The sequence below is a fragment of the Peromyscus eremicus genome, chromosome 2, assembly GCF_949786415.1.
Source record: "Peromyscus eremicus chromosome 2, PerEre_H2_v1, whole genome shotgun sequence".
In the NCBI taxonomy this organism is placed as follows: Eukaryota; Metazoa; Chordata; class Mammalia; order Rodentia; family Cricetidae; genus Peromyscus; species Peromyscus eremicus.
In genome coordinates, this window is record NC_081417.1 from 154678224 (window position 1) to 154750124 (window position 71901).

A 71901-nucleotide genomic window follows, 5' to 3' on the forward strand; every position below is an offset into this window, starting at 1 on the left:
ACAGGACAAATATAGTGTAAACAATAGTCGCAGCCTGCAATTTGGATGCCACAGCCTGGGATGTCAGCTTCTTCTCTTTCTTTTTGTGACTCCTTTTTTTTTTTTTTTTTTTTTTTTAAACATTTAATGAGAGGGAAAGGCGCTGGGTGTTTAGAAATAAACTCTCCTTTTTCAGGTCAAGGTCTAGGCTTAGATCTGCATGGCTGGAGCAGAGCCCTCTTTCTTGGCCTGAGTTGACAAATGTCTTCACTTGATGGCAGTGATGGGGCTTGCATCACCATGTGGTAGGCACTCTGTGGGCCACCAGGAAGAGAGATGCTTGGGAGGAGCTGTGGTCCTTCAGGTAGGGATGCAGAGTGAGACTGAGTGCAAAGTGAAGGTCCAAGATGTCAAGTACCTCAGAGAGGAGGCTAGAGGGGAGGAAGGAAGGGTTGAAGGAGAGGAGGGTGGGAGGGAGGACTCTAAGGTGAACGTCAGGAGCTGCAGGCTGTCAAGTGTTCTATTTCCTACACCCTGTTAGTTACTTTTTTCTGCTAAACAGAATATCTAACAGAAAGAAGTTAGGGAAGAAGGGCTTGACTCGCAGTTCAAGGTGACCGTCCACCATGATAGCAGAAGCATGAAGCAACTGTTCACGCTGGGTCTGGAAGTGAGGAAGCAGAGAGAGATGAGTGCTAGGGTGAGGTTAGACTTAGAAGTTCAGTGTTGTCGGCCGGGCGGTAGTGGTGCACGCCTTTAATCCCAGCACTCGGGAGGCAGAGCCAGGCAGATCTCTGTGAGTTCGAGGCCAGCCTGGGCTACCAAGTGAGTTCCAGGAGAGGCACAAAGCTACACAGAGAAACCCTGTCTCGAAAAACCAAAAAAAAAAAAAAAAAAAAAAAAAAAAAGAAGTTCAGTGTTGTCCCCACCGACCTATCAGGTTTGAGGCTCAAAAAAATATATTAAAGGAAAGAAGGAAGGGGACGGAGCATGCCTCTATTGGCTTCTTTTCCTGCCGCCGACAGAAACAAGTTACAGAAGGAAGAGTCTTTTTGGGCTCACAGCTGAAGGGTCGTCCTTCCCAGCAGAGAAGGCATGGCGGCAGAAGCTGGTCACATCCACAGTGAGGAGAGAAAAGGGATGGATGGTGGTGCAGAAACTCCCTTGAAGACACGCCCAGAGGTTTGTTGCCATGGTGATTCAAGTCGACAGTCAAGGTTAACCATCAATCAGATCCTTCTGCCATCATCACTGGGGCCCAGACTACTGTCACCTCAACCTACTAACCTGGTTCCCCGCTTCCAACCTAGTTTCCTGCTTCCCTTCAGAACCCCATCTCTGACAAGTCTTTTTGCAGAGTCCTTGCACAACTTCCAGAGATTTGCCTGACTAGGGAGACAAGAGAATGAACCAATGACAGACAGACATACAGAAACACAGGAAAGCTGGGGTCAGGCAGACTAAACCCTCTGATGGAAAGCCCCAGCATCCTGGAAGCTCACAATGTGTTTATTATATACTGTTGAGAGGGAGTTGGGTTTATGGTATACAGTTGATCAGGGAGGTGGTTTATGGTATACAGTTGAGAGGGAATTGGGTTTATGGTATACAGTTGATCAGGGAGGTGGTTTATGCCATACAGTTGATCAGGGAGGTGGTTTTATGGTATACAGTTGAGTGAGGAGGTGGTTTATGGTATACAGTAGAGCAGAGAGGTGGTTTATGGTATACAGTTGAGCAGGGAGGTGGTTTATGGTATACAGTTGAGCAGGGAGGTGGTTATGGTATACAGTTGAGCAGGGAGGTGGTTTATGGTATACAGTTGAGCAGGGAGGTGGGTTGATGGTATATAGTTGAGTGGGGAGATGGGTTTATGGTATACAGTTGAGCAGGGAGGTAGTTTATGGTATACAGTTGAGCAGGGAGGTGGTTTATGGTATACAGTTGAGCAGGGAGGTGGTTTATGGTATACAGTTGAGCAGAGAGGTGGTTTATGGTATACAGTTGAGCAGGGAGGTGGTTTATGGTATGCAGTTAAGCAGGGAAGTGGTTTATGGTATACAGTTGATCAGGGAGGTGGTTTATGGTATACAGTTGTGCAGAGAGGTGGTTTATGGTATACAGTTGAGCGGGGAGGTGGTTTGTTTTTGTAGGATATTATTTTAAGGTGTGTTACTTTTGTTTATGTTGCATTTATTTAACTCTGTGAAGCTGTGTTACTGTGCCTGTCTAAAACACCTGACTGGTCTAATAAAGAACTGAACGGCCAATAGCAAGGCAAGAGAGAGAGAGAGAGAGAGAGAGAGGGAGGGAGGGAGGGAGGTGGGGCTGGCAGGCAGAGAGAATATATAGAAGGAGAAATCTGGGAGGAGAGAGAAGTAAAGAGATAGAGGAATGAAAAGAAGTAGGAGCCAGAGAAGGAGGATGACTCCAGGGGCCAGTCACCCAGCCACCCAGAAAGCCACAAAGAAAAGTATGCAGGAATAGAAAAGGAAAAGCCCAGAAGCAAAAGGTAGACAGGATAAGTTAAGGAAAGCTGGCAAGAAACAAGCCAACATAAAGTCAGGCATTCGTAAGTAATAATAAGCTTCTGTGTGTGAATTTGTTTGGGAGCTGGGTGGCGGGTTCCCCAAAAAAGAGCCAAAAAACCCATCCAACAACAGTTTATGGTAAACAGTTGTGCAGAGAGGTGGGCTAATGGTATACAGTTGAGCAGGGAGATGGGTTTATGGTATGCAATTGTGCAGAGAGGTGGGTTTATGGTATACAGTTGAGCAGGGAGGTGGTTTTATTGTATACAGTTGAACAAGAAGGTGGGTTTATGGTATACAGTTGTGCAGAGATGTGGGTTTATGGTATATGGTTGAGTAGGGAGGTGGTTTTATGGTATATTGGTTTAGCTAGTCTTGGTAGAAACAGTCTCCTTAGGGGCAGTTTTCAGGTCATAGATATCTCAGGGGAGAAAGTGAAGGTGGACATCTGCACACACTATCAACATTCATACTTAGACTCCCAAGGAGGTTTTGCCATTTCCCTCTGAGCCTTACTCCAGGGAATAAATGGGGAAGTGCTTTTGTAGCTTGGGATACTCCACATTTTCCCACGGGTCTGACATGGCCATGTTAACAACTCACCCCTTTTCCCTGGCTTCCAGACCCTGCCTCCTCCATCTCTCCATCACACAACATTTTGACAATATCTCCTGTCCTCTACCTTCCATACACCCTGTCTCTAATTCCAGGGCTTTCTAAACCCTTCCAAGCCTTGGGGCTGTGGGTTTTATTAGTCCTTCCAGGGTTTTCTTCCTCAGCATATATCTCACATACCTTTCCTTGGGGCTCTAGGCTTAGAAGGACTTGGTGCTGGCTTTAATGTTCCAAGTTGCCAGTTCAAAAGTCTTCTGATATTAGACAAGATTCCACTGTGTAGCCTACACTGGCCTTGAATTTAAAATCTCCCTGCTTTCCCCAGGAGCTGGAGGTACAGGTGTAAGGATTATGTCCTTAATTGCGTCACTAGCCTGTGACGGCGTCCCAGCCTAAAAAGTGGGCGTGCCCTCTGTGCCCTCTCCTTTTCCACACTCTCTCCTTCCATATTCCCCCCTCTGCATGGTCTTTTCTTCCCCCCCCCCCCCCCCCGCAATAAAGCTCTAGAAAGGTAACCATGGCTTGTGACTCTTCCTGTCACCAATACATCCAGCACTCTCCTCCATCGGCATGGCCGATGCTTTAACCAACAATAGGTGGTTGTCAGCCGCCATGTGGGTGCTGGGAACTGAACCTGGACTATCTGCAAGAATAGCAAGAACCCTCAATCCCTGAGCCACATGGTCAGTTCCACTTCATACTGGTTTTTGAACGAAGCTCTGTATTTTCACTTTGCAGTTACCTTGTGAACTGTGTGGCAGATTCCACCTCTAACCAGGACACTGCTCATCTAAAGCCCAACTCTGCAGTAAGCCAGATGTTCCCTTATGGAGACCTCTCCCACCACCCATCAAAAGGAGCCCCACCAGTCTCCCTTGACTGTGGACTAATTCTAGTCTCCCTGTAAGCCCGTTCCTGTGTGAACACCTTGTCCTTCACCTTTCTCTTTGTCTATTGTCTGTTTCCTGTTCATGCCTGCGTGCCCACAGCTGTGTCCATATGCACCACCCAAAACTGGTAGTCCTGATGTTCCTAGTCCCTTTGAATTGAGTGAAGAACATGGAAGCAGGAAGAGATGGGTGTGTGCTGGGGCTGTGGCTGTGCTCAGCTGGGTCCTGAAGGAGCTGGCGAACTATGGCTGCCCTTCCTGAGTGCGGCCAGTAGCCCTTTCCTTTGTCTCTGGTGGGCTCTGTGTCTGCTCAGCTGGACTCATCCTGTGTCCTGGGTTACTCCAAAGCTTTGAAGTCTGAGGGTTTCGGGGTTAAACAATTTCTTTTCATCATGAGATAAAGTTGTATACATTTGGTCATGTTAAGACACAAAACACATGGGCTGGAGAGTTGCTTTAGTGGGTGAGAACAGTAGCTGTTTTTTCCAGAGGATCCAGGTTCAGTTCCCAGCACCCATATGGCAGCTCACAACTGTCTGTAACTCCAGTTCCAGGGGATCCAATGCCATCCTCTTCAGCCTTCATTGACTGCTGCCTGTACATGTGTACAGACATATATCATACACATAAAAAATAGTAAGATAACACAGCTGATCTAATCAAATTTCATGCAATTTTATTTACTTATTCGTTTGTTTGTTTGTTTACTTATTTATTTGTGTGTGTTGGTATTCATGTGCCACAGCATGCTTGTGGAGGTCAGAGGACAACTTTCCAAAGTCTGTTCTCTCCTTTCACCATAGGGTCTTGGGGATTGAACTCGGGTTGGTCAAGCTTGGCAGCAAGCGCCTTTACCTGCTGTACCATCTTGCCAGCCCCTTGGAGAGGGCTCTATTGCTTGTTTTTATTGGTGTTTGTTAGTTTGTTTGAGGCAGAGTCTGGCTGTGTACCTCAGGCTGGCCTTGAACTCATGATCTTCACACACAAACCTGGTATTCTGAAGGTTTTTATCCCAGGCTGTGGGTGGCCAGCACTAGAACACACGAATGCTACCTACAGATGAGTTAGCTTCTTGTCAGTACCATGGCCAGGTAACTGCTTTTCTTTTTTTCTTTTTTCTTTTTTTGGTTTTTCGAGACAGGGCTTCTCTGTGTAGCTTTGGAGTCTATCCTGGAATTCACTCTGTAGTCTGGGCTGGCCTCGAACTCACAGAGATCTGTCTGCCTCTGCCTCCCCAGTTCTGGGATTAAAGGCGTGCGCCATCACACCCTGGCAACCAGGTAACTGCTTTACCGAGGTCACAGCATTTCTGACTTCCCTGGTTTGATGAGTGTTTTCATTGCTGTTCGAAGCTTCTCATTCATCTGGTAGACAATATAGCCACAGTTTCTCTTCTTTGTCCCTCTCTTCTTCCCATCTTCTTTCTCTCCTTCCTTTCCTTTTCCCTTTTCCTTGATTTTTTTTTTTTTTTTTCAAACAGGCTCTCATGGAGCTCAGGCTAGCCTGGAACTCCCTATGTAGCTAAGAATGACTTTGAACTTCTGATCCTCTTGCCTCCATCTCCTGAGTGCTGGGATTACAAGTGTATGCCATAATACCTATTTCATGCGATGCTGAGGATTGAACCCAGGGCTACACTAGGTGAGCATTCTACCAATTTCTTTTGAGACAGGTGTGTGTGTGCGTGAGTGTGTGTGTGTGTGTGTGTGTGTGTGTGTGTGTGTGTGTCTGAAACTCACTATTTAGCCCATGCTGTACTCAGACTCATGGCAATCCTCCTATCTCAGACTTCTAAATACTGGGATTATAGATTTGAGCTATAATACCTGATTTCTTCTCTCCCTCTCTGCTTTCCTTTTTCCTCCTGCCATCCCTCTCCCCCTTCCTCTCTCTCTTCCTTCCTTCCTCTCCCTCCCTCTTTCTCTGTCTATTCCTGAGACATGTCTTGCTATTTTGCCCAGGCTGGCAGGGAACCCCTGGGCTCAAGTGACCTTCTTCCCCTTAGTCTCCTCTTATCGGGAACTGCAGACATGCCCGGCTTTTCCCTTCAGCCCAGCTCTGGTGAGTAATCCAAGCAGGACAGCTCTCTCATGTCAGTAGCGCTCCATCTGTGTCCCATTACAGGGCTCAGACCTTCCTGGCACGGCGGGCTGTGAAATTCTAGACCAGAACCAGCCGGAGAAATTCGTCTCTGACGTCAGCAGTTGATCCTCTGAAGCCCTGTATCGGGGAGGAAACAACTGGTGTTTTCTCTCCCAGTTGGAGCTGCTGAGACATAGTCTGAGGAGTGGAGGGAGGGAGGGAGGGAGGGAGGGTGGTCCAGGCAGGGTGCCTGTGGCCTGCTGCTGGAGAGGTCCCTCTTTCCTCAGTATTTGCAGGTCCACCTCCAGGTGAGCATCACCCTCAGTGGAGCCCTGAAGAGCACATCTGAGTTTGTGTTTTGCTAATGAGTTGAGACTTCTTGTGGTAAAACAGCAACAACAACTTAAGGCTACTTCTGAGACAGAGTTTCAATCATATTGCTTTGTAATGTTCAACTAAAAACGATACACATCTATAATCCCAGCACTCAGGAGGCTCCAGAGGAGTGGCTAGGATTCAAGCTGTCTGAATTTCATTTCTGTTGCTGTGGTGAAATATTCAGACAAAAAAGCAACCTAGGACAGAAACAGTTTATTACAGCTTACAATTCCAGGGTATATAGTCCGTCGTTATGGGGAAGTCAAGGCAGGAACTTCAAACACTAGTCACATCATATCCACAGTCAAGAGAAGAGAAAACTACATGAATGAGTGCTTGCTTACTTGTGGTCAACTTACTTCTGCATTCTCACACAGTTCAGGGCTCTCCACCGAGGGAATGCTGCTGCCCACAGTAGGCTGGATATTCCCACACTGAGTAACTTAACCAAGACTATCCCCTACTGACATGCCCACAGGCCAACTCCGTGTAGACAATTTCTTATTGAGACTTTCTTCCCAGGTAATAGTAGGTTGTGTCCAGTTGACAGTTAAAACATCCTAGGATATATAGTGAGATCCTGTCTCCAAAAGAAAAGGGGGAGAGTTATTATTGTGTCAGTTGGTTGCTGATTTCATGGGATACAGGGGCTAGGACTGTATTCCTCTTGGTGACATAGTCTCTTATCTAACTAATACAAGACCATCTTATCAACCATTCGCTGAGCCCCAAACTCAGCCTGAGGTTTATGAGGGAACTGACAGAGAAGAGCAGTTGCTATGAGTTAGATGTGAGACATTGACTTTGGGCGGTGTGTGTATGTGTGTGAGCCCTCTGTGGACTCAACAATTCCAAAGAGAGCATCAGGCTTGTTCCCATTTAATAGAAGAAGCATCAAGTCCTAGAGGCTATTTGAGCTACACATCTAGTCCACTGATGCTATAGTTCAGGTGTGATTTATCTCCAAAGGGTACAGGTGTTGGAAGCTTGGTTCCCAGTCTAGTGGTATTGGCAGAGTTGAAGATGTAGCTCAGTTAATAGAGTACCTAAGGTAAGGGGAAAATACAACGCACTTTGAGCCACCCACACCTGGGTCTGAATCCTCACTTAGCCAATTCTAGCTCACCATGAGTGTGGGTAAGTTCCTTATCTGCCTAAATGTGATCACCACATTTTAAGATGGAAGTAACAGCTAGCTCACAGGATTGTGTTCAGAGTGAAGTTAGATGCCATGTGGAAATGCTCCTTTGCTGCCCCAAAGTTAGAAGCCTCTGAGTCAACAGCCACTGAGCTGAAACTATTGTGCCACACAGAGAAACAACCTCAGCCATTTTATTTCATGTTTTTCCACGTGTGCTTTTTTTTAATATAAGAAAATGGTCAGTTTCTGTTATAAAAGCAATAATGTTTAAAGGTTTGCTGTGGCCTCAGCTGTAATTTTGTTATATTCAAGAGCCTAAGAATGTTCTGAGGAGCCATTTGGGAGGATGGGCAAGGGAAATAATAAGGAAAATGATTTGAACTATAAAATTTCCAATTTTCAACCAATTTCAACAGGAAGTCATCTCATCCCAGCAGGGAAGAAAAGTCCCCTCATCTCCCCTCTGTTCACGCATTCCTTCCCCAGCCCATCTTAGTCAGATGATCTCTCGGAAAGAGTCGCCTTGGACTCCTACCCAGGCCCTGTCTGCAGAGCGCTGCTCCTCAGAGACCGGGTGTTGTTTCAAGGTGGCAACGAAGCCTTTCCCCTGCTTCCAGTGTGTATTGTCATTCTGCACAGAGGCCTCCTGTGCACTTACCACACTCCAGGGGATTGACAGTCCCCGCGACTCTAAAGTAACTGTCACCCATGGACAGCTCCTGAATAACTAATCAGCCGAGGGAAATGAAGCATCTCAGCACACAACAGGGCTTGTGATTAAGCTGAGGAAGAAGCCTGGATTCACGTGTGTGTGTGTGTGTGTGTGTGTGTGTGTGTGTGTGTGTGTGTGTGTCTGTGTGTCTGTGTGTCTGTGTCTGTGTCTGTGTGTCTGTGTGTGTGTCTGTGTGTCTGTGTGTCTGTGTCTGTGTATGTGTGTGCGCATGCGCTCATGCTCTGCCTTTTGGCACACTGGGTAAAGCAGTCACTTTTTCCCATTGCTGAGGTAAAATACCTGACCAAAGCAATTTAAGGAAGAAAAGGTTTATCCGGGCTCACAGTCGGAGGGTGCAGTCCTTCACGGCATGGGCAAGGCGTGGTGGCAGAAGTCAAGGAAAACAGAGCAATGGACGCTGATACTCAGCTCACTGGCTCCATTTATCCAGTCCAAGACCCTAACCCATGGCCTGGTGCAGCCCACCACTTTAAGATGGGTCTCCATACCTCAGTGAACCTCAGCAAGAAAAGCCTGCACAGGCATGCCCTAATCTAAATAGTCCCCCCATAGGCGTGCCTGGCCCCGAGGCTTGCTTTATAGATGATTCTAGATCCAATCAGTGTGACAGCCAACCACAGCAAGACACCCTGAAAAGGGGATGTGAAATTACGTATACCTTTGATGGGACACCCCCTACACCTGACCTCTTTCCATTCCTTCGCATGACAAAATCCACCTTCTTTAGAGGTCATTCACTCCCGAAGATGAGACAGCTGACTTCCTCAGAGGCAGGCACGTCCAAATTCAGCCTCTCCGAGCTGACTCACGTGCCCTCTCTGAGTGTTTCCACTTTAAGCACAGTGCTGATTAAGTATAGTTCCATAGGGCTGGAGAGACGCCGTAGTAATTAAGAGCACTTGCTACTCTTGCAGAGGCCCCAAGTTTGGTGCCTATGAGGCAGCCACATGAGGCGGTAACTCTGGCCCCGGGGGGATTTGCTGCTGTCTTTGGCCTCAGTGTGCACCTACACTGTTGTGCACATACTGCCACCTCTACTCCACCCCCCACCCCACCTCCCCACCCCCCGCCTCATAATTAACATTAAATATTTAGAGAACGGAGGACATTCCAAGATAAACTAGCCTGGTCAAACCAGAGCTTAGGGATGCTGAGAACCACGGACTCATGCCTATGGCTTACATTTTCTGTTGGCTTCTCACCCCAACACTGTGATCTGATCCAGGGTTGGTTCAAGGCTCACGTGCACGCGGGACTCAATAAATGCTTGCTTCTTTCACACACATAACTAGCTCATTGGCTGCGTTGATTTCTTTCTTTGAATGGCCCTTGGCTTTTCTGTGTCCCAATCACCCCTCTTCTGACATCTCTGCTGCCTTCATTAACACCCAGCACTGCCCCATCTCGCTGGGGCAGAGAATGATGGTGGGGTGAGTTTGGGGAGAGAAGAAAGAAATGTCGGCACACAGTAAAGCTTGACTCAGTCCAGTCTTCTTGTCAAAGTTTGGATGTGTTTTGTTCCCCACAGGTTCTCATGCTGGAGGCTTGGTGTCCAGGGTGGCGGTGTTGAACTGGTAGGAGCTTTAAGGTAGAGAGCTGGTAGTAGGTAATTAGGTCATGAGGGGCTCCATTCCCACGGGGCAATTAATATTTGCCTCTGGTTTGAGTCTCTTGTTTCCTTGCTTACACACAGTGATGGCTAGCTTTAATTGTCAACTTGACACAAGTTATAACCATCTGGTAACATACTCTCAATGAGGGATTATCTACATTATATTGGTCTGTGGGTGTGCCTGTGGCAGATTATTGTAACTCTTTATTGTTATTGTAAATAGTCTTTTTATTAAAAGAAAAAAACAAAAAACAAAAAACAAACAAACAAAAACCCGGAGCCAGAAATTGGAGTAAATACTGAAAGATCAGAGAGACAAAGGAACAAGCCATCTCTTACCTCTAGGACTCCTCAGCCTGAAAAGCTTTCCTCAGCGGAAAGACTCTAGCCAAATATAGCCTTTTGTTCCTGTCTCCTCACGCCTTATATACCATTCTCCGCCCAGCCATGTCACTTCCTAGGATTAAAGGCGTGTGCCACCACTGCCTGGCTCTGTTTTCTCTCCTAGACTGAGTCAATCTCATCGAGTCCAGGGTGGCCTTGAACTCACAGAGATCCAGACAGATCTCTGCCTCCCCGGAGTGCTAGAATTATAGGTGTGTGCCACCACCGCCTGGCCTCTATGTTTAATCTAGTGGCTTGTTCTGGCCTCTGATCTTCAGGCAAAGTTTATTAGGGTACACAATACATCACCATAGATTATCTTAAATTAATTGATGTGGAAAGACCCAGCCTGCTGTGGGCATCACGATTTTCTAGAGGGGGAGTCCTCAACTCGGTGAGATTAGAGAAACAGAGCTGACCACAAGCAGTCAAACGTGCGTGCGCTCATTTCTCTCTGCTTTTGGCTGTGGACGTGATGTGACTAGCTGTGTGCAGTTATTGCTTTGATTTCCCCCCAATGACAGACGGTACCTGGAACTGGAAGTTACCATCAACCCTTTCTCCTCCAATTTACATTTTGCCAGGATAGTTTATCAGGGCAACGGTAAGGAAAATAGGGCACACCATCCATGGCAACGTCTCGGTTTGCTTCTCTCCACAGTGGGATGCAGGGCCTCACCAGACAGTGTCACGTGGTTTGGACCCTCTGGCTGCCAACATCATGAGCCAGTTATGATTGGGAATGATGATTCCCACTATTTTCTAAGTCCCATTGCTTTGTGTATGTTACTGCAGCAACACAAGACAGATTAATGCTCCTCTCATTGGCGTCTCTTTGAGGAATGCACTGTCCCCTTTGGGCCCCTAGGAGGCTGCTTTGTCTCGGTCACATGACTTGGAGGTCTATGAGGAAGAGAAAGCCAAAGTGGAGGTGCCTCCTGGGATGTCCTTGAATTAAATTTCCAGCATCCCAGGCAGAGGGCGACCTGCTGTTCCTCCCCCCCCCCCTACACACTCCCCCGCTTCTCCACGTGCTTGATTTTACTATGAATTAGAAGTTAATGAGGGGGAGGATTATAATGAACTCTTTTCTCTAGGTCTTGTCTGTTGTTCCCCCCCACCACCAGCTGGGTGTCTAATTCCATTACAATGTGACACTACCTAGAAGTGGAGTCACATCCCACAGGTAAAGGACTTGTCTCAGATGCCAGGTGTGACTCTCAGGCGCCTTGTACTTCTGATCCACTGGCTGTAAACCTGGGGTTCCTGTGTCCGCGTAAGAGGATGTGACAAGAAAGCCCTTACCAGATTTCCCAGCCTCCAGCATAGTAAGGAACAAACCTCTGTTCTTTATAAATTACCCAGACTTGGCTATTCTGTTAGAGTAATGCCATGCCGTCAACTCTGAACTGGTGTCAAGAGTTAATGTGGGTCAGTTCATCGATAGACCCAGCACTGTCTGGAGCTCCACTTCCAAGGGATCTGACACCTTCTTCTGGCTTCTGTGAACTCTAGGCATGCAAATGGTACATAGACATAAATTCAGGCAGAACACCATACAGTCAGGTGGTGGAGGCACACACCTTTGATCCCAGTACTTGGGAGGCAGAGGCAGGAGGATCTCTGTGAGTTCAAGGCCAACTTGGTCTAAAGAGTAAGTTCCAGGACAGTCAGAGCTGTTACACAGAGAAACCCTGTCTCAAAAACTCCAAAACCAACCAAGCAAACAAACAGAATAACCCATACACATAAAATAAAATTTAAAATAAATAAAAATTAAAAATTTGCCATACAGATGTTACTTGAGTAGCTATCTATGGTCTGGTTTTGCTAAGACAAGGTGGAACAGCAGCCCTAGGTTGGTCCCAGGTCATGACTTCAGCAAAAATTAAATAAATGCATTCTGTGAGAAATAGTTCAGACTATTCAGAATACGCAATAAGGAATATTATACAAGTTATGATTATGTTTAAATCACGTTATATATCTTTCTTATCAGAAGGGCCAATACCTATTTATGTATGTATATGTATGCACAGTGCCCACCTCCCCCTACAAAGCCAAGAAACACTTATCAGCACATTGCTCGTTCTGAGCAGGGTTCAGCCTAGTGGGTAATATGCATCCAAGATGCCACCCCAATATGACAGTCTCACTAGAACAATCATAAATCATCATCGGGACATAAGTAGGGTGCCACAGCGTGGAGAGTCAAGAGGAGCTGGCAGCTTATGGGAAAAGTAGGTTCCATTTATTTCCATCTGCCAGTGGAAATGAATTCATTTTCCCACTCAAAGTCCCAGCCTGCTATGGCTTCCTCTTCAGATCTCCTGGCCTCTCAGAGATCAATCTGGGAGCCCAGAAGTTTGAGGTTTAGATGAATAAACACCATAGCTGCTGCTTTGGTCAGAACAGATTCTAAGAATACAAAGCAAAATAACCTGAACCCCCAAACAACCCATCAGTTGTTTCTCAGAGAAACACTTAATATCCGGGGTCAGCAACCTGACTGGAATGTCATGGAAACTTTAGTATGGTGTCCTCTCTTGATCCCACAAAGAAAATCCCCCTTAGGATTGTTTTTCTTGGTGGTCGTGGTGGTAGTGGTGTACACCTTTAATCCCAGCACCTGGGAGGCAGAGGCTGGCAGATCTTTGTAGGCGAATTTTTCTGTCCTGCCAAGCGCTCCCCTCATAACCACACAGAGACTTCATATTAATTATAAATGCTTGGCCAATAGCTTAGGCTTGTTTTTAGCTAGCTCTTATAACTTAAATTAACCCATTTCTATTCATCTATGTGCTGCCCTGTGGCTCATTTACCTCATTTACATACTTCCCATCCTGCTCACTCTGCATCTCATGGTGTCTTTCCTCAGACTTCTTCTTCTTCCCAGCATTCTCTTAGTCTGATTCTCCTACCTAACCTTATCCTGCCTAGCCATCAGCCAGTCAGTTTTTTATTAACAATGAGAGCAATACATCTTCACAGTTTACAGAAGGATTATTTCACAGCAGCTCTCTGTGAGTTCAAGCCCAGCCTGGTCTACAGAGTGAGTTCCAAGATACCCAGGTCTACACAGAGAAACCCTGTCTCAAAAAACGGAAGAACTGTTTTTCATATTCACTTACTTATTGTGAATGTGTGTGTGTGGACAGGGATACATGTGCCATGGCACATGTGTGGAGGTCAGAGGACAGCTTGCTGGGGTTGGTTCTCTCCTACCATGTGGGTTCCAGGTATCAGAGTTGGGTTGTCAGTTTTGGTAACAAGTCCCTTTACTTGCTGTACCATCTCACTGGGCCTGGATTTTAAAAAAAAATATTTATTTAATGTGTGTGTATGCATGTTCTACAGTATGAACACAGGTCAGAGGACAAGCTGTGGAAATGAGTTGCAAGGCTGTGTGGCAGGAAAAGTCCCAACAACCCAACAGCTGCTCTCTGCAGGTGTGTCCAGCTGTGGTCATGACCCTGACCGCTGTTGCATGTGTCTGACTTAGAAAGTTATAATGAACCTTCTAGAACTGGACCCAGAGAGGACAAGTGGCCTTTCACGACCCCAGCCTGGAGCTCAAGTGTGGTTATGTCTTCACCAGTGCAGTAGGGCTGTCTCCTTCACCTTGAAGGAGAGCTCCGTGTTTTGTAGCCTGAATTCTGGGCTTGGGAGAGCTCGAACTGGGACAGTGAGAACCAGGGAACAGGACGGGGAAGGACAGAGAAGGTGAGAGAACCCAGGCTTTGGAGAGTGCTGGAGGTGGGGTCTGGGGCCTGGAACCACTGCACAGATACAAAGAAGCTACACCGAAGGCTGGTGGGGGCTGGTTACTTGGGTCTCATGTTATTCAAGTGCTAGTGAAAAATTGAATGTGTTTTAGCAATTTTAGGCTACAGGATGCTATTTCTGGAGTCTGACACCATAGAGACTCTCTGCCTGTGTTCCCAGCTTCTAATCATGTTTTCTCTGATTCTAAGACAAGGGTCTTCACTGAGCATGGACAGTGTACCTCACAGGGCTCATGGCTTGGGGCTGGCGATGGACATGGGAGCAAACACGAAACTCTGAGAGGCCAGAAGAGCACCAAGCCTTTGGAGAAGGATGGTGAAGAGCCGAGCAGGCAGGAGGGGGTACTAAGACAGGTACAGCACACACACATACAGGTATCCAAGGAACCAGAAAAGTCACCAGATATGGGTGCTGGGAACCAAACGAGTCTCCTAAAGGAGCAGCAAGTGCTTTTAGCTGTGGACTCATGACCACGGTTTTGATGTTTAAACAGAAGCATAAACAAGTGAAGACTCTGTTCCAGATGGGGATATGCTCCAGAGAGAGGGAATTACATTCATAAAGGCTCAGAGAAGCCCAACAGTATGACACAAGTCTACCTGTGAGTGTTTCACTAGCCTGTAAAATCAGTGCTGAGAAATGACCCAGGCTTCTACCTTCCACATTTCACTTCCGTGGATGTTATAGGGATGAGTGCTATGGCGAGAAGGCGTTCTCTCAAAAATGAATTGCTGGGGTTGGGGATTTAGCTCAGTGGTAGAGCGCTTGCCTAACAAGCGCAAGGTCCTGGGTTTGGTCCTCAGCTCTGAAGAAAAAAGAAAGAAAGAAAGAAAGAAAGAAAGAAAGAAAGAAAGAAAGAAAGAAAGAAAGAAAGAAAGAAAGAAAGAAAAGAAAAATGAATTGCTGTAAATGAACAAACCTGATTCCCGACCCTCTCTGGCTCCACTCGGTCGTCTCTTCCTGTTGCCTGTGATCCTGATATGATGCCCTTTGCTGTATGTGTCAGAACCAAGGGGACCCTACTGTCACCAGAGGTTGAAGCAATGGGGCTGTCCAGCTCCTCTGGGAAGCAGATAGGGCCGCAGAGCACATACAGAGAGGAAAGAAACGGCAGGCTGGGCTTTGATGCCCTGGTGCAGCCCCTTCAATTTCTCCTGTCTCTTCTTACCCACTGAGCCATTGTTCCAGCCCTACGCTGCCTCTTCTAGTTCCCACCCCACAGAAGCTCAGGAAATTGTATCTTTTTTTTTGGTAGACAAAGTTGTTCTTGAACTCAAAGATCCACTTGCCTCTGCCTCCCAAGTGCTGCGGTTAAAGGTGTGTGCCACCATCGCCCAGCTAAATTCTGTCATTTAATTAGACCAAATATTTCCAACTCTTGAATTCTCTTCTCAACAAAAGGAAATGACAGGGGCCGGAGGACTCAGGTTTGGTTCTCAGCACCCACACAGCAGCTTAGGTCTCTCTGTAATTCCAGTTCCAGGATACCCAACACTCCCTTCTGGCCTCTGTGGGCATTGCATAGCTGTGAGCCACAAACATACCTGCAGGCAAAACACACATACATATAACATAAGAAATGAATAAATCTCAAAAACATTAAAAAGAAGATGACAATGATTTCACTAGGTACCTTAAAGGATTTTAAAAATAAAAACAAAAACTGGACATGGCGGCACATGGCTTTAGTCCCAGCACTTAGAGGCAGAGGCAGGTGGATCTCTTTGAGTTAGGTGGAGGCCAGCCTGGCTACATGATGCATTCCAGGCCAGCCAGAGCTACATAGTGAGATCCTGAATCAAATATAAAATAATAAGCTAAAATAACAAAAAAAAAAGAGAAAGAAAAAAGGATGGATACACAATCTCTCACTAAAAGCCGGTAGAGACTCAGTCAGGGCCAGTTAGGCCTTGTTTGGACAGAGCACCTGGCTTCTCAGCTGGGTGTAAGGTGACCTTACCGAGTTCAGGAAGTGCCCAAGCTCTCCTAAGCCTTGGGCATTTTTACAGTGTACGTGAATGTGATTGGGTCAGGTAAGGACAGTGACAAGAGCTGAGGACTTTGTCCACAAATCTGACCCCATGTCATCTCTAGTCCTGCCCTGTTCCTTTTCCTCACTGCATGATTTACCTCAGACATCATCCCTTGAACATTATCCACTCACCTCAAACCTGCCATCTCTGGCAAAAGCTACTGGCTGCTCACCCAAGTCCTCGGGCCCTCAGCGCGACCCTTTTCCTAGTTTCCCTAAAAATCAGATATAACCACAGGCCACTTCGAGGACAGTGGCAGGCTGGGCTTTGGTGCCCTGGGTGTGGTCCCTTCCGTTCCCATTCCTTCTTCCGCTGTATCAGGAGGTGAAGACATCCACGGGCTTTGCCGAGATGAGGTGGGAGGCTCTTGGGTGTTCTGTACACCTGTGTGGAGGAAGCAAGGCTGCCTAAGTCTGGAACTTACATTCAGGAACCTCCCAAGAGCATTTCATTTCTGAGTTCTGTCTCTGTTTCTGTCTCTGTGTCAGACAGACAGATAGACACACACAGAGACACATATACACAGAGAAAGAGAGAGAGAGTCTGGAGACCAGAGAACAACCTTAGTTGTCTTTTTCAGGAGCCTTCTAGCTGGCCAGGAAGCTCCAGACATCCCCCTGTCTCTACCTCCCCATCACTGAAACTAAAAGTGTACACCACTGTGTTCAGCTTCCCCTCCCTCACACGAGACAGGGTCTCACTGTGTAGCCCTGGCTGACCTGGAAATCAATATGTAGGCCAGGCTAGCTTCAAACTCAAACTCACAGAGAGCCACTTACATTTGCCTTCTGGGTTCTGGGATTAAAGTCACGCACCCCCATGCCCTGCTGAGGCTTTTTGGTTTCTTAAACATGTGTTTGGCAATTAAACCTATCATCACTGAGTAAGACATCTCCCCAGCTCACATTTCTGACTTCTCTAATCAACCTGGGCTCTCTTTGTTACAGCAGTCCAGCCTTACTCTTAGTAGCGTCACAAGTATTCAGTGACAATCCCAGCCTCGTCTTCTTTATCCACTGCAGTGTACCCAGGGTCCGAGGGAGTAGCTGACCACTGGCAGGTGCTCAAACAATAATATCCACTGTTCCAGTGAATGGAGTCTGGATGCCTTTATTAGAACAACATGATAAGGTGTGCAGCCTTGACCACATGGGCCTCAGTTTCTTCACCTGTAAAGTGGGGAGAACAATTGAGCTGCTTTGAGATGGCTGTGCTAAGCAAGTTCCAGGAAAGGCACAAAGCTACACAGAGAAACCCTGTCTTGAAACACCTCCCCCGCAAAACAACAACAAAACAAAACAAAACAAAATAAAAAAAAAACACAAATGCACATTACTAAAGAGATGGCTGTGCTTAAAGTATTATATATTTTAAACTCAGAGAACCACACCTAACACTTAAAAAGTGCTCAGTTAAGTGATGGATATTTTCCTGATCATGATGACTATTTTTTTTAACCTTCATTTTTATTTTATGTTATGGGTGTTTTGCCTGTGTGTTTACCATATACATACAGTGCCTGCAGAGGCCAGAAGAGGGCGTCAGACCCCTTGGAGCTGAAGTTACAGATGACTGTGAGTACCATGTGGAAGCTGGAAATTGAATTTGGCTCCTCAGGAAGAGCAGCCAGTGCTCTTAACCACTGAACCATCTCTCTTACTCCACAGTGACTATTTTTACCAAGGAAGCATTATGTTTTCTGCAGCCTCTGGGGTCTTCATGAATACAGAAAAGGTGTCATATGAAATCAAAGCTTCGGGTAAGGCGTCCTTTACCGGGTAATTTTCTGTTCTGTGAACTCAGTGGGATGACTTTGGGAAAAGCATGCAAATGTATGCAAATTACATACAGATTCACATAAAGTAGTCTGTGAGTACCACCTCCGCATTTACTAGAAAGAAGTCTGATGGCTTTGTTCATGCCACTCTCTGGTCTGTCAGGTTTCTAATCTGTCCTCACTGAAAGACACACCTGGTGGGGGGGGGAGGCATGCACGTGGACGTGAGTGTGTCTGAGCGTGGGCCTCAGAGGTAGAGGAGCTGGTGGTGGCGGCTTCAGAGGAGTGTCAGGTCAAGACTGTAAACTTTAGTACGTGTGCCAGCAAGAGGGCTCAGCGGGTTAAGGTGCCTGATGACCTGAGTTTCAATCTTTGGGACCCACATGGTAGAAGGAGAGGATTGACTGGCACAGACTTTCTTCTAACTTCCACATTTCCACTCTGATACCAGTGTGTCCACACACTCACACATACATGTGTTCATGTCAAATAAAGATATATAACACAACTTTAAAAAAATCTTTCAGGATGTGAGAGTGATCTGGTTTTGACATTTGTCACCCTATTTATCACCAGGGTTGACTTGGCCAATCTGGTTGGCTAGTTGAGCATCAGTGCTCCATGTACGTCCCTACCAAAGCTGAGTGCTCCATGGAAGAGAACAGCCCTTCTCAATAAAGGAAGGTGGCTTGGTGGTATACAGGTAGCCATGCCCCCATCTACAGCCTACAAACGAGCTCTCAAGATCCATATTTAAAACTTTCAGCCAGACGTGATAGTACAGGCCTTTAATCCCAGCACTCAGGAGGCAGAGTCAGGCAGATGTCTGTGAGTTTGAGGACAGCTTGGTCTATAGAGTGAGTTCCAGGATAGCCAGGGCTGTAAGAAAACCCTATTTCAAAAAACAACCACCACCACCACCAACAACAACAACAACAACAAAGGAAAGAACAGGAAAAAAATTATTATTAGCTGTTATGTGTAAATGTGCATCTCAGGTTTATGTCTGTGCATGCCTTTGTATGTATGTGCTTGTGTGTATGCATGCATGGATGGAAGCCAGAGGTCAGCATCATGTCTCTTCCTCTGTTTTTTTACCACCTTATTTTTTGAGGCAGAGTCTCTCACTGAACCTTAAGTTCCCCAATTGGCTAGGGTAGCTGGTCAGGGAACTCCAGGGACCTCTCTGTCTTTTCACTTTCAGCACTAGAGTTACAAGCACATGCTGCCATGCCAGGGATTCGAACTCAGGTCTTCCTGCTTGCATGGACAGGCACTTTACCCACTGAGACATTTCCTCGGCCCCAGCTGGTCAGTCTTACACAAGGTGAAGGTGAAGGGAGGCAGTGAGGAAGGAGGGTTAGCACAAGGCCGTGCAGCAGTCTCGGCAACATGAGCTTTCCAAAGTAATTCAGTCTTCAAGCACTTTGTCCAATTATCATTCTGGACAGCAGGCTCATTTGTCCCTACAAGCATGCACCCGTTCATTCATCTGACAAAGATGCAGAGAGCATGGGCTCCAGGTTCAGCTCTCTGCAGGGTTCCAGGGCGTAAGGACAGAGAGGACACTGTCGTCTTTGTTCACACAAAAAGAGATCGTTTCTTGCTGTCCTTGCTCACAGGGACCTCTTTTCATCTCAGAGCTCTGTAACCACCCACAACAGGAGACAAACGTATCACCCAGAAACACCACACACAGGGCAGGCCTGGCAGCCTGGACTGCAGGAGATAGAGAGGAGGGAAGGGCTGGCTGTACCTGAGAAGGTCAAAGTCACACAGGGATGCACTGTGTCCCAAAGATGTGCAGGAGCCTGCCAGGTGGACTGGCAGAAGGGATGCCGTGTGCCAGGGCACAGAAGCGTGAAGGCACACGGCTGTGTGTTCCGATTGGGAAATACGGTCAATGGTGTCAAGATGTACCTTTCCCTGGCACCACTGGCTCCTACAAACGCTGGGGACATTTATGGGCCTAGGTGCCTGCTCCTCAGTTACGGCCAACAGTGAGTCTGTGTTGTTTGTCCTCGACTGTAACCTATGCTTTGTCACTTCAAGGAAACTGAGTCACTGAGATCTGGGGCTCTCTCCACATCTTTGTTTCCCCTAGAAACCCAGCTCGGCACCTTGCTCTGGGCTCTTGAGCAGGCAAAAGATTGAGTTTGCTGAAAGTGTGGGGATGGATGGCAATGTTCCCACCTTCATGATGCCCCTCTTCACTGAACACCCCTCCAGTGACCAGCATGAGCCCCCGCTTTACAGATGAATCTGTGAAGATCTGGAGGCATGGCCTTGTTTGTAGAACAGAAGCAGCCTGGGAACGCTAACTTGGGGATTGAGAAGGTGGCTCAGTAGAGAAAAGGCATGCTCTGCAAACATGTGTACCCAAATTTGTATTCACAGCACCTATGTAAAAACCAGATATGGCAGTGCCTCCCTGTAACCCCAGCACTGGGCGATAGAAGGGAGCACAGACAGAGAGGAGGATCCCAGGGTCCTGGTGGCCAGCTAATCTAATGATGAGCTCCACCTTCAGTAGGAGACCGTGTCTCAAAACACTGAGGTGGAGAGTGGTAAAGGAAGATACCTGAACTCAACCTCTAGCCTCGACATAAGTATGCATGGGCGAAAGCCCGTTTATACACAGGGAGTACACATGCAGAGAAATGCTGGCTTTGAATGCAGACCAAGTGGTACAAGGGCCGAGGCTTTGAGCTCCAACTCCACCCAAGCTTACCACTCCCATTTCGGTACACTTGGCAAGAGAGTATGGACTTGATTTATTTTATTTTATGTGTGTGGTATTTTGCCTGCATATGTGTCTATGCACCTTGTGTATTCAGTGTCTGTGGAAGCCATAAATGGGTATCAGATTTCCTGGAACTAGAGTTAAGAGGTGATTGTGAGCACCATGTGGGTGCTAGGAATTGAACCTGGGTCCTGTGCTAGAGTGGTCAATGTTCTTAGCTGCTGAGCCATCTCTCCAGCCTCTGGACTTGAGTTTTGCAGATGAATGTGAAAGCCCTGAGCTCCAGCAAAATTTCTGTTAGTTCTTGTAGCTCCTTCCGAAGCCTGGGACCCCTTTACGATGGGTTGTACCAACTCCGTCTTTGTATCCCACACCTAACACAACAATTATTCTCCCAAGAAGGAGAACCAAAGGGGACTGGGTGAATTTGGAAAGTCAAGTTCCCTTAAGTAAGTGTAGATTTCAGTGAGAGACAAGCTGGGAAAAGGGTTTGATGAAGGCTTGTGGAGGGTGGTATAAAGCCATGGGGTGCTGCCTACCTGTGATGGATGTGCTAAAGAGGGACTATAAATATGTTTGGAGGGACCCAAAATTCCCAGGGTACTGCAAGGCTACAGCTGGTGTGTTCTGTGATCCCTGCATACACTCCGACCTCTCATAGGACCAGAATCAAGGCTGTCTTTTGTCTTTGGAGGGACAAGGCCTTTGTTCTACCAGGAAGGCCGAGTGAGCATCTATCTCCAGGTGGGGTGCCACGGAAGTAATTGTGAAACCTGGTTGAGAAGCATCATTTGCAGGTGATGGTGACAATTAGTTAATTATTTAAACACTCCTTGAGTACCAACTGTATGCTGAGGTGGACTCTGAGAAGTGGAACAAAACATCCATGGTTAATAGCGATTGTCAGCTTGATGGGATTTGGAGTCAATGTAGAAGCTCCCTTCTGGGTCAGTTCTTGAGGACATTTCCAGAAGGGTTAACTGAAAAGAGGATCCCCTCCCCAAGAGTGGGCAGCACTTTCTAATGGCCCAGATATAAAAATGACCCAGGAGGAAGCAACGCTTGACACCTGACTTTGCCTCTTGCTGGTGAGTGAGTCTGTGCCATTGCCGCAGCCGCCACCCCCTCCACGGCCATCAGAATCTGGCTTCTTTGGCCTCCTAACCTGGACTGAGACCAGTGGCTCTCCAGGAATCCTCCAGACTTTCAGCACCAGATGGGGACTGCTAAGGCATCCAGCCACCAAAGTTAGCAATCAGCTACCAAGTTCTCAGCCCTTCCAGTGTGCAGGCAGCCACTGTTGGACTATCTGGACTGTGTTATGTAAGCCAACCTGATAAATCCCCTTTGTACCACATTCATTCCACTGGTTCTGTTCCTCTAGAGAACCCTGACTAATACAGCGTCCCATTTCCATTTTAATGAGGGACAATTGAGTGAACAAGTAAAGAAAGAGGAAAGTGAGGTCTCGTCTGGTGATAATGAGTATTTTGACAAGAAGACAAGGGGAAGTGTAGGGTGATGGAGAAGCTGGGAAGTCGTGGCAGGCCTGCAGAGGAGATGATATTTAGACTGAGAAAATCCAAAGCATACACTGGCACCAATAAAGCCAGAAGCTGGAGAGGGGGGGGGGGTGGTGTCTATACAGAGGACACACCAGAGCAATGGCTTTGTAGTAGAAATCAATAAAGAGAATAAGATCCAGAAGGACAGGCTGACCAGAGGTTAGTGAAGTAAAGAAAGGGTCACAAGTCTTGTGGAAAAGATACATAGAGCTAGGCATGACAGGATTTTATTCCAAGTGATTGTATTAGTTAGCTACTGCTGTATGACAAATTGCACCCCCATTCCCATTTAATAGCTTAAAACTAAATGTGGTTTTATTTCAGTTTCTCTGGGTGAGAAACTACTTTGGGTTGGCCCCGGGGCAGCCTCAAGTTCAACTGGGAAGGCTCGACTTTAAGCTCCTGTGGAGTTGGCCGGGCTCAGCTCCTCGTGGGCTGTTGTTCTGAGGTCACTCTCCAGTCCTTGCCATGTGGGCCACTCTAAGCTGGCAGCTTGCTCCATCAAACCGTGCAAGCCAAGAAGGTGACAGTTTGCTGGCAGCATGGAAGGAAGCAGCTCTCCTTTGTCACCCAATCTCAGATGTGCCATCTTTCACCATTGCCTCAATTTGGCTTGCAGAAACAAGCCACAGACTCCACCCTCGCTCAGGGAACACCTGGAGGTGGGATCCTGAGATCGTCTTAGAAATCTTCCAGTCACACACAGGAACCTATCAGCGGCATCTGAGCAGGGGGTGACATATCCTGATATAAATACTTATATATTCATGATCACTTTGGCTTCCTTGAGTGTTGGAAGCATGAGTTGGGAGTTGGGCAGGAGTAGAGATCAGCTGGCAGTTAGAGCGCTGCATGGCTTTGGGTAAGGAGATAACAGGTCTTGCCAGTGGATAGAAGATGAAGATAGGTGGAGAGGGAGTGGGGGTGGGTGACACCCAGGCTTACTGGAATACGTCTTGCCTGTGGGATGATGATGCCTAGGACTCTTGCTTTTCCCTGGGACAGATAGGATGCCAGGAGCCCTATCCTTCTCCAGCCCCAACTAAGGCCACACGTTTGATGGTTGGTTGGCTGGCATTAGGGGCACTGGCCATGAGCAAAGAACACACATTTCCTTGCCCTGAGCCAATGGACTGACCCCATGTCCTGAGTCCTGTTAACTTGCTCACATTCAGAATAATCAAGCTACTGAGCAAAGTGGAGGAATGCTGCCCACCTAGTACACAAGCCAGCCAGAGCTGGAAGAAGTGTGTGTGTAGAAGAAACACCTGCCTCTGTTCCCCTCCTGGAACCTGTGTGCGCATCACATAGCACCCCCTGGTGGTGGTGGTGCAGAAGGGTGGGGAGTTGAGATTAGCCCTTTAGTAGGGGACACAGACACAAAGTACAGAGTATGTTCTGCATCAAACTGCTTTAGGAAAAGGGCTAGAGTATGTTCTCATCCCTGGGGGACAAGGGGATGTCCTCATGCCTCCTGCCCAGGCAGCCAGGCACTGATCAAAAAGTGATTCACACCACTAATCCAAATGACATCACCAAACACCAGCCACATTTTTTATGATTCCAACATAGCCTTTGACATATTAGCATCATCTTGTTTAGGAGTCAAGGCCTGGGACTTTGGCTAATTTAGATGTCAGTGTGGCAACAAGGGGAAAGCCTGTCTGCTGGATTGCTTTTGCTCTCAGGACCCTGGCCCTACTTAGGGGGTTGCCAGGGGACTTACATGTGTACAGCTCACCGAGGCCCCACCTCCTGGATGACAAGGATGGGAAAAGGACCAGACAGGATGAAGATTGGAAAGCACAGGGAGTTCCGAGGATTTTTGAAGTGGTAAAAGGGAGGATGGGAAAGGCAGAATAGGACCTTACATCAATTTTTTTAAAAATTACATTTATTTGGAGCTGGAGGGATGGATCAGGAGTTAAGAGCCCTGGCTGCTCTTCTGGAGGACCTAGGTTCGATTCCCAGCACCCACAAGATGGCTTACAACCATCCGTAGCTCTAGTTCCAGGGGGTCCAAACTCTTCTTCTGACTTTTCATGTGCCAGTGTGTATGAGTATGGGTATGCGTGTGGGCACACATGTGCCACTTTGCACCTGTGGAGGTCAGAGGACAACTTGTAGGCGTTGCCTCTCTCCTTCACCATGTAGGTCCCAGGGATTGAACTCAGTACCTCTACCCACTCAGCCATCTCTACGACCTGAACCTTAGGTTTTTAAAAACACCCATCAAGCCGGGCGGTGATGGTGCACGCCTTTAATCCCAGCACTCGGGAGGCAGAGGCAGGCGGATCTCTGTGAGTTCGAGGCCAGCCTGGGCTACCAAGTGAGTCCCAGGAAAGGCGCAAAGCTACACAGAGAAACCCTGTCTCAAAAAACCAAAAAAAAAAAAAAAAAAAAAAAACACCCATCAGGATACGTTGGGTATTTTATACCCCATCTAGAGTGTCTTGAATAGGAATCATGAAATGTTGCCTTTGAGAAAAAACACAGGAGCACTTCTGACAGGCAGATGCTCTGGAAGCTTCTCCAGGCCTCTTTACCTGCACTTTGTCCTCTCCCTGAGAGTCTTTGTCCCAAGTGGGTGCAGCCGAGTGGGTGAGTGGCACAGGTGTGGACCCACAACGCCTGCATTCTATTTCCAGCTCCTGTCTCTGACTCACAGAGTGACCTTGCTGAGGTCATGGCTTTGTGTTTCTTGCAAGGGGAAGAAATATCAGAGGTGGCAAAGCTTTCATTTTCCCAAGGAACACGAGTCCTACAGCATGAGGGCCTCCTGATTCTCACGAGCCTCAGCCATGTCCTGTTGATATTAATTTAAAAACCAAACCAAAACAATGATTAGATCTGGATCCAAGGGACTTTGGGAGGCAGTCAAGGCAAAAGGCAAGGAGTCCCCGACAGAGAGATTTGTGGCCACTTTTCCATGCATGGCTTCTACAACATTTTCCAAGTCACGTTTCCACACAAATAATTCCCCTCATGCCCTCATGCTGTCTGTGCAAGGATAGAGGAAGCAGTTCCTCTTCATTTCAGGACAAGGGAGTCACAGCTAAGGAGGGGCATTTCTCAGCTGTTTTGTTTCCGGAAACCCCTGGCATTATTTTGCTATCAAGCCTGGCCTGTTTTGTGAGCTAAATACTGTGCATGTATTAGGTAGAAAGCGACTGTTTCTGTTGATCAAAGTTCCCCATGAGTGAATGCCATGTTTACTCTTGGTGTCCTTTTTCTAGACAAAAGCCCACCTCTCACCAGGCTAAATTTTAACAGACAACGTCTAGGAAGGCTTCAGAAAGACAAAGGAACCTGACCTATAATTCTGTGGTCAGTAGTAGGCCCAGGATCCCACACTAGGGGGAGGGATGGGGATCTGACTCACAGTGCATAGCTGCAGCTAGTCAGGGCCCTTGGCAGAAAGACACCTGTACATACTTAGCCCTACACATACAAGGGAGGACAAAATGGCAGCCCGATCAATCAGGTGTCCTGAGACAAAAATGCCCAGAGCTCCAGCAGGTCCTGTGGTATCGCTCAGCTCTGGTGAGAACAGTCAGAACAGAACCTGAGGCTGAAAGGGGCAGCTTCTCTCTTCAGGGTACTTTTGCAGACTACAGGGTAGTAGCATGTGCTCATTCTGGCTACCTGCTTTCATCTTCAATAGCACACCACTAGTGTGGCTAAGGCTCCTTCATCTACCCAGATCTTTTCTACCCCATACTGCTTCTTTAAGGGGCAGAGCCCCTGAAACTGGAGATTGTAAGGATATTCTGGGGCCTCTGGAGAGAGTGGGGATACAAGACAGGGGACTGCAGGTCTGGCTTGGTGGCATGGGTGTGTGCAGGGCAGAAGCTACAGAGGGGGCCCCTCTTGGAACTCACACAAGTGCTATTATCCTCTTGGGCCCCCCCTGGCTCCATCCCAAAGGCTCGATTGCCTGATCCCTGGCTCAGAGGTACCAAACTGGAAAAAGAGGTCATTTAACTCCTTTCAAACTGGGAAAAAAAAATCCAGACTTAGCTCTGGGACTTCGGAATAGTTGGCTCCACCAATCCCCAGCAGAGCCAGAGGCTGGGGCAGGGGCCATGGGGGGGGGGGCTGTAGTTGACAGCTGTTCCCTGAGTTATTTTGGACCAGGGGCTGAGCTTTTCAGTTCCAGGGTACTGGGATTAAAATAGCCACCTGCAGGCAATCTCCTTGTGGCTCTGCGGGGGCTTTCCCAAGGAAAAGAGTCAAAGCTGGGGTGGGGAGAACAAGAGGTTGGCTTGAGGAGTAACAGGGAAGGAATTCTACCACTGTCTAAGACCAGCCTCACCTCTGTGGAGCTCTAAACCTTGGCATCTCTCCGACCAGATCACTTTCCTCGGGCATCAAAATGAAGGGCTGAAGGGGAATGGAAGGAGTTGGTAACTCCCGAACTCTGCTTCTGGCTTTCCTCAGTCCTCACAGGGAGTGATGAGCTATCAGCTACCCTCCCCATTTCACAGATAGTTCCCTAGGAGTTCAAGGGGTTTAAGAGGCTCTGGTCCCAGGTCAGCCAATTCCCTTCCAAACTGCCCCTGTGCCTCTTGCTTGGGCCTTGCTCAGAGCCACAGTAGTTCCATGCTGGGAGGATAATCAGTTCCGTCCCCAAGCTCAGGACCAGCATGGAAAACGCTGACTGGCCGGGGCCATCTTTCCAGTCACAGCAGGTCTCTGGCAGCTACCCGCCAGGCTCACACCCTCCTCCAGGAGAAGGTGGGACAAAAGCAGGTGGGAGGAAGGAGGGTGTCGGAGGGAAGCCCAGTCATCCTGGAGCCTAGCCCGTACTCAGTTTCGCAGCCCCAGACGGGGACTTGACAGCCTGCGGGCATTGTCCAGGACTTGGAGATAAGAGTGATCTGGGGCCCCTTTGGCAGAGACGAGGGTGGCGCTGCGGGCGCATGCCCCAGACACGCCCTATGAAAATCGCTCCAGGGATCGGTCACCGAACTTAGTCTTGCGCGCCGCTGGCCAGGTCCGTGCGACAGGTCCCACTTCCCCGCCCGAGTGGGGTCTCGCTGGGCTCCCTCCGCGATCCCCTCCTATGCCTTGGAATGTTCCAGAGGGTCGGTTTCCTGTGCGGGTGAATTCGGCGCCCAGCGCCTCTCCTCTGCCTCCTCCCTCCCCGCTGCCCGGACACCCCAGGTCGCTCTGTCCCCGCCACACTCTCATCGCCCCCGCGCGCCCGGGAGCAGTCTCCCCGCCCCGCGCCGCTGCCCTAGGGCTCCCGGCGCCCCGCAGCCAGGCCCCCGCTGCGCCTGCTTCGCCCCAAGAGCCGTGTCCGCCAGAGTCCCCGGGGCCATGAATCTCTGCGCTATCTCCCGCCGCCCCACCGGTGCCGCTGCGGCGCTGGGGCTCGGTAGCGTCTTGATGCTGCTCGGGCCGGGACGCGCGTGCCCTGCGGGCTGTGCCTGCACCGATCCCCACACCGTGGACTGCCGTGATCGCGGGCTGCCCAGCGTGCCCGATCCCTTCCCCCTGGACGTGCGCAAGCTGCTAGTGGCCGGCAACCGAATCCAGCAGATCCCCGAGGACTTCTTCATCTTCCACGGAGACCTGGTCTATCTGGATTTCAGGAACAACTCGCTGCGCTCGCTGGAGGAGGGCACGTTCAGCGGCTCCGCCAAGCTGGCCTTCCTGGACCTGAGCTACAACAACCTCACCCAGCTGGGCGCCGGCGCCTTCCGCTCGGCGGGGAGGCTGGTCAAGCTGAGTCTGGCCAACAACCACCTGGCCGGTGTGCACGAAGCCGCCTTCGAGAGCCTGGAGTCGCTGCAGGTGCTGGAACTCAACGACAACAACCTGCGCAGCCTCAACGTGGCAGCTTTGGATGCGCTGCCCGCGCTGCGCACTGTGCGCCTGGATGGGAACCCCTGGCTATGCGACTGTGACTTCGCCCACCTCTTCTCATGGATTCAAGAGAACGCATCCAAACTGCCCAAAGGTGAGCCAGAGGGTGGCTGAAAGCCAGGGCTGGGTGGTGTAGGGAAGGAGCTGGCAGAGTCCAGCCCAGTCTGGATGTTGGGGCCTCGCTTTGGGGACTCAGAAGCAAGTCCCCTGAATGAGAATCCCTGTGGGTGTAACTCCACAAGATCAGCTGCCTGAAAGTCTCCCGGATATGTTGGCAAAGAAAATGCCAAAGATCACATCCGGAACTCTTCCAAGTTTCTCCCTTTCTTCTTCACCTCCTACCCAGATTTAGGACCCGCCTTTTCTCCATCACTGTGGTCCACATCCACTTTGGGAGCTTTTGGGTCCTAGGACAGGTGGGTGTGAGGAATGTCCTGGTCCCTTCAAGTGGGAAAACCCGGTGCTGTGTGGGACACCATACCATTCCCAGAACCCAGAGATGGAGAGGAGCTGGCCAGTCCTGAATGTAGTCTAGCTGCCACAGATTCCAAACTGGTCCAGCTGTTCTCAGATCCCCTTGACTCTTCAGCCCACCTCCGGTGAAGAGAATCCCTGATGAAGACAAAGGCAGTCTACATGTGCAAATGTGGGATAGAAACCTTTCGGGTGGGCACCTCCCCTGCTTTCCTGCTGCCCCTCCTGATGGCCCCCACACACCCAAATGGCTGATGGGAACACAAGGGCTCTGGGAACACAGCACAAAAAGTAAAGGCAGAGCTGGGAAGTCAGGGAGCCCGGCATTCATTGGGGTGCATGCCAGGACTAAAGGCAGGTAATATCCTTACCTTGGGTGGAGTTCACCTTTCTACTCATGAGCCTGTGAGCATTGGCCCAAATTGACCTCCCGAGAGCCTCTAAAACTTTGGTGAAGTTGGTTGCAGTCCTGTATAGCACACATTATAAAGGGTGGCATAGCTGTGAACTTACCTTTATTCTTCCCATTGAAAACTCAGGAACACTGTTTCTTGGTGTTCCTTGGAATTCCTGTGTTTACTTGTTCACCCCACAGGGTCATAGGCACACACCCTGAGCCCTGCTGTCGCTCATGTGACAAGTGGACACTTTCTCTCCCCAATAGCTCTATTTGTGAACAGTTCTTAAAAGATCTGGCCTGTGAGCTGCAGACTCCCCCAGGTTTGAATGATGCTCTTCTCCTGCCTGGCTCCCTAGATCTGCTAGGATATTCTGAATGACAGGAACGTGCTGTCAAAGCCCTCACTAGGGAGAGGGTCACCTTGTCACTGGTTGCTCCCATCTTAGTGGACTGCTTGTCAATTACCCAATTGTGTGTCTACTATGGGGCTCCCATTTTCTTCCAGTTGTGGGCAGGAGGTTGGGTTCTGTTTTCAGTGTTGCCTTGGGTAGCTGGGACCTTGAGTGGACTTTGAATGCTTTTGTGCCTTGGCTTCATTGTCTCTTTTTTTTTTTTTTTTTTTTTTTTGGTTTTTCGAGACAGGGTTTCTCTGTGTAGCTTTGCACCTCTCCTGGAACTCACTTGGTAGCCCAGGCTGGCCTCGAACTCACAGAGATCCGCCTGGCTCTGCCTCCCGAGTGCTGGGATTAAAGGCGTGCGCCACCACCGCCCGGCTGGCTTCATTGTCTCTTGACTGCTTGGGTTGACCTCTGAGACCTCCACAGAGGCTGAAGTCCTGGGTTTGAGTTTTGCTTTAAGGTCCCGGGGACTCTGAGTAGGTCACTTAAGGTTTTTGAGGGTTCCCTTCTTCATGTGTGGTCAAAGTCAAAACACAGTAATGAGGGTGTAACCCTAAAGCAAGGGTAGCTGTTACTCTTCCAACATCCATCATCCATGGGAGAAAATGGACAGCAGGTGGACACATGGGGCTGGGAGAGAATGGACAGGCACTGAACAGAAGACAGTGTAAGGATCCTGGGGAGAGGGAGGGCAGAGAGGGAGACTAGTCTCATCCAGCCAGGAGAGGAGGGACAGCTGGACGACACCTCCTGGGGCACAGAGCCAAGGGCAGCTGCCTACAGAGTGTGGCCAGAACAGTGTCCCCAAAGTGAACCAGAAGCTGGGAGGGTGAAGGAACTGGTTCAGGCTGAGAACTGAGTATAAGACCCAAGTCCTGATCTGGACTCAGGCTTACGATTTGAGATGAGCCCCTGACCTCCCCAAGCCTCAGTTTCCCTGCTTTTGAATTCCAAATATGGACATTGTCCTCCTGCCTGCTGGGAGGGTTAAAAGCCATCTGCTTGATGAAGGGCACAGTGATGCCCAGTGTGCCGTGGATGCTCAAGAGGGGTTAATTTCCATTCCCTCCTGTATCATACTTGACAGTTCCTCAAACTTTATTTGACACATGGTAATTGTGTATATTATTGGGGCACATAATGTGATAATTTAATACATGTATGTGATGTATAGCTATCAAATAAGAGAAATTTTCCATTTCTATCCCATTAACCATTGGTCATTTCTTTGGTCTGGCCTCTTGCAAGCTCCTTCTGGCCTTAATACAATAGAAGTATGTTGATATGGGGACTAGAGATAGCTCCGTTTATAAAGGGCTGCCACACAAGCATGAGGCACACATGTAAAAGTCAGGCATGATAGTGTGTGTCTGTAATCCCAGTGCTAGGGTGGGATGGGTGGAGACAAATGGATCCCAGAGCTCATTGGCCAGCCAATCTAGCTGTATCAGGGAACTCCAGGCTCAGTGAGAGGCACTCTCTTTAAAAATAACGGTGGAGGAGGGCCGGAGAGATGGCTCAATGGTTAAGAGATCTTACTGCTCTTACAGAGGATCAGAGTTCAGTTCCCAGCACCCGGGATGCAATTCCCACCTCCAGGGGATCCAACAAGCTCTTCTTGCTTCCCAGGGGACTGCACTCCTGTGGCACACACAGCATCCCTACAGCAGACATGCATAGACATAATTAAAAATAAAAACACATTTTAAAAGGACACTTAAAAATAAGGTGAAGAGCAACTGAGGAAGACACATGACCTCTGGCCTCCATCCATATGCACGTTTCACATGTGCATCTGTACCTGGTTATACATGTACACCACACACACACACACACACACACACACACATACACACACACACTAAATAATAAGTAATTAAATAAGATAGCCTGTCTATGCTGTAGAATACTAGGGTTTATTCCTCCTTAGTGTACATTATGTAGCCTCCCTCTGTCCCCCTCCCCCACTCCTTCCCAGTCTATGTCTTTCATGAAGGCCAAGGCCAAATATCTAAAGCCCAGCTGGGGCACTGAATGTGTGTGTGTGTGTGTGTGTGTGTGTGTGTGTGTGTGTGTGTATGTGTGTGTATGTGTGTTTGCAGTGTCAAATGCTCTACTACTGAGTGACATCTCCAGTCCTGCGTGGCTTTTCTGTAACACACTTACCTCATCTGTAAATGATGATACAGTACCCTCGAGGTGAGGTTCCTGGGAGGTTTAGAACAGTAGCAATAGGAACTGCATGACTTTTTAAGTGGTGGCGTTGTCCAGACTGCCCCACTGTGGAGAAGGCACATGTGCAGAGAAGCCACACTCATACAAAGTGTGGCTTTGACTGAAGACGCTTCCTCCTGGCTCCCAGCTTCCTAGCCATACTGACCACCAACTTTCTGCCAATGAAAATCAGGCTGCACGGGGTACAAGCTCGAGGCTTTCTAAGAACAAGCTCTGCCTCTCCCCCAGGCCTGTGCAGCTGCCTCTGGGGTTGCTCTCTGTGTCTGTGCACCCTCCTCCGTCAGGCCGGAACAGAGCTTTCTCCTTGTGACCTTGACTGCCTCAGCCAGTAGCAAACATGTGCTCTCTGCCAGGTGAGCCTCCCCTGTGACCACACAGGGATGGGGAGTATTCAGCCCCAAAGCAAGTTCCCAGGAGAGGAGGGGGCCGGGAGGGACAGGCCAGGCTCTTTCATTGGGCCTGAGGCCAGAGAAGAAACTGCTCTGCTGGAGGGAGAGGGCGAGGGATGCCAGCACCTCCAGTGGCCAGGTAACAGAAAGCAAAACAAACTAGTGGAAAAAAGCCAAGCAGACATTCTAGGGTGCTGAATTGGTGTTGAATTTCAGATAAATGATAAATTGCTTCCTAATATAAGTATGTTATTCTTAAAGACACAAGGAACAAATATGCCATACCTATTTAATGTAATACGGCAATTTAGTATTTATATGAAATGTTGTTTGTCTTTCATATGAAATCCAGACCTAATTAGGCATCCTATATTTGTGTTTTCATTTAATTTGATGTATTATATCATATATATGATATATGCATATGGCATATATGTGGTGACATGTATGTGTAAGTGTAAATGTGGAGGTCAATGGACAGCTTTTCAGAGTCTGTTCTCTCTTTCCACTATGTGGATCACAAGAGTAGAACTTAGGTTATCAAGCTTGGTGACAAGCACCCTTACCCACAGAGCCACCTTGCCATTTCCCATGTTTGATTTGTTTGTTTTTGCAATAGGGTCTTGCTGAGCAGCCTAGGCTGGCCTGGAACTCATGATTCTCCTGCCTCAGCCCCCCCGAGTTCTAGGATGCCAGCATTCATTTCCATTTCCAGCTCTCTGGCATCCCTACCATGCTGTCTATAGTTATAAACTTTTTTGTCATTTATATGTCTCTTTTCACTTAATGTCTCTGCCTGGTGGACACCTTCCCCAACAAATTTCCCACCAAGAAACAAAAGCAGTACCATGTGGAGTGGCTGGCATGAGGCTGAACAGTTAGTGGCTGAGACAACCTGGAACTCTGGGGTGTCCCACCCCATGCCCCGTTCTTCTGAAAGCCATGTGAAGGGACACTGTCCTTCCCCCTCAGTCCTCAGTTCCTGGGTGACATCAGGCTCCTTCTTCCTTCCAGTCCTAGGTTCTGTACCTGCTCTGGTGGTTCACCATGAGATTCTGGGCTCCCAGATAGTGAGGAACAGTGGGTGGCCAGGGCACAGAGCTGATATATCTCTTTAAATAGAAAGTACCCCAGACTCAGAAGCCAGAGAGACTTTGGGTAGAGAGAGATGGGGGGGGGGGTCAGGAGACCAGGAAGCATCTGGTGATGACACTTTATCAAAGATGCTGTGCTCTTTACAGCTTCCCTTTGCCAGAGCTTCCTTCACATAGGCCTGGCAGGTGGACAGCATAATCTGAGAGCACCCAGGAGCCTTCTGTGGATCCCTAGGTCCCTAGGTCTTGAACGAGCACCAGGGAAGAAGCCCACGATCGGTGCTGTATGAGCCCCATCTGGGGCTTTCCTGAGCACAGAAACCTGACAACTCCTTCCAGGGAATCCTTGGCTCCCTGGCTCTGTACTTTGCAGCTGAGTGATGGTCTTAGTTAGGTTACTACTGCTGTGATGAAACATCATGACCAAAAGCAACTTAGGGAGGCAAGATTTCGCTTACGTTTCCACATCCCTGTTCATCTTCAAAGGAAGTCAAGGCAGGAACCTGGAGGCAGAAGCCAATGCAGAGCCTGTGGAGAGTGCTGCTAACTGACTTGTTCCTCATGGCTTGCTCAGCCTGCTTTCTTACAGAACCCAGGACCACCAGCCCAGGGATGGCACTACCCACAGTGAGCTGGGCCCTCCCACGTCAGTCACTAAGTAAGAAAATGCCCTATAGGCTTGTCTACAGCCTGATCTTATGGAGGCATTTTCTCAATTGAGGTTCCCTCCTCTCAGATGACTTTAGCTTGTGTCAAGTTGACATAAAAACTATTCAGCATAGTGATGTTACCTAAATTGCCTACTGTTTCTAGGCCTAAGAATTTTTTTTCTGCAATCAAGAATATAGGCATCAGGCCTGGAAAGCTATCTTCAAATAAAAATCTGTGGGTTAAAAAAAGTGCATTCATATATTTTCTTTTCCTTCCTTTCTTTTCTTTTTATTTATTTCTATTTATTTGGTTTTGTGACAAGGTCTTACCATGTAACTCTGGCTAGCTTGGAACTTGTTATGTAGACCAGGCATGCCTTGAACTCAGAGATCCATTTGTCTCTGCCTCTTTGGATACCACTATACCTGGCTGTGCAAATCTTTTCATAAGGGTGTGCATGCACTGTGTGCACATGTGCCCAGCAGCCTGGACGCCATCACAGGAAGCCTGTTCCTATGCGGTCCCTAGCCTTGGTCCTGGAGCCATGGTGGAAGATGGTCGCTGGGATTGAGAGATAGAAGCTGGCAGACGTAGGACTGTATGCCTGGCTTTGGAGGGGCAGGGAGCAGGTGGCACAGTCTCCACGAGGCCTGAGAGAGCAGACATTGGGAAAGGTGCCAAGGGGTCTCATCACAGAGGCTGATTTGGCCAGGCCTCTTCTTGTGCCTTCCCTTTCTAGCCGTGGTCATGCCATGTGTTCTCAATGGTCACAGCCCCCAGTACCAGAAAGGAGATGCTTGAGTCTGTTGACCTTGACACTTGGAGATGTAAGGTGTGGGCAGGCAGGAGGGTAGATACGGCAGAACTATGCAGAAGTGCCTTGGCTCTGCCTAACCCTGGTCTCCACCAGGAAAGTCTCTTAGAGAAGACCCAGCAGATCTGCCTGGAGTGTCCTGGATCTCGAGGGCTGGGAACCCCAGTGGGTACCTCTGTGGGCGAGTCCTTCTATGAGAGGGTGCCATGGCAGACAGGGTGCTTATTTAGCCCCTGGACCATATCACTTAACCCAATTTGCTACCTGGCTCAACTCAGGGCCAGTGGGGGAGGGAGTCCATCCTGAGCCCCAGAAACTGCCTCAATTTTCTGATGTCAAACGGGCTTGCCTTGGGCAAATGAATGAAGATTACTGTCATCTAGATGAAAAAAAAAAAAAAAAAGCTAAAGCTTGCCTGAAAGTCACACAGTACTTTCTCTTAGACAGCTCCAAGGTGACTCTCTCTTTTTTTTTTCTAAAAATAAAATAAAAGCAGTTTTCTTTTCCTGATTATAAAAGTAACAAGCTTCAGTTATCAGAGAGGAGTGGGGGAGCAGATACATATTACATGATGATAATAAAAATTAAAGACAACCCCCCCAAAGCAAACAAACAACAAAAATAAAACAAAAGCAACAAGCAAAACTCCCCAGAGGCTGGAGAGATGGCTCAGCGGTGAAGAGCACTGGCTGCTCTTTCAGAGGACCTGAGTCTAGTTCCCAGCTCACAACCATATGCAGTTCCAGTGGATCCAGTGCCTTCGTCTGGCCCCCAAGTGCATTGCACACTCATGATGCACTTGCATACATGTAGGCAAAAACTCATGCATGTAAAATAAAAAATAAGCAATGAGAATCCTTTTACTATTAAAGTTCTATGTTTAAAAAAATTTTTTTTTAGATGGCATTATGGTGCACACCTTTAATCCCAGCACCCAGGAGGCAGAGATGAGTGTAACTCTATGAGATCAAGGCCAGCCTGTTCTACATAATGAGTGCCAGGACAGCCAGGGCTACATAGCGAGACCCGTCTCAAAAAACCAAAACAAACAACCACACAGAAAAGGAAATGTTAGACACAAAACCATAAATCCTGTGCTGGCTAGTATTATATCAACTTGACGTACAAGTTATAGTCATCTGAAAGGAGGGACAATCGATTGAGAAAATGCCTCCATAAGATCAAGGTATAGGCTATAAGGCATTTTCTTATTAGTGAATCAGTGTGGGAGGGCCCAGCCCATTGTGGGTGGGGCCATCCCTGGGCTGGTGGTCCTGGGTGCTATAAGAAAGCAGGCTGAGCGAGCCATGGGGAGCAAGCCTGTAAGCAGAACTCCTCCATGGCTTTTACAGTGGCTCCTGCTTCCAGTTTCCTGCCCTGCTTGAGTTCCTGCCCACAATGCTTTTGAAGATGAACTGTTGTATGGAACCATGAATAAAATAAACCCCTTTCCTCCCCAAGTTGCTTTTGGTTATAGTGTTTCGTCACAGCAACGGCAGCCCTAACTAAGACAAGTCCTGTGCAGTTAGCCACATTTGTGGGGGAATGGGTGATGAAATTTACAGAAGAGGAAGAGGAATGAGGGTGACCAGGGGCTGAAGAGTGGGCGTGTAATGGGGACAATTCCTGTTTGAGAGGTATAGGAGCACTGGCTGCATGGTGCCAGGACGCTCCAGGATGAGCCCTTGACCCGATGCTGCACATACATCCTTCTCTCCATGAAATCAGCTTATTATTTAATCAGACGGAGTGTCTGCTGGCCGAGACAGGGAGGATGATTGGGAACTTTCCCCCTGTGTGATGGTGGATATTTAATGAAAGTGGCAATAGAAAACAAAAGTTAGCACTATAGGAAATTAGAGCCCATGTTCCTTGGCACCCCAGAGCAGGAGCAAGCCTCACAAGGCTCCTTGCACATCTCCTTATGCAGCATTCCTCTGTGGCATGCAATAGCTCCAGCTGAGGCCACAGCACACACACCTTCTCCAGACGTTCAGCGTGACAGAGAAGAGGTGCCTGGAAAGATGCTAAACAGGGTGTCAGAAGACTTGGGGTCCAGGCCAGAGTCTAGGTGACTGCCCTATTTAGCTTTCTTTCGTGATAAACACCATGAAACCAACTTGGGGAGGAAGGGTTGGTTTCATCTTACAGGACAAAGGCAGAGGGAAGGAAGAGTTGGAACTATGTTGAAGGAATTCAGAGTACTAACCCAAGTAGAACAGGACCTGATACAGCAACCATGGAGGACCACTACTTACTGGCTTGTTTCCAGGCCCACCAGCCTAGGGACAGTACTGAGCACAGTAGGCTGGGTGCTCTCACATCAATTAACAATCAAGAAAGTGCCCCTACACAGATGCCCACACGTGACCGATCTGACAGAGGCAATTCTTCAATTGTAGTGCCTGCCCTCAAGATTAGCCACCACAGTGGCCTTAAGCAAGTTGTCTGATTTCCCGAGACCCTTCATCTATCATATAAGGGGCAGCTGGGGAAGGAGGAAAGTTCAGGCATAGAAGGTGTCTTCTCACACATCTATCCTTCCACTGTGTGCTGCATGAGGAGACAGAGCTGCTGAAAGCCTGGCTGTGGATGTGAAAGGTCCCAAACTGCAATTTCCCGAGTGTTTTCTCCTTCTTCTTCTTCTTCTTCTTCTTCTTCTTCTTCTTCTTCTTCTTCTTCTTCTTCTTCTTCTTCTTCTTCTTATTCTTATTCTTATTCTTATTCTTATTCTTATTCTTATTCTTATTCTTATTCTTCCTCCTCCTCCTCTTCCTCTTCTTCTTCCTCCTCCTCCTCTTCCTCTTCTTCTTCTTCTTCTTCTTCCTCCTCCTCTTCCTCTTCTTCTTCCTCCTCCTCCTCTTCCTCTTCTTCTTCTTCTTCTTCTTCTTCTTCTTCTTCTTCTTCTTCTTCTTCTCCTTCTTCTTCTTCATTGTTGTTGTTTTGTCTTGTTTTCTGACTTAAAAGTTCTGTGAGGAAGGCAGAGAAGGGGTTTTACCGGCAGAGTGTGCCACCTTTAGCCTAGTGAGAGGCAAGCAGAAGGTGAATTTGTAGGATAGCTTTGTGGGAGAGCAAGCTTCCTCCCTTCCTCCAAGGTGTGGGAGGACAGCCGAGAGCTGTAGCTACAGGTGAGGGGTAGTGGGATGGACTGGCTCTACCAAACCCAAAGTCTACCTTGTCACTAAGGCCTCTGACACTTCCTGAAGACTGACAAGAGCGAGGTCATAAGTCTCAATGGTCACCAGTATGCCGCTCAACTGGTGACCAGAGCGATACAAAATCTATCGGTGACATTCTTTTCTACAGCCTGTCAGGTTGATGATGATGAATATGTGAGTAGCCAGAGCTGAAGAGATGGCTCAGCTGGTAAGGACAATTGCTGCCGTGCCTGGTGACCTGAGTTTGCCAAAGTGGAAGGAGAGAACTGACCCCTGCTTGTTGTCCTCTGACCTCCACAGGTGTATTGTTTCACACACCCTCTGCCCGAAATACAGAAAATAAAATGTAATAAAAATTTTAGCCGGGCGGTGGTGGCACACGCCTTTAATCCCAGCACTGGTGGGGGGGGGGGAGGCAGATCTCTGTGAGTTCGAGGCCAGCCTGGGCTACAAAGTGAGTTCCAGGAAAGGTGCAAAAACTACACAGAGAAACCCTGTCTTGGAAAAAAAAAAAGGGGGGGGGGCTGGAGAGATGGCTCAGGGGTTAAGAGCACTGGCTGCTCTTCCAGAGGTCCTGAGTTCAATTTCCAGCAACCACATGGTGGCTCACAACCACCCATAATGAGATCTGGTGCCCTCTTCTGGCCTGCAGGGATATATGCAGGCAGAATACTGTATATATAATAAATAAATCAATAGGGATATATGCAAGCAGAATACTGTATACATAATAAATAAATCAATCTTAAAAAAAAAATAGGAGAAAAAACAGTCCTGGAAACATCTGGGAAAAGAGTAAGAGGATCATGACTCCTCTACCATAAAATTCTCTGCAGCCATTAAATGTGTATTTTTGTGTGTCTTTTAGTGTGATATTTGTGTGTGTGTGTGTGTGTGTTATATGCTCGCAGTGAATGCACCCTTGATAAAAAGTACATTCAGAGGCCAGAGTGCATCTGACGTCATGCTCTACCTATTTCCTTTAGACAGGGTCTCTCACAGAACCTAGGGCTAGGCTGGCAGCCAGCAAGCCCTAGCCATTCGTCTCTGTCTCCTACAGCACTGGTTTTACCAGTGTGCATGTGGCCATGCTTGCCTTAAAAAAAAAGGTCGGTGCTGGGATTACAAGTTCATGAACAGCCTCACCCACCTTCTGAAAAAAAAAATATAGACTCTGGAGATTCGAACTTGGCTCGTCACGCTTGCAGAGCAAGCTCATAACTATTCAACCAGCTCTGTAGCTTCCAACGTGTATTTTCTTCTATGGTCCCAAGATTCGAGAGGCTGAAGTGGGAGGATCTGTTGATGCCAGGACTTTGATACCAGCCTGGGAGACAGTGAGACCAACATCTAAGCATGGTATGTTGTATTTGGTGAATGGAAAGATGTCCCAAAAACGGTCACCAAACGTGGTGCTGGAGATGTTTCTACCAGACAGATTTGAGAATGTTTACACCTGGAAGAGGACTGAGAAAGGTCTAAACCATGGTGCAACCTGTATTTATGAGTGCTTGCATCCACCTTCTGTTCGTCTATTGCTGGTGTCTCAGGGTGTCTGCAGGCTTTGCCTAATAAGCGGAATTAGGAAAGCAGAAACCTATCTTTACCAACAGAAGTGCTTAGGAAAGCCTGTGGCCAATCGCCTTGAGAAGCTCTCGGGAGGCCAGAGCTAGAGAAAGGCCCCTTGAGAGGTCTGGGCCTGGCCTGTTCCTTGGCCAGGGGCCTGGCCAGGCTTGAGAGATTAATCTCAATCCGCCATCTGCTGTGTCACTGTCTATTTCTAGGATGGCAGTTTGTCACCCTCGCCACTCAGGTGTCAGCTGTGGGGAGAAGTCATCATTCAAGGGGATGGAGCCTGGGGGTGCGGCTGGGAGGAGGACCCCAGCCACTCACAGGAGCGAGACAGCCACCCCAAGAGAGAAGCTAGGCCAGCACAAGATTGAGCTGGCTGGTGTGATGAATGAGTAGAAGGAAGAGCCACTACAAGGCAGGAGTGAGGGGGTCACATTAGCTGCCCACTGGAAGTCACCCCAGGAGGGGCAGTGATCTACATGGGCATCTTTCCTATGGCCCTCCTGGATGCATGTGCCTCCAAGCTGGCAGATTTGCAGAATATCTGGGCAGCTGTAGACAATGTGTGGTTGTGGGACAGTAGTTGTCCGGAAAGGGACTAACTCATCCTTGAATTCCATTTCCCATAACCCATCCCAGAGCCAGTGAACACAAGCAAGAGGAACCAGCCCTGACTGAGTAAACAGGGAAGGTTATCAATGGAAGGGTGCCAGCTGATCCTCAGAGCTGAAGACACGGGCTCAGAAAAGGACAGGGGTGCAGCTCGCTGGTGGAGTGCTTGCATGGCACTCCGGAAGCCCTGGACTTCCGTCTCTGGCACTGTGACCCGGGTGTGGTTGACAGATGCCATGGAGGTAAAGGTAGGAGGATTGCCTGTCAGAAGACAACTTTGGTTACATAGTGAGACCCTGTCTCAAAAAAGCCCAAACCTCGAGCAAGCACAGCGAGGAGAAGACAGCTGGGGGGGGGGGGGAGCAGGGCCCCACTGAGAGGGGCAGCAGGAAGGGCTGGACTAAGAGGGCTCGGCTTTCCTTTGAGTTATCGAACTTAAGAGTTGTCCTGGCACAGAGAGACACTAACTCCACCGTGATTGTATGCTGCCTGCTTGCCTGCTGGCTGGGAGAGGCTGAGTGTGTGTGTGTGTGTGTGTGTGTGTGTGTGTGTGTGTGTGTGTGTGTGTTTGTGTGTGTGTGTGTGTGTGTGTGTGTGTGTGTGTGTGTGGTGTGCTGTGTAGGTACTGCCTGCTGGCTGGGGGAGGCTGTGTGTGTGTGTGTGTGTGTGTGTGTGTGTGTGTGTGTGTGTGTGTGTAGGTGTGGCCTGCTGGCTGGGAGAGACTGTGCATTTGTGTGTGTTGTATACATGTGTTTGTTGTGCAGGTGTGTTGGGGTGTAGACTGAAGGATGCCCTTGGCTGTCATTTCTTAGATGACACCTGTCCTGGTTTGGTTTCTATGGCTGAGATGAAACCCTGACTAGCCCCAACTTGGGGAGGAATGGGTTTATTTGGCTTACAAGTTACAGTCTCGGAGGAAGCCAAGGCAGGAACTGAAGCAGAGACCGCAGAGGACACTGCTTACTGGCTTGCTCTGTAAGGCTTGCTCGGCCTGCTTTCTTATACAGCTCAGGACTACATGCCCAGGACACCACCAACAGTGGGCTGGGCCCTCCCACATCAACCACCAATGGAGAATATGTTCCACAGATATGCCTGAGGCCAATCTGATGGAGGCAGTTTCTCACCTGAAGTTCCCTTCTTTCAGGTGACTCCAGTTTGGGCCAAGTTGACAGAAACCAACCCCCACCATCCATCTTGTTTTCTGAGTCCAGAGTCTTTCACCAACCTGGATCTCACCAAGTAGGGCTCTGGTTCCAGACACATGCCACCACATCTGGCTTTTTAAAAGTGGACTCTGGGGTTTGAACTCACTAAGTAGGGCTGGGGCTCCAGTCACATGCTGCCACACCTGGCTTTTTAAAAGTGGACTCTGGGGTTTGAACTCAGGTCCTCATGCTTGATATCTCCTCAGCCTCTGACAATTTCAAGGAAGTTGTGCCACAGCACACTCAGCAGTAAGAGGTGATTGCCCTCAGAAAATCGTTGGGGAGATTGAGGGTGGAGTCTAGGGAAGTGGGGACTGGTACGTAGATGCTGCTGGTAGGGGACTGAACTGTGAGCTTCAAAGGTTATGACCAGGAGAGAGCCGGACTCTCCTGTCATGGTGACTTTGTTTAGAAAGAGACTTTGCAGCTGTAATTAGCCTTAGGAATCTAGAGCTGAGACCATCCTTGGTTGTAGGAGAGAGGCTGAGAGACATCTGAATGACAGCAACATAGAGCAGAAGATCCTGGGAAGACAAGCTAGAGAATGAAGGAGGGAGGCAGCGGCGAGCCAAGGACAGGCAGCCTCTCCCCTGGTCTTTAGAGGCAGCCCTGATGCTGACCGCCATAGCTGTGAGAGCATCTCTCTCTGTGTGTCTCTCTGTGTGTGTCTGTCTCTGTCTCTCTGTGTGAGTGTGTGTGTAGACAAGTTCTTATGTTTTGTAGCTCAGGCTAGCCTCAGTCTTGAACTTTCCTGCCTCACCTCAGCCTCCAGAGTGTTGTGATTACAGGCATGCGTCATGATGTCCGACGCTCTACTCTGCTCTGGATTAAACCTTTTTTAGTTTGTTATGTGTGTGGTCCTGAGGACTGGACACAGACCTTGCACATGCCAGGCAGGATGAGTTCTGTTCTGAGCTATACCCGCAGCCTTTTTGGTTTCTTAAATTCTGTTCTGAGACATGATCTCTCTATGTAGCTCAGGCTAACCTCTAACTTTTGATTCTCCCACCTCAGCTTCCTGAGTACCCAGGTGTGAGCCACCATCACCAACTGCAATTAGTTTGGGTGACCCTGTTTGCGGGTAGTTACTGAGGCAGCCATAAGGAAATAATGCAGGTCCACGACCTGTGCAATTGTCAGCTAGGGCACAGGAGACACAGTCCCCCCATTGTCACTCTCAGATACTGGCAGAAGTTCTCCCAGGCTTTTAGGGATCCCCAGTTAGGCAAAAACCAGGATTTCTCACTCAATACAGAAAAGAATCTCAGGACTGGCCAGTTTATGAAGCTGGTTGGAGATGTTATTAAAGATATTTTAATATAGGTTCAAGTGTGGGGGTTAGAAGAGAAGGGGACTCAGAAGGACAGACAAGACACACCCGAGAGCATGTGCTCAAAGAGTCATAGAAAGTAAGATACAACCAAGTGTGGGCTCTCCAAGGGACAGCGGCACATCTAACAGCAAGATGTCCTGGTTAAGCGTATGTCAACTTGACACAAGCTAGAGTCATCGGAGAAAAAGAAACCTCAATTTAGAAAGTGCCTCCCTCAGATGTGAGCATGCCTTTAGGGCTTTTTCTTGGTTGATGACTGATGGGGGAGGGCCCAGCCTACTCTGGGCAGTGCCACCCCTAGGCTGTACGAGAAAGCAGACTGAGCAAGCCATGGGAAGCAAGCCAGTAAGCAGCATCCCTCTGTGGCCTCTGCTTCAGTTGCTGCCTTTATGTGCCTGCCCTGAGTTGCTGGCCTGGCTTCTCTGATGATGGACTGTAACTTGAGAGCCAAATCTTGAAACTTGAAACCCTTTCCTCCCCAAGCTGTTTTTGGTTAGTGTTTTAGAAACCATACTAGGTGAAGCTGGAGAGATGGTTTAGAGGTTTAGAACACTGGCTGCCCTTGCAGAAGACCTGGGTCTCGTTCCCAGCACCCATGTGTTAGCTCACAACCACCCATCGATCCAGTTCCAAGAGATTTGATGCCCTCTTATGGCCTCCGTAGGCATGGCATGTACATGGTACACAGATTTACATGCAGGCAAAACACATAGAATAAAAATAAATAAAAATCTAAAAAAAAAAAGAAAGAAAAGACATTATATGTACTTGCTATGTTCAAATGGTTGCTAAGACACTTACATGAGGTACTTTTCTGTTTGTTGACTTGCTTGAGACAGGATTTCATATAGCACTCAGTATACACAGCTGAGCTTGGTCTCGAGCTTCTGACCCTCATGGCTCCACTTCCCAAGTACTGAGAATACAAACACACTTTGAATTGCCCCACTGGCTGGGGTGCTGCTGGCATCTTCCATAAAGACGATGGGATGGTAAATGTCCTAAAGCCCACGGCTCAAGCCAAGGACGAGAGTCCTATCCCACAGGCCAACAGTCCTGGCGTTGGGGGTTAGGATGCAGCTCAGATGGCAGAGCGCTTGCCTAGCATACAGGAACCCCTGAGTTCAGTCCTCTGCACCAAATAAACTGTGCATGGTGGACCATGTCTGCAGTCCTCTCGCTTCCAGAGGTGGAAGCGGGCGAATTAGAAGCTCAAAGTCATTCTTGGCTACACGTGTGTTCAAGCCTAGTCTGGGCTGCATGAGACTCTGTCTCAAAAACAAAGCCCAAGGTGCACGAAAGACAGACAGTTCAGTGGCTAAGAGAGTGTATTGCTCTTCCAGGAGACCAGAGTTCAATTCCCAGCACCTACATCAGAACTGCCTGTAACTCCAGTTCCATGCGATCTGGTACTTCTGACCCTTTCTCTCTTTCTCTCTCTCTCTCTCTCTCTCTCTCTCTCTCTCTCTCTCTCTCTCTCTCTCTCTCTCACACACACACACACACACACACACACACACCATGATTTTAAATCAATCAATCAATCAATCAGTCAGTCAGTCAATCAATCATCAACCACAGCCCTAATTAACTCAATGAACCACACACACAGATGAAGACATGGAACTAGGTGGGGCTCTTGCTGAGAAGAAAGATTCTAGATGGGGGAATGAGAGCGGGAAGGGTATGTGTGTGAAAACTACTAAGTGCGTCATACACATATATAGAACTGTCCAGCAACAGCAATAAAACCCAAAGCAAAACAGTCCCAGGTTGAGAAACTCAGTCTATGGTAGAATACTGTTAAAGGGGAGGGAACCCCAAAGTCACAGACTCCAACAGTGGAGCCCTGCACCAGTCACAAGTGCTGTTGCAGTTGGCTCCAGGGACAGATCTCCACCCTCTTCTGCCTGGCCCTGTCCATCCAGCCGACTGTCTTTGTCCAGCTCCTCTTGTTTGTCTGGCCTCTGTGAGCTTGGTAAAGCCATTAAGTCAGGGCGTCTTATCACAGCTGAGCACAGACCCAGCCTCCACTCCTGGTGGGTCGTATGGTGTTTTCCTAAATAAGCCCTTTTCTTCCAGCCACAGAGAAATGTGAAATGACATTTTCTAAAAACGTTGCTTTGTAAAAATGCCAAGGCTAATCTCCAGGCACAAAGAGCAGTGTGGAAATCAGAATTGACTCGAGGAGCCACAGCCTGGGAAGGAGAATGGACTCGGGGATGCTTGCGATGCGTGTGCATGGCTGGGCTACTGACTAGCTGAACTGTGACCTGCTACAAGCCTAAGGGCTGCATGTTGCCCGTGGCTGTTAGAGCCCATGTTCATGCCCCAGGTAGGACTCTTTTTTCTTGTTTTCAGGGTATCTTTGGCTAGTGGGTAGCTATCAAGAGGAGGCAAGCTCACTGATTTTAGCACTGAAGAAATAATGTCTGCAAAAAAAGCCCCATTATGGACATCTTGAAGCTTTTCTAATTGGCCCAAATGCTTTTCAAATGCTCGGAATAAGTAGGGAGAAGTTTTATTTATTTATTTTTTAAAGAATGCTTAATTTTTTTAATCTTCAAGTGTGTGTGTGTGTGTGTGTGTGTGTGTGTGTGTGTGTGTGCATGAAGAGGTCAGAAGTGGGCATCAGATACCCTGGAGCTGGAATTATAAGCAGTTGGGAGCCATCTGGCACTCATGCTGGGAACCTAACTTATTCCTCTGGAAGAGCAGCAAGTACTCTTAACCACTGAGCTCTCTCTTCAGTTGCATGTTTTATTTTGTTTTTGTTTTCAGACAAGATTCCATGTAGCTCATGCCTGCCCAATCTTCCTGCAAGTTTTAATAGTATAGGCATGCACCATGCCATACTGGGCTAGAAACCAGTGCTTTGCGACATTAGGCAAGCGCTCTGCCTACTGAGATACATCCCAACCCTCAAGTTCTAGCTCCTTAAGAAACAGTCAAGGGCTTGGGATGATGTAGCTCAAAGGTACTGTGCTTGCCCAGGATGAGCAAGGGCCTGGCTTCTTCTATCCTCAGCACAGTGAGAGAGAGAGAGAGAGAGAGAGAGAGAGAGAGAGAGAGAGAGAGAGAGGAAAGGTGAAAGGGAAGAAAAGGACAGAGAGCAGAGAGGGAGGGTAAAAGAAAGAAGAGAGTAAAAAAGTCCATTGTGGCGCCGGGCGGTGGTGGCGCACGCCTTTAATCCCAGCACTTGGGAGGCAGAGCCAGGCGGATCTCTGTGAGTTCGAGGCCAGCCTGGACTACCAAGTGAGTTCCAGGAAAGGCGCAAAGCTACACAGAGAAACCCTGTCTCGAAAAACCAAAAAAAAAAAAAAAAAAAAAAAAAAGTCCATTGTGAAGACAGACACGGTGCCTCATTCCTGTAATTCCAGCACTTGGGAGGCTGAGGCCAGGGCTTACATAGTGAGTTCCAGATCCACCTCAAGTATATAATGAACCTCTGCCTCAAAAACCTAACCAAATAGAAGCTGGAGAGATGCCTCAGCAGTTAAAAGTGCATACTGCTTACTCTTTCAGAGGACCTGAGTTCTGTTCCCAGAACCTATGTCAAGCAGTGCTAGATGACCCAATGCCTCTGGCCTCCAAGGGTACCACACACACACACACACACACACACACACACACACACACACACACTGTGAATAGAGGCAGTGGGGTGGACAGAATCAATGTATAGTATATGTATATATAGGAATAGCAAGTCAATTCCATTAATTTATTTTATTTTATTTTATTTTATTTTTTATTTTTTGGTTTTTTGAGACAGAGTTTCTCCTTGTAGTTTTGGTGCCTGTCCTGGATCTCACTCTGTAGACCAGGCTGGCCTCGAACTCACAGAGATCCACCTGCCTCTGCCTCCCGAGTGCTAGGATTAAAGGCGTGCGCCACCACCACCCAGCCAATTCCATTAATTTATATATTAATGTATCAGTAATTATATTATAAACATGCTTTTAATCCCAGAACTTGGGAGGCAGAGGCAGGTGGATCTCTTGTGAGTTTGAATACAGTCTGATTTACATAGTGATTTCTAGGCCATCCAGGGCTACATAGGGAGACCCTGCCTAAAACAAAACAAATAAACAAAAAACCCAAAGAGCTCTGGGTCATCCGAATCCTTGGGTCTCTAAAGCAGCTACATCGATTTAGGGAGAGGAGAGAGTGTAATATCGTTGCTAGGCAACTGTTCCCATGGAGGAATGCATGGGTGGGGTAGCTGTTTACGTGTAAGGGATGGGCCAGGACTGAGGGAGGGAGGGAGGGAGGGAGGAAGCTCAAATAATCTTGCTCCATTTTCTGTTTCTGAGCTGGAGAAGAAGAGGCACACCAGTAAGAACTTCAAGGGTGGTTTGGGGACACTGGGTTATGAGTGCAATTGCTCTTTGCTGGACACCAGGGCTAATTAACAAAGCTGGAAGAAAGAGAGTTGACCCTCAGATGATATTGGGAAAGGGTTGAGGGAAGCTTTCTGCAGCTTGGAAACACTGAAACAGAGGACGAGAGAGGCTTTCCTGAGAATTTGAAGACACCAAAAGTAAGCAAGGATTGATGGTTGCTCAGCTTCCTGCCACAATAATGTCTCCCATTTTCTCCCTGGAAAAAGTACACCTTACAAATCTATCCACAGTTAAGAGGAAGTCTCCAGAGATGAATGCCTGGGCTCCTAAGCCTAGATGTGAACCTGTGAAGTTATGTTACCAAAGGAAGCATTCTGAGGATTCCTTCTGTGAGGTACAGCGGTCATGGGCTGCAGTCTAACCCTCTCTCATTCCACCTGTCTCTCCTCAGGCCTTGATGCCATCCAGTGCTCACTGCCCATGGAGGACCAGAGGGTGGCCCTGCGGGAGCTGTCAGAAGCCAGTTTTAGTGAGTGTAAGTTCAGCCTGTCCCTCACAGACCTATTCATCATCATCTTCTCGGGGGTGGCTGTGTCCATCGCCGCCATCATCTCCAGCTTCTTCCTGGCCACTGTGGTACAGTGTTTCCAGAGGTGTACCCCTAACAAGGACACAGATGATGAGGACGATGATGAGGATGACTGAGCCACCTCCTCCTGCTCTATGCTTTCCTACACCCAGCTAGTGGTACCTCCCCAAGGGAGACAGAGATGCTGAAGACAGAAGCATCGCATCACTCCAGGCAGTGAAAGGGATGGCGCTTGCCTAGATGCACCTGCTGACAGCCGATCCCAGAGCATAGAATCAGCAGAGTAGAGATGCAGGAAGGATGGAGAGATTCATTCCTGAGCAGAGCCCACCTACCAGGCTTGGGCATTCATGTGTGTGAAGATAATCAAGTCAGGCTTCATGGCTTACAGCTTTACAACCTTCCCAAGCTGAAGTGAGAGCTCACAGCTTCTGACCTCAGAGGCGTTTGTGCCGTTCTGATTACAAGCTGCACTATGGACCCATGAATCATCTTCCTCCTAAAAGACAGCAGAGTTCTCAGTGGAGATTCAAGTTCTGCTCATTCTCCATGGAAGCAGGAATTCTTTTCCTCTCTAAAAGGTCCCAGCAGCTTTTGGGATGTTAGACCAAGAACAAGCAAATGTACATGCAATAGACAATGTCCGTGTCTCCCCTACATTGCTGTGTTAATGCCCAATACCCAATATGATGAATGTGAGTTGATGTGAGATGACCTTGGACCAGCAACACTGAGCTGGGCTGGGGGGCTGAGATACTCTAGTCAGAGGTTCACAAGAAGTTCCTGGGGATGTTGTAGGGACCCACTCCTTCAGGTTGTTTTGAAGAGGGCCCTTTGGATATGACTTGGTCATGAGAATGGACTCACTCTGAGTGCAATTAGTACCCTTAGAATAAGAACTCTGGAGACCTCCCTGCTCCTTCTACTTCTCCAGGTGAGGAGCCAGTGAGGAGAGAGCAGCCATCTGTGAACCGGGAAGTGGTCTCTCACAGGAACTCAACGGTGTTGGTACACCAGCCTCCAACTTCTAGCCTCCAGAACTGTGAGAAATAAATGTTTGTTATTTATAAACCATCATGTCTGTGTTTTTTTTTTTTTTTTTTTTTTTTTTTTTTTTTTTTTTTTGGTGATAGCAGCTCAAGGAGACACCGTATTTAGATGAAATGTTACCAAAAACAAAAGCTTGGACTTCGTCAAAGGTGCTGGTAGTCTGTTGGTAAATAGACTGGGAAAAAGTATGTTAGTGTCACCTGGACTCCAATCCTTATCCTAAGAGGTAATGACTGGCAGAGGACAGACAATCATTGTGTCAAGTTGTGATGGCCACTTTCCTCGGTCATTCTTTCCTCGGTAGTACCATCAGGGTGTCCCCCTCCAGAATAGCTGAGTCATCTTCTGTGTTGGTATGGTATTAGATTTATCAGCTGAAGAAGTTTTGGGAAACTCTCCCAGAAACCAGGAGGTCAATAAGCAGGTTGCATTGGACCAACAAAGCATTCATCATTAAACAAAAGAAAACAACAACAAGAATAGATGTGATGCCACATACCTTTAATTCCAGCACTCAGGAGGCAGAAACAGGCAAAACTCTGAGTCTAAGGAAGCAGATAGGGTTCTTTCTATAAGCCCCATAGAGAGTTCCAGGCCAGCCAGTGGGCACACACAGTACATAGTGAAACCCTGTCTTAAAAAACAAAAACAAAACAAAAAACACAACAGTTGGCATGCTGACACATGCGTGTAATCCTAGCCAGCACTCAGGAGGTGAAGGCAGGAGGATTGCCTCAAGTTTCAGGCTAGACCGGGCTACATAGTGCAAATGAGATCCTGTCTCACAAATAAAACAAATGACCAAAGACCTAACATGGGGACTTAGCCTCTGAACAACCTCTGTCGGTGGCATCAGTGGCCTCAGGGTGTGCATGACATTTCTTTGGAACATAGGCTGTGACAGACAGTGTTTTCTGGGGTGAGGAAGTATGAAGCAAACATGTCATGAGCCCCAGCGGGCTAATGCAAGATGACTTACCCGGGCAACGCTGAGTGGGGCTGGGGGCCGAGACCTGGACCAGAAGCTCACGAGCAACTGCCAAGGTATTTTAAGGAACCATTAGTTCATTGTTTATAATGTACACCATGAAAGCCAGGTGTGGTGGTCACTCCTATAATCCCAGCACTGGGAAGGTAGAGACAGGAGGGTCAGGAGTTTACGGACAGTCTGGGCTTCAAGGGAGCCTGTCTCAAAAAGACAAAAAGTTGGGGGCTGGAGAGATGGCCCAGCAGTTCAGATCATTTGTTTCTCCTGCAGAGAACCCTGCTTTGGTTCCCAGCACCCACAGAACACCTCACAACCACCTGTAATTCCAGTTCTAGGGGATCCAACACCCGCTTCTGGCCTCCAGGGGCTCCTACATGCTACACATTAGCACACCACATACAAATAAAGAAAGAAAAAATTTTTTGCTTCCATGATCATTACTGAGCAGTTTCTGAGTGCCAGGTTCTGGTTTGCTCTGGACCACATGTGCACATCACATTAGAAAGGTAGCTTTTTTTTTTTTAATACAAGGAAACAAAACTATCCCTGGGAAGCAGTAGCAAACTCAAACAAGGAAATAAAGTAAGGAAAGAAGGAAATAAATGAAGTCCCAGGACAGAGAGTAGCTCATTCTAGAGTGGCTGGATGTTGCACGCATCAGGATCTCCGGAGAAACATGGTGTGCAAGAGGAGCCGAATCAAGAGATGAACTGGCTCACATAGAAGTACCGCGTAGTTCTGCAGTTGGCGAGCTGGAGACAGGAGAACTGATGCTGCAGCTCAAGGCCAGGGCAGTAGAAGACCCAGTTCAGCAGTCAGAGAGAGTGAATTTCTCTTCGGCTGTCTTTGTGATTTACTCAGGCCCTGAACGGGTTAGATGATACTCACATCGTGTTGTTCGTTCACTCTCTTCAAGTGTTGATTTTGTCCAGAAATGGCTGCACTAGACACACTTAGAACTAAGCAAATATCTGAGCACCTGGATAGCTCAGTAGCCCAGTCAACTGGACACACGAAACTAACCACCACCTCGCAGAACGCTTCTGATTGGGTGGCTTCGAGCTGAACCCCACTTTCCCTTCTCTCTTACTAACGTCCCTTTCCCCTTCTGTTTCTTCTAGTCTCTCGCTATACTTCTCCACCCTCGGTGAAACTCTTGGTGAAACTCTTGACACCTTGGTGAAACTCTCAATCTCCCATCTGCCTTCCAGCTTTACGGGCTTATGTAGAGGGGCTGACTTCTCACAGGGGCTGGGTAGACACATAAGTAAGCAGCATTTATCTGGTTTCCAAGGCAACCTCAGCACCTTAGTGGGCTCTGACCCTTGAAGCAGGTAGACTTCTGCTGAGTAGACCATATAGGCCAACTGAAGTTGAGCTTGAATTCCTGTTTGTACATCACAGATATCAGTGAGCCTTTAACTGGGGAGAGTGAACAGGAAAGGGCTTTGTTGCATTTGGGAACAATGTTGTAATGGTCTCCTCTTTGGTGTCTAGGGCACATCCTGCTGGTCCTTAAGCTGTGATGCTTCTCTAAGGGAAGGTTCCCTTCCCTGAGAGATAAGTAAACAACATCCACCAACGACAAACTGAGCTGAGGTAGGAGGTACAAAGCTCACCCAGGTGAACCAAAGAGTTCAGTAGGCTTCTTTACAGAGTGGTGGATGAGGGGTTACTGGTGGGAGCATGGGTGGCCTTAAAGCAGCCACACTGCAAGTCTGCACCCCGCGGGGCTGATGGCTTCCCCATAGTTGTGTAGCTACGGTTCTGCCCCTCATCCCTCCCCACCTACATCCTTTGCCGAGACCTTGAGGTCATGTTCAATAAGAACAGAATCAGAGCAGCATATAACTGGTTTCGAGGATGGATGGAGACTCAAGTGAGCGTCCCAGAACCCTCCCTGCCTGCTCCTTCTGTGAGAAAATGTCAACAGTCAGCAAAGGCCAGCTGTGATTTTCTTTTGCGACTGGGTCCAGCAGAACTCCTGAAGAGGGCAGCAGTTTAGTTCAGAGGAGAGTCCTGTACAACTGGGGTCTCAGACTTGCCCCACCTCCTTCCATCTCTCTAGTCACTCACACCCTTCGATGCTCTACCTCCTCAGGTTCCTTGCACAGCCCCAACTTGTCCCAGCAGTGGGTGGGAGGCTTCTGCCTGAGGCCGCTCTGTCTCCTCTGTCCCTAGATCATTGTTCCCTCTCAGCATCCAAGTTTCACCTCAATGTTACTGTATTAGAGAGGCCTCTCCTGCCCTGCTCAGCCCGGGAAACCCCTGACTTGCCACTCTCTGTGGATGACTCACTTGGGTGTCAACTTGCCCAGGCAAAAGGATACCCAAGTATCTGATAAAGCATCCTATCTGGGTTTGTCTGAGATAGGTACCTGGGCAGAGTCAGTGCATGATCACCCACCTGCAGTGTGGACAAGTCCAGCACATTGCTGAGGGCCCAAAGAAAACAAAAGGACAGAGACAAGATGGGTCCATTCTTTGCCTTTTGGAGCTGTGGATCTCATCTTCTACCCTTGAACATGGTGTTCTCCAGCCTTCAGACTCCTTTGACTCGCACTGTTGGCTCCTGAGTTTCAGGTCTTTGGACATGGATGAAGACATCAGCTTCTCTGGAACTCCGGTTTTTAGATAATAAATGGTGGGACTTAGCATCCATAATTGAGTGAGTCATTTCCCTTAGGAAACCCCCTTGATATATCGTCATACATATACATTAGCATGTGCATATATATGTATGCGTATGTAAGTATGTGTGTATGTCTGGTTTCTCTGAAGAACTCTAATCTCCTCTTATGCAACCTATTTGGTTCTCTAGGTAGCACTCATGGTTGTCAGCTGGGATGTACCTGCTTGTGCAGTTCTTCTGGACTGTATCATAAACTGCAGGGACAAAGTCCATGATTATTCTTCTCACTATACATGCCCAGGGCAGACCTGCCTTGAACTTGACATGATCCTAATAAATATTTGTAAAGTCAATGGACGGAGGACTGATAGATGGGTGGGTGAGTGAGTAGAGGGATAAAGTATGGGTAGAGGGGTGGATTGCACATTGATTCATGAAAATGGGTGGGTGGGTGAGTGGGAAGGTGTTCCATATGGATGGATGAGTAGGTAAAAGGATAGATAAATGGGTGGTTGTCACATGGTTGGGTGAATAGATAAGCAGGTATGTGGCCAGGTGGATGGAAGGACCAAAGGATGGGCGAATACATGGGTGAGTACATGTCCATCCAGGTGGATGGATAGATAGATGGGAGGATACTGGGGGAATACATGGGTGAGTGGGAAATTGGTAGGCTGCACACGGATGATGACTAGATAGCTGAGTGGGTGAATAGGAGAGTAGATTGTAGATAGAAGATTGTGGGTAGGTGGATGGGATGAATGAACAGGTGGGTGAATGGGTAATATGTGACTGAACAGACAGATGACTAACACATTTCCTTTCTTTTTCAAGGATTTGAAAGCTACCCATACCCTGTGAGGAATACAGCCAAGAAGACCAGTGCTGTGCACGTGAAAGGAAAAGCCCTCTTTGCCTTGCAGAAGACCAAGGACTGAGCTCAGGACTGCCGCGAGGTTAGGAGCTGTGTGAGTGCCCCTGTCCTGAGAACTTGCCCATCTCAGGCAAATTACTGTAGCTCAGACTGATGATTAGGGATGTGATTTCTGACTTCACCAGGGCCCTTCCCTTCAAAGCAGGGACAACAAGGTCCTGGGTCACAGTGCTAGGACACATCAGGCCAGCCCCGTCTGCCTGGCACAAACAGTCTCGGCATCGTGACTGTGCTGAGTGATTTTCATTTGTGACCATCTGACCCCTAATTACTTCTGTTAATTACTTGGACAGATTTTCTTCACAAAAAGAGCTTAAGACCCAGGGAAGTAGGAAGGGATGTCCTTCATCTGTCCTTGTCCACCACCTGCTCCCAACGAGACTACGGGTTCAGGTTATTTGGTTTCCTAGGGATTTATTCTTTCATTGACTCTGTGCGGACACCGAGGTCAGCCTGTCATTTTGATGGGTCCCCTTAAGAGCTAATTCTTTAGCTAATCCCATGTCTTCTAAAGTGACTGACTGCTTACTGGGGGAACAAGTGTGACAGTGGGAAGGTGGGGGCAGAGGGAGAGGGACAAAGCTCCTTGTCATCTGTCCAACATGGCATTAACCTCTTCAGTTCTTTGTGATCCCCTCCCCGTTCCTCACCCAAGGAAAGGCCAATATGGAGCAGCCCTGCCCACGGACAGGTCAGCAGGGTATAAAACCTGTGCTTCACCGGCTGTGGGGTGCATGCTTGTAATCCCAGCTTTGGGGACAATGAAGAATGATGATTGCCATGAATTCTAGGCCAGCCTAAGCTACAGAGTGACATGCTGTCTCAAAAAAACAAAACGAAACGAAACATCTCAAACAACACCATACATATAAAAAAGAGGACTGTCAAGTTGGCTCAGCAGGTAAAGACACTTGCTGCCAAGACTGATGACCTGAGTTCGATCCCTAGAAGCCTGAAATTTGTCCTCTAACTTCCACATGAGTACACACACGCATGCACAAAACCACCAGCCTGGGCTGTTATTCAACAAGTGCTAAGCAGTTCAGAACCATCCTGGACAAGACTGGAGAGATGGCTCAGCACTCAGCAGTCAAGAACACTTGCTACCAGAGTGGGTTCCAGGACAGCCAAGGCTACAGAGAAATCCTGTCTTGAAAAATTAAAACAAAACAAACAAGCAAAAAGAGAACACTTGATGCTCTTGCAGAGGACCTGGGTTCAACACCCACCATCCACATGGTAGCTCCCAACCACCTGTAATTCCATTTTCAGGAGATCTGATGCCCTCTTCTGGCTTCTTAGGGCACAGGCACACATATGGTACACATACACACAGACCAAACTCTCATTCACCTAAAATATTTGTTTTAAGGTTATCTTACCTGTGTGGTGGCACATGCTTTTAATGCTAGCAATGACTCAGGAGGTAGAGGCCAATGGATAGGTAGAAGCTAGCTTGGCTTACATAGCAAATTCCAGGCCAGCCAGTGCTATATAAAGAGACCTGTCTCAAAAACAACAACAAAGCCGGGCGGTGGTGGCGCACGCCTTTAATCCCAGCACTCGGGAGGCAGAGCCAGGCGGATCTCTGTGAGTTCGAGGCCAGCCTGGGCTACCAAGTGAGTTCCAGGAAAGGCGCAAAGCTACACAGAGAAACCCTGTCTTGAAAAACCAAAAAAAAAAAAAAAAAAAAATCAAAAAAAAAAACAACAACAAAACAAAACAACAATGACAAAAAGTTATCCTGGACAAGAGCGAAATCCTAATGTAGACATAAATACAATAATATAAGAATACTATCTTCACCTTAATAAACTTCAACTTCTGCTTTATTATAAATAGGCATCCGCCAGGTAACTGTGAGGTCACAGAAGTGATAAAAGTAACTGATACAAGCCAGAAGTCATGCTAGTGTCTGGCTACCTCCTTCTATAGACACTGGGAGGGGTCCTTAATCCTGAGTGTTCTGCAGCTCCCACCAAGTACCCTCTCCAGCTCTGACCCCAAGATGACTCCAGCTCTGGGCTCTTGTCCTAATTTTTCCTATCATCCTGAATGCTTATCTGGTCTTCTTCTCTGTTGGGAAACTGCCGTTGGGTGAATGAATGGATGGGTGGAGATATCTATCTATCTATCTATCTATCTATCTATCTATCTATCTATCTGGGGGTTGGGGGGTGGATGGGTCGGTGCATGGGTGAGTGGATGGATGGATGGATAGATGGATGGATGGATGGATGGATGGGTGAGTGGAGGGATGGGTGTGTGGATGAATGGATAGATAGATGGGTGGGTGGATAAATGGTGGGTAGATGGGTAGGTAGGTGGATGGGTGGGTGGGTGGATGGATGGGTGAGTGGAGGCATAGATAGATAGATGGGTGTGTGGATGCGTGGGTAGGTGGATGGGTGGGTGGGGGGATGGATGGGTGGGTAGATGGATGGGTGAGTGGAGGGATAGATAAATAGATGGGTGTGTGGATGGGTGGGTAGATGGATGGGTGGGTGGATGGATGGGTGGATAGATAAATGGGTGGGTGAATGTGTAGGTTGGTGGATGAGTGGATAGATGGGTGAGCAGATGGATGGATGGGTGGGTGGGCAGGTGGATGGGTGGATGGAAGAGTGGATGGATAGAGCTCCTCAAAGGCCTCTGCAACCCCACAGTGCTTGTTGGGCACCTGTCTCCCAGCAGGTACTTGCAGGGTAGTTATAGAGTCACTGAGAGTAATTTGTTTGTTCCTTATGGGAGAGTCTGGTGTGGGAACTTGAAGATGGGTCCATTTCCTACCTCAGAGATAACCTGGAAAGGGACCTCGTGCCTCAGGAGTGTGTATTTGTATCCAGGCTGTACCCAGGTAAGGGCACAGAGAACTGACAGAAGTGGAACACGGGATGAATGAATGAATGAGTGAAAAGAGTGAATGAATGAATGATGTCATCTGCCAGTACTGGTCCTCTGGGCTTATCGTCCTCTCCTAGAACCTGCACTGTGACGAGAACAAAGACTCTTAGAACGCTCACAGTGAGGGGCTGGAGAGATGGCTCAGAGGTTAAGAGCACTGGCTGCTCTTCCAAAGGTCCTGAGTTCAATCGCCAGCTACCACATGGTGGCTCACAACCATCCGTAATGAGATCTGGCGCCCTCTTCTGGCCTGCAGGCATATAAGCAGGCAGGAAGCTGTATATAGAACAAATAAATAAATCTTGAGAGAGAGAGAGAGAGAGAGAGAGAGAGAGAGAGAGAGAGAGAGAGAGAGAGAGAGAAGGATGCTCGCAGTGAGCGTCAGCCTTGCTCTCTTCTTACTGTGTAACTTGGGCCAAGTTACTCAGTCTACTCAGACCTTGGTTTTCTCTTCCATAAAATGGGGATAAAGTCCAGCACTAACCTCAGTCGGCTGTTGTGAAGATTCAGTGGGACCATGCTTTCAGATGGAGGACCGTGGAAGACACCTGAAGAGAATGGCTGAGCTGCTGAAAGACTTGGGATAAATCTGGACAGAACAACATCAGGGTGCTGGGAGGAGGGGAGCCGCCTGAATAATGAACGTACTTATCGCTCTGACCAGACTGTCTCAAGGCAGTCAAGGGCATTGTGGACACTCCGGAGAATCCAGTTTGAGGTTCTGAGAACAAAACCAAACTTTTGAATCATGCTCCTTGATGAAGCCACAGTGTAGATTTAAACTTCCAAGGGCATCTGAATAAAGCCTAAAAATGCCAGAGTTGAAGTGTGTACTGCTCTCTCAGAGGATCCAAGTTCAATTGCTAGCACCCATGCAGATGAGAGCTGCCTGTAACTCCAGCTCCAGGTCTAACATCTTCTGATCTCCATAGGCACCAGCACTCACACAAAAATACATATAATTAAAAAAACAAAAAACAAAAAAACACGCTAAGGAGCGAGAGCGCCCACGTGTGGCTGTATAGAGCACCATGTTCTGAAGTGTCTGACCTTGGAAATGTTTTTTATTTTTCAGAATTAGCTTTTACTCTCTGTTTCCCCACACAGGCCCAGCAAGTGAGACCATATTATCCTGCCTGCTGTGCCTGTCTTGGGATCTCAGGATGGCTAAAATCAGGTCAAACAAAAATCTAAGGTGGAGCTGTAGCTCGGTAGAATGCTTGCTTAACACAAAGCCTGGGTTCCATCCCTAGCCTTGCATAAAACCTGATGAGGTAGTCGGGTAAGACTGTCGCCTTAGTGGGTAAAGGGTCGAGCTACCAAGCCCGATGACCTGAGTTTGAGCCCTGAGACCTACAAGGTGGACGGAGACTCCAGAACGACTGGGAAAGTTGTCTTCTACTCTCACACCTACTCCATGTGAACACAACTACACACACACACACACACACACACACACACACACACACACACACAAGAATGACCATAATAATAAAAGCAAGCAAGCAAACAAACAAAAACCCACCCTGTTTGCCTGGTGGGTAACACACACCTTTGATCCCAGAACTCAGAAGGCTGAGGCAGGTGATTTGAGGCCAGCCTTATTCTACATAGAGAGCTCTGAGCCAGTAAGACCCTGTCTCAAACAAACAAACAAACACAACCCCTGTCCCCGAACCTGGCCTTTGCCTGTCGTCCCAGCACTGGGGAGGAGGGGGTAGGCAGATGAGGAAGGAACTCAAGGTCATCCTGGGCTACCGAGCAAGCTCAGAGTCTCCCGGTGCCACATCAAAAGATTCAGAGCTCAGGGTGGATAGATATGCAGATTATGCTACACTGCTTCCAAGGGATGGATGATAATACATGTTTCCTTTGCTGACTGAAGGAACACAGGGGAAAACAACACGGCTTCAATTGTTGTTTGTTTGGTTTTTTGTTTTCTTTTGAGACAGGGTTTCTCTGTGTAGCTTTGGTGCCTTTCCTGGAACTCACTTGGTAGTCCAGGCTGGCCTCAAACTCACAGAGATCCGCCTGCCTCTGCCTCCCCAGTGCTGGGATTAAAGGTGTGTGCCACCACTGCCCAGCAAGGCTTCAGGTTTTTAAAGATTTGTTTTTATTGGACTGGACAGGTGGCTCAGTGTTTAAGAGCACTGGTTGCTCTTCCAGAGGACATGGGTTTGATTCCCAGCATCCTCATGGCAGCTCACAACTGTCTGGAACTTCAGTTCCAGGGGATCCAGTGCCATCTTCTGCCCTCTATGGGCACATGAGCCCATACATACATGCAGGAAAAATGCCCACACACATAAAATTAAAATAATCAAGATTTATTTTTATTTACATGTGCATGTGTATGTCTGTGGGAGTGTGTGCCACATATATGTGGGTGTCCTGGAGACTCCTGCCCACCCCCCTTCTCTGTAATTAGTCTCCACCTACTCTCATGTCTCTTCTTTTCCTCATCCTTCCTCCCGCCACCCCATCTTTCCCGAGGGGGGAAAATCCAACTAATTTTTTTATATTTTGTGGACCTGGGGATAGCGCCCAGGAGCTTGCACATTCCAGGCAAGTACCCTTCTTCTGATGCCCACCCCCAAAGTCCTTTTTCTTGGTCTTTCTTTCTTTCTTTCTTTCTTTCTTTCCTTCCTTCCTTCCTTCCTTCCTTCCTTTCTTCCTTTCTCTCTCTCTCTCTCTCTCTCTCTCTCTCTCTCTCTCTCCCTCTTTCTCGGCAATAAAGATGCTGAGAACTATTCAGGATAACAAAGTGGGTGGGTACCACTGCACCAGGGCAGCATCAACGTCCTCTCCATAGGAAAGACAGATTTGAATTTCCAATAAGGTTGAGCCTTCTTTCTCTGGCCACATCAAAGTAGGTCATGAATCTGCTCCCACAGATTTCCCTGTCAGAAAGGGAGCTGGCACCCAGCCCAGCCCTTGATGGGAAGTTAATAGATTATTTCTCACCCAGAAGCCTTTGGACTGTATGGAGATGCAGGGCACTGGGAGTCAGATCACCATGTTAAGTGGCAGGGGAAAAAATACCCTGTTTTGACAGTAATTTAACTTTCAGACAAACTTGATGGTGCCCTCTCATGAATATGGATACGTTTAAAGAATGGTGGGATGAAAAGCAGCTACTGCACAGTGCACAGCTTTCTTTAAGTGACTCTTTCTGGGGGTACAGGGAATGGAAGCTGGGGGCCTGTGCACGCTATGCAAGTGTTCTGTACCTGAGCTATAGCCCCAGCCTCAAATGTCATCTTTGGTGTGCTGGTTTTTAAATTAATTGATTTTATTTATGTATATGTGTGTGTGCCTGCTTGTCTGTGGACTACATGTGTTCGCTGCCTCCAGAGAACAGAAGATGGTGGTGGATCCCCTGGGATGGAGTTACAGGAGATTGTGAGTCACCCAGTTTTAGGTGCTGGGAATTGAACCCAAGTCTTCTGCAATAGCAGCAAGGGCTCTTAAGCTCTGAGCCATCTCTCCAGCCAGTCCCTAGAATTTTTTTTTTTTAAGGTAAGATCTAAGAAAGGGCTCAAACCCAATACGTAACTGAAGATGACCTGATTTCTGATCTTTCCATTTCCATCTCCCCAGTACTGGGGTCACACACACACTGGAGTTTATGCTGGGGATTGAACCCAGGACTTAGTCTACCTAGTAGGCGATCGATCACTCTGTCACTTGAGTTGCAGACCCAGCTCAAAGATCATCTTCAAAGAGTCTCTCTCTTGCACTTCACAGCTTTGTTCAAGGAGACAGGTACCCAGTCCCTAAATCTGGACTCATCTAGTCTGTTGGCATTTCCGTCTTTGCCCTGAAAGCCTGGCATTCTGGGTACTTTGCAGGGCCCGTGGAATCTTCTTCGTGCTTTGGTGAATTGGACTGCCAGTGTCTCATTGGAATCTTCTGTAAGCACATCCAGTTATTGTGACTTAACAGTGACTCCTGACTCTGCTGCTTTTATATTTTGTGATGCTGAGGAGCCCCTCAGGGCCTCACCGGTGCTAGGCAAGAGCTCTATCGCTGAGCTACACGCCTCAGTATCAATTTTCTCACTTCCAGAGATGTAGCGCTAGCAGGTATAGGACTATGGGTCTGAGCTGTGGCGCCGGCCTGATTCCTATTCAGGAATGTGAAAGCGCTGATGTGGCCAGCTGTGGGGCAGATCCTGGTAGCAGGGTTCCTGCCCCCGAGATTGCTGTGGGTCTGGTGGAAGCTGGCTCTGTTCTAGTGGAGCCCCTGATGATTTGACTCTTCCCAGGGCCCCCGTTTTCCTCTCCTAAGAACTCCTTCTAGGACTGCAATGCTCTTACAGAGAACCTGAGTTCAGTTCCAGAATCACTCCTCGGCTCCTCGCAACGCCCGGGGATCTGGCGCCCTCATCTGGCCGGAGTTGGTACTTCATGACTACGGTGCTCTTACATGCATGTGGGCAGAACACTCATACACTCATACCTTTTAAATTATTTTTCGTTTATTATTTATTTATGGTGCTGCAGATGGAACCAAGGGATGCAGGAACACATTGAATGCACTTGGCAATTTATATCTTTCTTGCTCCTAAAAACAGCAACATGATTATTTATACTCAAACATTTCCTAATAATGATTGTTAAAAACTGGGTGTGGTGGCAATCCAATGGGCGGTGGTGGTGCACGCCTTTAATCCCAGCATTTGGGAGGCTGAGGCAGGCAGATCTCTGTGAGTTCAAGTCTATATAGTGTGTTCCAGGCCAGCCAAGACTACACAGAGAGACCCTTTCTTTTTTTCTTTTTCTTTTCTTTTTCTTTTTTGATTTTTTGAGACAGCGTTTCTCTGTGTAGCTTTGGCGCCTTTTCCTGGAACTCACTCTGTAGCCCAGACTGGCCTCGAACTCACAGAGATCCGAGTGCTGGGATTAAAGGCGTGCACCACCACCGCCCATTGAGAGACCCTTTCTTAAAGAAAGAAAGAATGAAAGAAAGAATGAAGAAAGAAAGAAAGAAAGAAAGAAAGAAAGAAAGAAAGAAAGAAAGAAAGAAAGAAAGAAAGAAAGAAAAACTGCCATGTAGCAGTAGTCACAGGCCTCCGCATGCAGCTTCATAAGTAGGCTTGTTTTTCTTGGTTACTCAGCAAAGACTGACTTCTCTTAGGTCACCTTTGCTTCAAGCATGCTTTTCCTAAAGCCCTTCTTCCTACCTGATGTCCTGTAGGTGAATTTAAATGACATGGGTTCTCTCTTCACCCCCAGCACCCCGACTCCTCTTCTTCAGGAAGATGCTGAGATTTATGGCTTGTCTGCCCTTGGGTTTTTCTTTAAAACACTAATAAAATGCTCTCTAAGCTTAAAAACCCAACCCCCCAACAAAACAAAAACTGCCATGCAAAATATTGGTGCCCATAAAAACCCCAGGCCCTATGTTCTGAGTGTCCAGCAGGTGGTGACACACCCTACACCTTAGAACTTTCATCTTGGCCTCGCCGGAGGTAAACGCAGAGCTGAGCCCTCTTCACCCTTCAGCCTCAGCTGCCTGGTCAAGTTCTGTTTTGGGGGGGGGTGAAAGATGATTAAATGGAGAACTTTGAAGGTGAGTTCACCCTGTGCCTGCGTCTCTGCTCTGTTCCCTATCATCAGGAATAGAGGTGAAATTGAAGGATGGAGAAGATGTGGATTTCTGCTAGAAGAAAGAAGTTGCATGTGTGTGTATGTGTACATGTGTGCATGTGTGTATATATGTGTGCAGGTGTGTGTGTGTGTAGTTTCTGTGTGTGTGTGTGTGTGTGTGTGTGTGCGCGTGCGCGTGTGGGTATTGTGTGTAGTATGTATGTGCGTGTGCGTCTGTGTCTGTGTCTATGCATAGGGAGACCAGAGGTTGATGTCAGGGATCTTCCTTGATCATGTGTACCTTACTTTTTTGAGGCAGAGGCTCTGTCACTAAGCCTAGAGTTCACTGCCTAGGCTGGTTGGTCAACAAGCTTCAGGGGTCTCTCATTGCTTCCTGTCCATGGGATACAGAGATGCCATTGTGCCTGGCTTTTTTGTAGGCGCCTGGGATCTGAACTCAGGTCCTTATACTTGTATAGGAAGCACTCTACAGATTAGACTATTGACATCCCTGGGATAAAAACACACGCACGGACATATTCGTGTGGAGGTCAGAGGACAGCTTGCAGGACCTGTTTCTGTCTTTCTACCACGTGAATTCCAGGAGTGAAACTCAGGTCCTTAGACCTGGCAGCACACTGCTGGAGTGGACGGACTCCAGTGACGGTTCACGTCTAGCTCTAGATGCCCAGCTCCTCCAGTGCTCCCAGGACCTATCTGATCCAGGGACGGGCAAGGCTCCAATTTGCATCCTCCTTCACTACAGCTGGGCACCATTTCCTTCTGCTAGATCCACTGAAGGAGGCAGGCTTGGAATTCACCCAAAATGCTACACCAGAGGCCAAGTTTCACACATGCCTTGCGGGGCTGCCTCACCCTGGGGCTGGGGCAGTTCTCCACTGTTTAATTCTTACCTGTGGTGAGTAGTCACACAGTCCACAGCTATAGACTATCATTCCAGAAACCAACCTTCACCACCACCTTCATTGTTTTCCTCCTTAATTTTCTTTTCACGGTATTTTGGGGTCTTGCTTTTTTTGAGACTGAGTCTAGCCGAGACTGGCCTCAAACACTCAATTCTACTGCCTCAGCATCAAGACTGTTGGGATTCTGGACAACACTACCTGCAGCTACATTCCAGAAAGTCTGATGCACTGTCCACAAGAAGTCCAGAACAGGATGGCGTCTCAATATGTAGGTAGTTACCCAACATCCATTCTTTTCTTATTCAATATCACAGATGTAATGGCTAATGTTGACTCTCAACTTGACAAGATAGGAATCAGAGAAGAGATGTGGAGAGTGTGAGGAAGAGGAGGAAGTGGAAGGAAGGAAGGAAGGAAGGAAGGAAGGAAGGAAGGAAGGAAGGAAGGAAGGAAGGAAAGAAAAGAAAAGTCAGGTTAGCAGGCTAGGTGGTACCGGCTTGTAGTACTAGCTACTTGGGAGGCTAGGACAGGAGGACCACAAGTTTCTTGGGCTACAGAGTAAGTTTAAGTCAGCCTAGGAAACTTAAAGAGACCCTGTCTCCTGTTCATTTCTTTAGCTATGAAGGGGGTGTTGCCTCTGGAACTGGAGTTACAGATGATTGCCAGTTGCCATTTGGATGCTAAATCAAACCTGGGTCCTCTGGAAGAACAGCCAGTGCTCTTAATCACTGAGCCATTTTCTCCACCCCCACGTCTTCCCTTTTCAGCTACTAGCTTCTAGTCCCAGAGGATGACTGACCATACTCCTAAATCCCCACCCGGCTTATCCTCACAGGGTCCTGGATAGTTCACAGAACTGATTGCATCAAATGTGCCATCCTGAAGTGGCAAGGATTAGGGATGGGGTGAAATCGGGAGCTCATTCATGACCCGCTTCATGAGCATTAATGCTGAGAAGAGACCACATCATCCTGAGGGATTTGGAGGACTGCTAAACTCACTTATCTCTGCCTCGGTTCAGCCTTTGTCCCTACCCACAATGCTTCCTGACCGTCCTTCAACAAGCTCAGTGTCACTCATTTCCCATGAGCTCAAAACAGCCTTTCACCCACAGAGAATTCGGCTGGTCAGTGCTTATTCATGCAACCCCTGAGCACATTGCGGGTGTGAGCCCCCCACTTTCTTCACTGCCCCCTTTCCTTTTCTGTTCCCAGACATACTTCCTATAAAGGAAATCACAACCCACTCTGTCTAGCTCTGATCCACCCACCTAGCCTTCTAGGACGATAGCTCTGTACTCATCTCCTACCTTAGTTCAGCCCTCAGCTGTAGTCAAAGTTTTCCTGTGTCCTGCCCAGTCCCGTAGCAGCTCAGACCCAAGTAAACACACAGAGGCTTATATTACTTACAAACTATTTGGCCTAATGGCTTAGGATTCTCGACAGCTAGCTCTTACAACTTAACTCAGCCCATTTCTGTTCATCTATGCATTGCGACGTGGCTTCGTGGCTCACCAGTATTTTCACACCTTGCTTCTCCTGGCAGTGGCTCACGGCTTCTCCCCACTCTCCTTTCTCCTCTCTCTTCAGTTGGAATGTACTGTTTCACCTTATCCTGCCCTGCCATAGGCCAATGCAGCTTTATTTATCAACCAATCAGAACAACACATATTCACAGCATACAGAAAGACATTCCACAGCACTCAGCTTCCTGGGTGGTCATCTGAGATATCAATTCAGGGAGAATAGAAACAAGATTGTACATGCAGAACATCTGGAACGATCAATTCTGAGCTGGAGATACTGATGCATGTGTGACACAGGAGATTTCCTGTGCTGCATTGGAGTCTAGAAAAAAGATAGATAAGGAAAAACTGTGGCTTTATTTTTCAATTATTTGGTTTTTAAGATGAAGTCTTGTCTATGGCAAACACCAAAACAGACAAACAAACAAATAATGAGTGAACAACAATGTAGGTTAAGGACACTTGTTCTTGCAGAGGACCCAGATTTGATTCCCAGCACCCACAAACACTCATAAGTCCAGTTCCAGGGAACCTGACACCCTCTTCTGACCTCCAAGGGCATCAGACAAGCATGGGGTACACATATATACATGTAGGTAAAACATCATACACATAATAAAATATACTTTTTAGTTTATTTTTTGGGGGGTTTTAACATTTTTAGTTATTTAATGTGTATGGATGTTTTTGTCTGTGTGCATGCCTGGTGTCCACAGAGACCATAAAAGAGCTTGGAATTGGCATTACAGATGGTTGTAAGCTGCTATGTTGGCGCTGGGAATTGAACTCGGTTCCTCTGGAAAAGCAGCCAAGTGCTCTTAGCCAATGATCCATCTCTCCAGCCAGCCCCCCCACACACACACACTTTGTTTTTGTTTGTTTGTTTTCTTGTTTTTGAGACAGGATCTTATTATGTAGTCCTAGCTATCCTAGAACTAACTCTGTAGACCAGGATGGTCTCCAACTCACAGAGATCCTCCTGCCTCTGTCTCTGGAATATTGGGTTTAAAGGTTTATACCACCATGCCTGGATAAAATCTTTTTTTAAAAAGATTTATTTATTTATTTATTATGTATACAGAAGAGGGCACCAGATCTCATTGCAGATGGTTGTGAGCCACCATGTGGGTGCTGGGAATTGAACTCGGGACCTCTGGAAGAGCATTCAGTGCTCTTAACCTCTGAGCCATCTCTCCAGCCCATAAAATCTTTTTAAACAAACAAACAAACATAATAATAATAAAGTGGCTGGAGAGACGGTTCAGCTTTTAAGAGTACTGGCTACTCTTTCAAAGGACCTGGGTTCAATTCCCAGCACCCATATGATGGTTCATGACTGTCTATGACACCAGTTTCTGACCCTTTTCTGACCACCATGGGCATCAGGCATGCATGTAGTACATATACATACATGCAGGAAAAATACACATTAAAAATTGTTTTTTATTATTTATTTTACAATTTTTTAAATTTGTTTTGTTTTTTTTTTTTTTTTTTTTTTTTTTGGTTTTTCGAGACAGGGTCTCTCTGTGTAGCTTTGCGCCTTTCCTGGAACTCACTTGGTAGCCCAGGCTGGCCTCGAACTCACAGAGATCCACCTGGCTCTGCCTCCCGAGTGCTGGGATTAAAGGCGTGCGCCACCACCGCCCGGCTTGTTTTGTTTTTTGAGACAAAGTTTCTCGGTGTAGCCCTGGCTGTCCTGGAACTCGCTCTGTAGACCAGGCTGGCCTCAAACTCACAGAGATCCTCCTGCCTCTGTCTCCTGAGTGCTGGGATTAAAGGTGTTCCCTACCACTGCATGGCAGCTTTGTTTTTTAAAAAGTAACAAAAAGGAAATAGAAGAACCTAAGATATTTATTTAAAGGATATTTTAAGTGGAAATAAACAAAAGGACAATACAGTTGTTCACACTAGGAATTCCAGGTATGAAGAGGTTGAAACAGGAAAATTATCCTGAGTCCAAGGCCACCATGGCTACCAGAGTGAGACCCTGTCTCAAAAAACTACAGGAAAAATAGTGACTTGATATGAACCCAGGCATGGTGGCACACGCTGGTAAGCCCAGCACTCAAGAGGCTGAGGCAGGGGGGTTTGGAGTTTGAGTCTAGCCTGAACTACATGACCAGTTCTAGGCCATCCTGGGCAACACAGGAAGGCTCTATCTCAAACAGACCAACAAGTCCACAAACGAAAAGGATGGATTGTTGAGATGAAGACCAAGCTGTACTTGGAGTCAGACCAGAATCCTCAATCTGTTCATTTGAAGACAGAGAAGGCAGAGTTTCCTGTGCTGTCTCAGATCTAATGTCACCGAAGACACTGTCTAGGCTGGTTGAGATGGGGTATCCTGATGGAGGTGAGGGACTTACCCGAGATGGACAGTGGTTACATGCTCCTATTCCAGGCAGGGCCAGGCAATGACTCAGCCTCTGGGGCTCTGGTTCTTCTAAAGCTGATATACACCATCACTACAACAGCTACCTTGCAGTCTCACCTCCCAACATATGCTGCTATCTGATTGGATACAGTGTGTGTGTGTGTGTGTGTGTGTGTGTGTTGTGTGTGTGTGTGTTGTTCATATATTCATGTATATGTGTGTATCCTGGCGACCTAAATATGTTTTATTCTTCTTTTTAAATAATTTATTTGTTTAATTTATTTGTTTATGTGCACTGGTGTTTTGCCTGCATGTATATCTGTGTGAGGGTGTCAGATCATGGAGTTACAGACAGTTGTGAGCTGCTGTGTGGGTGGTGGGAATCGAACCTGGGTCCTCTGGAAAAGCAATCAGTGCTCTGAACTGCTGAATCATCTTTCCAGCCCCCAATATTTTATTCTAATATGAACAAAGTAGTTCTGCATGTGTGTCAGCCCGGATTTAATTTGTTCTTAAATAGACATAAAATATAAAGTTGAAAATATTGTCGCCAGCTGGTGGTGGCACACACCTTTTATCTCAGCCCTGGGAAAGCAGAGGCAAGTGGATTTCTGTGAGTTAAGAGGCCAGCATAGCCTACAAAGTGAGTTCCAGGACAGTTACTCAGAGAAACTCTGTCTCAAAATAAATAAATAAATAAACAAATAAAAATTTTAGAAAAAAAGGCCTTTGGCTTTGTCACAGTTGAGAATCTGTTCTGGAGTTCAGAAACCAGCTACAGGGCTGTGGCTGGCATCTGCTGTGGCGGCTGCAGAGAAAGGTGAGGCAGGAGAATAGCTTGAGTCCATTAATACGGTGACAGGGTCAGTGGCGGATGCCTGCCTGCCTTGTGTAAGGCCCTGGGTTCCTTTGCATAAGCCAGGTAAGGTGGCCGGGCCGATGGTCCCAGGACTAAGGAGGTAGAGGCAGCAGACCGAGAAGTTCAGAGTCTCCTTCAGCCACATAGCAGGTCTGAGGCCACCCTGGGCAACAGGAGACATGGTCTCCCAGACCAACAACAGGTGGGGGCAGGCTTGGGGCTTGGATTCGGGAGGCCAATGGAAAAGCTTCACTGTGAGTCTGAGGCCTGCTTGAGCTACATGGTGGAATCCTGTCCAGTCTGGGTTGTAGAGTGGGATGAAGTGTCAGTGATGGAGATGTTGCTCCTGGTTTTCCAGAAGGCAGAGGGTGCACTGGCTGGAGCCCAGAGAGACGACTCAGCTATAAAAGCACTCATGGCAGAGGACCCAAGTTCAGTTCCCAGCACCCACCTAGTGTCTCCCAACCTCTGTGACTCTAATTCCAGGGGATCTGACCCATCTTCTGACCTCTGAGGATCCTGTACACTGGTGGTACGCAGACATATGGGCACACACATAAGATAAATTTGAAGAAAGGGTAGTGGAGGTAATACACATTATATTGGTAAATTGTCATGTGTTGTTTAAGCTCACTGGGGAGCTGGCTCTGAAAGTGGGGTTGTCTGCCTTCCACTCCCCATTCCAGATACACGCACATTTGTCTCAAAGTATCCTTGAAGGTCTGGGGATGGGCTGGCCAGGACATTCCTCCTCCCCCACAATTCTGACATGAAGGAAGAGAATAGCAAAATAGCCTGAGTGAAAACATGAAGTCTTTGGGAGCAGCTCAAGAGGAAACCATTCCCAGCAGACGTTGCCATAGTTTGTTCCATGATGTAAACATGCCTGGGCTGGGAAAGAGAACTTCATCCATGGAGGGAAAACCACTGGAAACTCCAGCTGGTTGTCTCAACTTCCCCAACTGAAACTGCTGGATATCCGGAGGGCCTGGTGTGATGACGTCATCTCTGCTGCTATATGTCGTTTTACTCATAAGCCTCACCCAAGTGAACGTTTTTCTCTGCCTGGGACTCTCAGTTGGAGACCCCAGCTGGCTGCCTCAAAGGGGCTTCCCCAGTACATTTCTGCTGGATGATTTGAGGACTTGATTTGATGACGTTTTACATTCTCTCTTTCTCTTTTTATTACTTAATAAACTTCCTAAGTGCTGGAACTGCACGTCTGATCTAGTGTCTAGTATCAACTAATCAAGTCCAGCTTTTCTTTTCTTTCTTTCAAGACAGTTTCTTTGTGTAGTCCTGGCTGTCGTGGAACTTGCTCTGTAGACCAGGCTGGCCTTGAACTCACAGAGATTCTCCTGCCTCCTGAGTGCTAGGATTAGAGGTGTGCGCCACTGCTGTCCTGATCAAGTCCAGCTGTTTGTTGTTGGTATTAGGAATTGAACGAGAGTCTCCTGCATGCTATACAAGCACTCCACTGCTGAACTATACTCCCATCCCCCCTCCCCCTACCCCCACCTTTTAGGAGACAAAGTCAGCTATGTAGCCAGGGGCCTCCAAAAGCCTCCCTTACCTTGGGACTGCATAAGATTATTATTGCTGTGTACCACTACACCTGAGTGCCTATCAGTGGTTTTTAGATGTTAAATCTGTCTTTTATTCCTGGGGGATTTTCAACCCTTAATTCAATTGAATGTCTCTTGGCCAATTTTATAATGGGTTAGGAAAAATAGGGGCATGGGACCGGCAAAAGCAGGTTGGGACATGGTATCCCTGGGATGGGGGTGGGTAGGCATATGGGCCTCCATTGTACTATTGTTTTTTTCTAACTGTGTACATAGTTATAGACTTGTGAATGTGTATACAAGCCATTTGTATGCATATTTCACGATGAAATATGTTAGTACCGTTTTTCTTTATGAAGCCCGAGGATGATGCCCAGTGTTTCAGATGTGCTAGGTTTAAAAACCAAGTCTAAGGTGGGTGAGGTGGTGCAAACCTTTAATTGCAGCTCTCAGGAGGCAGAGGCAGGTGGATCTCTATGAGTTCAAGGCCAGTCGGGTCTACATAGTGAATTCCAGAACAGCCAGGACTATATAGGGAGACCTCGTCTAAAAACAAAACAAAACAAACCAACCAACAAATAAGCATCCTAAAAGAATCAACTCTTGATGACGTAGGTGACAAATTGACATAAAACCCAGAAAACTAAACTCCATACTTGGGCTGTGGTTGCACACATATTTAATCCTATCACTCTGGAAGCAGTGGCAGGCTAATCTCTGAGTTCAAGGCCAGCCTGGTATACAGAGTGAGTTCCAGGACAGCCAGGGCTACACAGAGAAACCCTGTCTGGAGAAACAAACTGATATTAAAGATGAGTTGTTGTAAGCAAGGAAAGAAGGAAGGAAGGAAGGAAGGAAGGAAGGAAGGAAGGAAGGAAGGAAGGAAGGAAGGAAGGATAAGATTGGATGTGTCAGTGTGTGCTGCACGCCTGAATAATCTCAGTGCAGGATCAGGAGTTCAAGGCCAGTTTGGGATATTAGAGACACTATCTAAAGTAAATATGCAGGTCAGATATGGGGACACACGCCTTTGATCTCAACACTCAGCTGGGGGACTGGTTCCTGTCAACTGGAGGTCAGCCTGGACTCCATAGTTAGTTCCAATCAAGCCAGGGCCACATAGCGACACAGTGAGACCCTGTCTCGTTGGTACCCTACTGCAAAGAAAAGAATCCTTAACATAAAGCAACAATTAGGCCTTAAAAGTCACTTTAAACTAAGCACTTCTGAAATTGAATATGGTAATTTCTGATAAGGCTGATGGCAGAGGCAAAAACCTCACCTCAGCCAATCATAAGCAGCAACTAACTTGGAACTGTGACTAGGGACTTTCCAACAAGGTAATAATAATTTTAAAAAGCACCTTTGTAACTCTAGGTCCTGTATTCATCTCTCCCACCCTCCCTCCCTTCCTCCCTTCCTCCCTTCCTCCCTCCCTCCCTCCCTCCCTCCCTGTAGTTCTGTGGATCCACCTAAAGTCTCCACTGTTAAGGCACACTCCAGTTGCTCACTGAGGAATTCAAGCAAGGCTCTCAGCTGCACCTCAACCCCAAATACTTTACTGACTTTGCTTTTGCATTTCCCCGTATGTATGTCCTTCCTGATTCCTGAATTGCCGCCGCCCCCCCCCCCCCCCAACACTCTAAGATTCTGTGTGCCTCTGACGAGGCTCTTATATCTCAAAGGTCTGAGGATGCTGATGTGGGCTCAGGGTTGCCTGGGAAGAGCCCTGACTGTGAAGACAGAGACTCTAGGTGATCGGCACCACGGGATGAAGGGGCACAGGGACACAGGCCCCGCTGTCTAACTCTTCATTATTCCAGGGAGGCTTGGCCTGTTCCCTCGGTGGCTTTAAGACTTGGACACATCTGATCCGCCAGGTCAGGTGCCCAGTGCTGCTCTCTAGCCTTGATCCCAGTCTGGATTTTTCTCCCCTCAAGTCTGTGATTGAGTTGATTGCATCTGACACCCCCCCACCTCCACCCCCCCCCCCCCCCCCCCCCCCGACACCTTTTGGGGAAATGAAGGCTGTATCTCTTGCAAGGATCATGTTGGATTTAAAGTGCCCTTTCACAGCTTCTAAGGTTTCTAATCTCTGCTCTGGGCAGATTTCACCCTACATCTCTGTCCCTCTCTAAACCCCCACATCCTGAGGCTGAGGGTATACCTCAGTTAGTAGGAAGCGCACCTAGCATCAGGGAAGTGCTGAGTTTGACACCTAGCATCTAAAAAACCAGGCGTGGTGAAGCATGAGTCCCGAACCTGGCTTGCCAGCTGTGTGTGGCGTCTCTCTTCTGTGAACCAGCTTTGGACAGGCTGAGACAGTAGGATCACCTCTCGGGGCCAGCCTGGTCTACATAGCAAGTTCCAGACCTACCTGGATGACTTATACCAAAGCCTTGTCTCAGTAAGACAAAATAAAAGAGAAAAACCACAATGATGCTGGATACAAGAGTTGCTAATGTTCTCTGTGGACAGGATTCGGCTGTCCTCCTCAGGCTGCTTCGCTGTGGATTATCTTTATTGGTTTTTAGTGGTTAAAGAATCTTGTAAGAGTGACATCAGGTGTATCAGTTATTGAGACTGGGTTTCATGTAGACTAGGTTGGACTGTCATTAGGTGCTTGATCTGTCCTGGATTCTCCTCCCTCCATGTATAAAAGTGCTCTGCCACTGTGCCTGCTGCTTTTTCTTTTTCTAATGAGAAACAGACTCAACGTTTGCTATCTTTCTTTCAAAACTGTGCCACTCACATATTGAAAAATCTCTGTGGAGTGAATCCCTGAATGAGCCTTGACTTTAACCCCATCTTAATTCTTTACCTTTGGGGAACACAGATCAGATTCAAACACTGTCTAAGGGGGGGGGGGGAGCGGGGAGGGGCAGAGAGAGACAGAGCTGTTGTCTGGGAGCTTACTGTGTATACCGAGACTGCCTCACACTCACCATGATCCTCCTGCCTCTGCCTCCTGAGTGTTGGAATTAAAGATGGGCACTGCCCTACCCCGCTTGTTTTTTGTTTTTAAAGACAGAGTTTAGTTGGGCGGCGGTGGCGCATGCCTTTAATCCCAACACTCAGGAGGAAGAGCCAGGAAGATCACTGTGAGTTCGAGGCCAGCCTGGACTACAGAGCGAGATCCAGGACAAGCACCAAAACTA

At 47.9% G+C, this 71901-nt stretch overlaps 1 protein-coding gene across 1 annotated transcript; it reads left to right on the plus strand.

Annotated features, from left to right (window-relative positions):
* Positions 1-26894: 26894 nt before the first annotated feature.
* Positions 26895-47508, plus strand: Lrrc38 (leucine rich repeat containing 38). Its single transcript, XM_059255908.1, is given in 4 exon segments — positions 26895-26985; positions 27147-27532; positions 27535-28213; positions 47255-47508. Coding segments are annotated over 4 exon segments (1410 nt in total).
* The last annotated feature ends 24393 nt before the right edge of the window (positions 47509-71901 follow it).